Below are 60948 nucleotides of genomic sequence, written 5' to 3'. Positions count from 1 at the left end.
TTAACTCTTCAATCCTTAAAATAACTCCAGAGTTAAAGACAGGCTGTTTATTAACTGCGTGTGAAAATAACTACAGAGGAGGTAAATTAACTACAGAGGAGGTAAATTGACTACAGAAGAGGTAACTTAAGGACTGAAGAGATAAAATAACTCTCTCACTGTGTGGAGGTAAGTTATCTCTTGCCTTATTATCTCCAGCATGATCTTAGTGAATTGAGGCCTTTGTCTCTAATAGGAAAAAATATTAACGTTTCCTCCCTTAATAATTCTAAACCTTCTGTACGGAATCCAAACAAAAGAGACAGTTTTGGTTGGATTTACTTTAATAAGAAAGATAAATGCCTTAGGAAGAAGAAGCTTTTGACAAACATAATTGGAAATGACTGAATGTTCCACACTTCTTTGCCGTAATTCAAGCTTTGTAAGGTGTCCTGATGTCTTTAGTAAAGAAGGTTTTCCCCGGAGAGATTTTTCAGGAGTTTGTATTCTCTTACTTCATTCGATTCTGATCCATATTCCTTGGAAGAGTTGGGTTCTTCTCCTGAAAAGACACCATTTCCTGAGCCATTATCCTCTTCAGAGAAGGAGGAATGTTCTACAAAGGTTGGGGTTTTCTTCACTCTAAATATAGAAAAAAAAAAGAATGTTAAAGAATAGCCAGAGTTTGGGTAAATCAATGTATTTATTAAGTTATCGCTGCCATGGTTCATTGCTGGGTCCTCTGACACTTCTGTGTGGAGGTTTGTGATTGATTTGATGAATGGTGATGGAATCTGATCTCTAGAACAATGTATGCAGTTGGATATTTCCAAAGAAGACCACAATGGACGTAAATGGAACTGGTCAATATAAACTAACCCATTACAGCCCTCAATCTATCTGTTTTGAGCCTGGTTCATCAAAAGTGGGCATAGTGTGAACTGAGCCTAAAACATATTTTGACTATGTTAAAGGGAGCTTATCAAATAGCTGCTGCACGCACAGTCTTTTTAGCTGCTGGACAACTGAACAGTATATTCCTTGAACACTATACCTGCTTAAAGTGGACCTGAACTCAGAACTTCCTCTCTATTCTAAAAGATACGCAACAGCATAAGACGCACAGACCCCAGAAAGACCAGCAAAAAACGGGGTCCCTCCCTTTGAGCTAGTTTATAGCTATATGGGGCATCGCTATGGAGGCATATAGCGGCAAGCCAGAGGAACCGGCTAGGTAGGGGTGAAAAATAACGAAAAAATACCATGCTCTCTTCAGATCCCAGGGTGAAGTGGTCGAGGACAAAAAAAAGACTGGAGAGGTGGGGCAGAATCCGACATTTATAACATCAGGGTCCTATAGGGTAGAAGGGGCGGGGCATCTACCCATGTGTGACGACATTAAGCATAGGGAAAATAACATTTCCTTGTTACAGCTAATACAAATCCTACAATAAATCTGCAGTATTTCTACTTCCTGCTTTCATGGCAGCAGACATATTGTTAACATCCTGTGCTTTCCAATAAGCTTTTCTTCTGTTAAATCTTACCAGCTGCAGAGCATGTTTCTGCTAAATTCAGTACCTAACCATCTCTGCGTAACCCCAGAAGGTTTTTAGGCTTAGGGTTTTTACCAAAAGCAAATACAACATTGAATTCAATTATGTACTGTTTCCATGCAATGACTTCTCCCAGCAATGTTGTTCTATGAGCTTGGGGGCTTGCTTTTGTCCAAAACTAATGTCATTTGTGTAAAAATCACAACAGTATGAGCAGCAAAGACTAAAAATAACTTTTTATTGTGTGTTATGCTAGACTGTGATATTTATGCTTTTCACTGTTAAGTCTCTCCGAGAAAAGCAAGAAAGAGTCCACAACACAGACTCATGCTTGACCTTGAAATGATTCTCTAGGAAAAACACACTTGCCTCATAGTGTTGTAATAGAAAACAATCTGTTTAGTTTAGAGATAATGAGCTGTTTGAGGGTCCCAGCCACATGGCTAATTAATATTCACTGCACTCGGTGACGTGCAGTGTTTACTTCCTGGTGCGGCTGCTCTGTGCGGCGATTGGCCGGCGGGACCACGTGATGCGGATCACGGGGTCTCCGCATCCCATAGCATATAAAAGGTGCACCAAGAGCTGCATAACGTGGCTCTTGGTAGCGTCCTCCTACAACACCACCAGGCGTTGCGTTAGGGGCACATTATGCAACCTATAACGTCCCCTAAAACGCAACGTTCTGGTGGGAAAGAGGCCTTATTCTCCTGCTGATCTTGTGTCTCTAATACTTTCAGCCACAGCCCCTCAACAAACATGCAGATCAGATGCTCTGACTGAAGTCAGACTGGATTAGCTGCATGCTTGTTTCAGGTGTGTGATTCAGCCACTACTGCAGCCACAGAGATCAGCAGGATAGTCAGGCAACCGGTACTGATTAAAAGGAAACATCCATATCCCTCTCAGTTTAGGTTTCCTCTAAAGGTAAAAAAAATCTGAGAAAAAAACAAAACAAAACATTTGTTTCAAGGCAGGGTTAATGACAGAGACAACCCTCTAGTGCTTTGAGCAGGTGTCAGATATAGCGGAAATCCATGCAGGTAAGCTAATTTAAAGAATTTGCAAAAAGCAAGAGGGCAGATGTCACAAAACAGAGACCATGCTTTCTGCAGGGCTGGCCAGTTGGGTCAGGGTGACACTGTGCCTAGTAAAATAACGTTAATCTGTCCACAAAACCTGTCCAACCTACATTTCCGATCTTACTCAGAGGTACACACCTAGCCGCTCACTCCGCTCTTCCAATGAACTTCGCCTAACCACCCCCCGCATCACCCAGTCCCATGCACGCCTCCAGGACTTCTCAAGAGCTGCTCCAACACTATGGAACTCCCTACCTCCACCCATTAGGGCAGCCCCCTCCTTCAACATCTTCAAGAAAGCCCTCAAAACTCACCTTTTCACTCTGGCCTACTACCCCTCACAAGTGCTCTAAACCTACAGCTGAACTCTGGTCCCCTACCATTCGTGTCCTTACCTCTCCCTCTAGATTGTAAGCCTTTTGGCAGGGTCCTCCTCCTTTTGTGTCCTACCTGATCTGGCACCTCCATTACTGTGAACCCATGCCATGCATTTGAGTGAACCTAACTTGCCTAATCTCCATGCTTCATCCAGTGACTAAGCATTACCTTGTACTAATACTGTGCTGTGTGATCTGGTTTTCTTGTATTCCTGTATTGTCATATTGCTGTATGTCACCCCTAAATATTGTCTGTAACCTAAATTAATGTTCAGCGCTGCGTAATATGTTGGCGCTTTATAAATACAATAAATAATAATAATAATAATAGAAATAATAGCATGGATGCGATCAGGTGGTGGTAAGGTTTGTTCAGGTTTACTTTAAGGCTATTTTCACAGTGGGACGTTAAAGTCCCACGTTCCAGCAGCCTGTAACGCAGCCCAACTCACAGTAATGATAAATCATTGTGCTGTTCACAGTGCCACATTGCGTTACATTGTAACGCTACACGTTGAATGAAAGTGCAGCATGCTGTGTGTTATACTGGGCTTTAGCTGCGTTAGACTGCTTGCACATGCTCAGTGACTAGCCACATGGCTAATTAATATTCACCGCACTATAGTGACGTAACCTGGACTCATAGTGTTGTCCGGATCATGAATGAATCGTTCATTTGATCTGGATCTTTTTTGTGAGTCAAATCATCCGGATCATCACAATGAATGATTCGGTTCACTGTGGATGTCTGTCTGGAAGAAACAAGAACATACAGAATGTACAGTGAAGGGAAAGTAGTGTCCTGCTAGTCATTTCACCCCCCAGTCTGCTTCCCTAGTAAAATGAGTCAAATGATTCGGTTCAAAGATCCGGATCTTTTCAATGATCTGATTCGAATCATCCTAATCCTTGAAAAGATCCGGACTTCCCATCACTATCCTGGAGTGGCTGTTCTATCAGTATAGATAGAAGGAAAACAGCGCACCAAGAGACGCATAACGCGGCTCAATCTGATGTCCAACTTCAACACTACCATGCGTTGCGTTAGGGGCACGTTATGCGACCTTAACGTCCCCTAAAACGCAACGTCTTGGTGTGAAAGAGGCCTTAAAGAGAACCTGTACTGAGTAAAATTATTTAAAATAAACACATGTTGTATCTGCAAATTAATACTACATACTTACCTCGCTGTCAGTTCTTCTTAGAAGCTCACCATTTTCTTCCAGCAATGATTTCTTCCAGTTCTGACAAGATTTTGTTGTCAGTTATAACTGAAAGGACAACTAATGTGCAAGGAAATCTCCATGTTTCCCTATGGCTCAAGTGGGCAATATTACAGTTTAAGGCTGGTTTCACAGTGGGACGTTACAGGCGCACGTTAGAGCAGCCTGTAACGCAGCCCACCGCACAGTAATGAAAAATGAATGGGGCTGTTCACAGTGCCCACGTTGCGTTACATTGTAACGCTGCGTCACAAGGCAACGTACTGCATGCAGTACTTTAGACGCGGCTGAGCCGCGTTAGACTGCTTGCACATGCTCAGTAACGTTGGGGAGGAGCGGAGAGCGGCCAGGCACATGGCTAATTAATATGCACTGCACGTTGTGACGTGCAGTGTTTACTTCCTGGAGCGGCCGCTCTGTGTGGCGATTGGCCGGCGGGACCACGTGATGCCGCATGCGCACAAGAGTACGCATCACGGCATCACTGACGCCAGAGTGAGCTGCACAACGCGGCTCACTCTGACGTCCAGATCCAGCACCACCAGGCGTTGAGTTAAGGGGACGTTATGCGACCTTAACGCCCCCTCTAACGCAACGTCCTGGTGTGAAATTAGCCTAACAGTGTGCTGACCAAGCTGTTACAGGGGCATCAACATTTTTAAAATGGAGGACAGAGAATTCCGTTGATCGCAGTGGACAAACGGGACATACAGTAGGAGAGTAGAAAGAAATTGATGAGTAGACTATGCGGGAGGTAAGAATGACCTGTGTATGTTAATGTTAACTTTGAATTTCACAGTTCAGGTTTGCTTTAAGACTCATGGCGTGTTTTTTTATACAACCAGGGAAGTGGCTAAAAATACGCGTAAACAGACATTCACATTGCACCTCTACTGCTGAAGTTGCAGATCTGCCTGACATCGTTAAATAAATAGCAATCAGCTAACCCACAATACCGCTGTACCTGCTGCTTTCTTCCTGCCACTACAACGCTGTACAAGATGCTTTTCCTGTTTGGTGATAAACTTATAAACATAAATAACAGAACCATGGTGTACTATCATAAAAAAAGAAAAAAAAATGTGACAAACATAATCTGGGCAATTAGTGAGTTTCTAACTGAAGTATATATTTAACAAACACCTTTAATTCTCTTACAATTAATTAATCTTTCTGGGATCGAAGATCTCTGCAGATGGTAACTGCAGCCATGAGATTAAGAGATGCTTGTTGACTTGATTGATTGAATCAGATCATTATTAAAATATTTAGGCTGCTTTCACAGTGCGACGTTAAAGTCGCAAGTTAGAAATTGTTTCCACACAGACTAACGCACAGCAATAGTAAGTCTGTGCGACATTCACAGTGCACACGTTGCCTTAGTGTGTAACGTGTAGTGTTATTAGAGAGTGCTGCATACTGTGCGTTATACACGTTATTAGCTGCGTTGGACTGTTTGCACATGTTCAGTAATGACTTGGAAGCATACTTTTCATTGCCTGTATGCCTACTGTATGCCACCCCATGCCCAGCCACATCACCCAACAGCATCATCCTGTCACTCCAATACATTTAGTTGGAGTCAATATGATTTCAGTTCTTAAAGTGATCCTTAAGTCAGAAAAAAAATGACTTTTACTCACCTGGGGCTTCCAATAGCCCCCTGCAGCTGTCCGGTGCCCTCGCCGTGTCCCTCCGATCCTCGTGTCCCTGCCGGCAGCCACTTCCGGTTTCGCCGTCAGGAGCCGACAGGCTGGGAACGCGAGTGATTCTTCGCGTTCCCAGTCACAATTGCGCCCTCTATGCTGTTATAGCATATAGCATGAAGCATATAGCAGCATAGAGGGCGCAATTGTGGCTGGGAACGCGAAAAATCACTCGCGTTCCCAGCCCGTCGGCTCCTGACGGCGAAACCGGAAGTGGCTGCCGGCGGAGACACGAGGATCGGAGGGACACGGCGAGGGCACCGGACAGCTGCAGGGGGCTATTGGAAGCCTCAGGTGAGTAAAAGTCATTTTTTTCTGGCTTAAAGAGACTCCGTAACAAAAATTGCATCCTGTTTTTTATCATCCTACAAGTTCAAAAAGCTATTCTAATGTGTTCTGGCTTACTGCAGCACTTTATACTATCACTGTCTCTGTAATAAATCAATGTATCTTTCCCCTGTCAGACTTGTCGGCCTGTGTCTGGAAGGCTGCCAAGTTCTTCAGTGTTGTGGTTCTGCTATGAACTCCCCCTTCCAGGCCCATCTATGCACACTGCCTGTGTGTTATTTAGGATTAGAGCAGCTTCTCTCGTCTCTCTTATCTTTTACAAGCTGGATAAATCGTCCTCTGAGCTGGCTGGGCTTTCACATACTGAAGAATTACAGACAAGGGCAAAGCTGTCTGCAGGAAGAAACAAGCAGCCTGAAACTTCAGTGCATGAGAACAGGGGGAAAGAAACACACAAATGATCTCTTGAGATTCAAAAGGAAGGCTGTATACAGCCTGCTTGTGTATGGATGTATTTTCTATGTGTGGACATACTGTACATCAACCTACTTCCTGTTTTGGTGGCCATTTTGTTTGTTTATAAACAAACTTTTTAAAACTGTTTTTAAACCACTTTTAATGCGGCGCGGAGCGGCGAAATTGTGTCAGAGGGTAATAGGAGATGTCCCCTAACGCACTAGTATGTTTACTTTTGTGCGATTTTACAGATACATACAGATTCTCTTTAAGGATCACTTTAAGCACCAGAGCATGTTGGCTACAAAATCATAAAAAAAACAAAACAAAAAAAAAAAAACCATAGATAAAACAGATGTTAATGTCTCTAAAGAAGTTAAGTGCATCAGGTATATTATTATCAGTTAGGAAAGTCAACGAGATTATACAAATTTTAATTTTTTTATGCTAATTTTATGCACATTCATGCAACTTGGAAATGGAATGTTGCTGCGTTTCATTGGTCTGTTATGAAACGGCATACATTTGCATAAAATTAGCATAAAATAAACATCAGCTCAGAATTATTAACCTGGCCATGGCTAATTATCGGCTTGGGGAACACTGTAGTAATCAGAGATAGTCAGTGAAACGCAAATACTTCTGGCTCGCATGAAAATTTAATGCAGTGTATGCAGCTTGAAACAGGGCCAATCAAAATAGGCAGAAAGTGCATTAGCTTGGCTCAATTCCAAGTTGAATAACATTTTCATGCAAGACAAAACTATTAACTAATGGAGCAGAGTGGTCTGTACATGCTGATAGGTACCAAGAATAACAAGTTACATCTCTTTACTGAAGAAAACCATGCAGAACATAGAACATACACAACCATCAGAAAAAGCAGCTTACTTAGAACAGAAAGGAACAGAGTGAATACAGGAAATCACAATACCACAGAGATCATTGCATCATTTTACAGACAGTGACATCTTGTGGTTGCTTTACTATACTGTTGTTTAGTAAGGGAGGGGAACACCGAGAGCCCAATATGGTGCAGTATGTTTTGTAAAAATGAATATGTGGTAGTATAACAAAATTTATACTCACAAACACAGGTTGCCTACTAGGCAACCACTGTATCAGCAGGTGAGGAGATTAGACCTGTCCCCACTCAGGATTAGGAAGTCGCTCTCTGTAGTAAGGAAAAAAGGGGGGCCAAACCCCTCCACCAAGGGTGGACAAATTTTGTGTAACAGGAACAGAGGCGCCAAAAGAGTAAAATAAGATAAAAAGTTTAAAAATCGGGGGGTGATGGGTGGATCCACCTCTCCCGCAACTTGTGACTTGTGACACTTGTGTGCAGGGTCTGTCATAGAGGCGCTAAGCTGACAGACCCTGCACACAAGTGTCATACTCCGTTCACATAGCCTGATGAAGTGGGTTGAACCCGCGAAACGCGTTGCAATATTGTTTGGAGTGTATGAATAAAAACTATATGTGTTGAAAAATCAACATCTTCACTTGTTTGCTTGCGGGAGAGGTGGATCCACCCATCACCCCCCGATTTTTAAACTTTTTATCTTATTTTACTCTTTTGGCGCCTCTGTTCCTGTTACACATACTGTTGTTTAGGTAATAATGTTGTTAAACCTCTAACATTAACATCTCATTGTCCATCTCTAGTGGCCATGCATGACATAAGCCTGTTCCTTACATAGACTAGATTATGTATAGACTATACAGTAGGTGCCGAATAAAACACAAGTGACAGGCGTATACTTACACTGGGTTACTATCGATTTTATTACTGATTTGTCCTTGTTCAAAAAGGGACTGCTCTTGAAAACAAGCAATTGAATTGTCACCTGGCCTGCATCTGATCCTCTGGTATCTTTCTCTCGTCACAGGGAAACCTACAGATGTTTAACAAACAGATACAGAATTAGGGTTCTGATAATACGGTATTCTATGCCTTCTGCTATAAAGCAATATCACAGACAGTAATTAGAAGTACATTAGAGGTGGATGAGAATTCAAATGGATAAGCCAAAGTACAGGATAGATGTCTTGCAAAAGAAAGAATTTATACAACTCTGTACACAGGACCGGGCCAAGGCAGAGGCGAGAGAGGCTCCACCCTCAAGGCGCAGTGTAGGAGGGGGTGCAGAGCTGAGGCAGAGGCGAGAGAGGCTCCACCCTCATGGCGCAGTGTAGGAGGGGGTGCAGGGCTGAGGCAGAGGCGAGAGAGGCTCCACCCTCAAGGCGCAGTGTAGGAGGGGGTGCAGGGCTGAGGCAGAGGCGAGCGAGGCTTCACCCTCAAGGCGCAGTGTAGGAGGGGGTGCAGGGCTGAGGCAGAAGCGAGAGAGGCTCCACCCTCATGGCGCAGTGTAGGAGGGGGTGCAGAGCTGAGGCAGAGGCGAGAGAGGCTCCACCCTCATGGCGCAGTGTAGGAGGGGGCACACAACTTGCTCAGCTATCATTCCCCTATTGCAGTGTTTCTCAAACCTGTCCTCCTGACTCCCCAACGATGCATGTTTTGCAGGCAACCTCACCTATGCACAGGTGGGGTAATTAGTGTCTCAGCTACATGGAATCCACCCAGTGGCGTAGCCTAGGAGCTATGGGCCCCGATGCAAGTTTTACAATAGGGCCCCCAAGCACTCTATACGTAACAATTGATATGGCGCACCAAAACCTGCCAATGGCAACTACAGTGTCAGAGGTGCCAGAGGGGGATGGGGAGCAGTTTGTTATTGATTACTGCTATTTAAAGCATCTATAGAAGTGATTATTACCAGCACAGGACCAATAGAGAGCTAATAATGATGTTCAGGGAGGGGCCTATGGAGCCCCTCTGGCCCAAGGGCCCCGATGCGGTCGCAACCTCTGCACCCCCTATTGCTACGCCCCTGGATATCTGTTTGATCCAGTGTTGTAGCTAAAAAGAGCTCTGGGCCCCAGTGAAAGTTTAACAAGGGAGCCCAAGCATTCTATACATATTTATTGCCCCCCCCCCCCCCAAGCATTCTATACATGTTACGGCCAGACAAAACTAGAAGTGGCCTTCACACTGTGGCCAGTACCAGCAATGAAATGATTACTGGCGGCTAAGTACCCTGTTACGACTCTGGCTCCTCCCCATGCCCGTCTCCTATTGACAGCCTATTGATAGCTGAGGACACATGCAATGCACACAGTGCGCGGCCTGTGATTGGTTCCTCGGTACTATGCTATACGCCCCGGGGCAGCTACTGTAGCTGTCAATAGGAGACGGGCAAGGGGGAGAGCAAAGCTGTAACAGAGTACTGAGCCACCAGGAATCAGTTCATTTCAGGTACTGGCCGCAGTGTAAAGGCCACTTCTAGTTGTGACTGGCCGAACCCGAAGTGGCCAGACTTCCGGTTCTGGCCGTAACATTCTTAACTATTGGCCCCCTAAGAATTCTATACATAACAAAACCAGCCGAGGACATCCAGAGTATGAGAGGTGTAAGCAGAGGGGAACCGTTTGTTATTGGTTACCACTATTCAAAGCATATATAGAAGCTCGGTATAGCACCATTGAATAGCTAATACTGCAGTTGAGGAAGGACCCCTCTAGTCTAAGGGCCCTAGTGCAGTCGCAACTTCTGCATCTCCTGTAGTGGCTGGATAGTGTACTGGTTAAAGGCTCTGCCTCTGACACAGGAGACCAGGGTTTGAATCTTGGCTCTTCCTGTTCAGTAAGCCAGCATCTCATCAGTAAGGAGACCTTGGGCAAGACTCCCTAACACAGCTCCTACCTATAGAGTGCACCCTGGTGGCTGCTGCTTTGGCGCTTTGAGTTCGCAAGGAGAAAAGCACAATATAAATGATATTTGTCTTGTCTTGCTATGCCACTGGTTTGATCTAGTTAGAGCTTCATTACAACAAAACTGATTCTTTGGCTTTGTTTACACTGGGGCGTTGCAGTGCATTGTGTCAGACAGTATAATCAATGCAATTATATTGTAACTACTAAAAAGGCCAGCCCGTTAAACGGGTGCTAGGCCATGGCCCCCTCTATGGGCCCGTTTCCATTACACGCGGTGCGATGAGGTTACATAGATGCATCGCACCGTGGCTGTACTGTAACCGCACGGCCGCACCTTGCCGCATAGTATTGACACCTTATGTGCTTCCTGTTGCCAGTCAGCTGGCTGTCAGATGGCGTGGAAAAACACGCATTGATCATCTGCAGAAAACCGCAGGTGTTTTTTCTGCGAAGTAAGTGTGAACCCTCCCCTAGTCCAAAACTGCATCTCACTCTTCATAAAGCTGTTCATAAACAAACACTGAAAAGCATTCTTTGTGAGTAGTGGGTCGTTTTGAACAAGAGGTTCTTATGAAAAACATGACCTTGGCTTGAGTATACACGGCTCACGGTTTCTGTCGCGGCGTCCCGCGACACCAGGTACCCGGTCTATGTGTATTGTGCAGGAGCATCCCGTCAGCCATTAGCAGCTAGCCACGCCCACATACGCCGTACCTGGTGTCGCGGGACGCCGCGACAGAAGCCGTGAGCATATATATCCTTAAAGAAAGGTAAAAGCCTTGTTACCATGCGATGGCTATAAGAAGAGGAACCCTTGCCGGCGTGACCGGGTTGTTGCATTGTGGCTTGAATAGCTTATGTTGCTGAACCTGTAGCCGCCGGCTTATCAATAAGGTGAAGTTTGCCATTGAAGCATTGGAAATATTAGACTTTGGTCTGTTAACGAAGCAGTATATAGTGCTCTATTGTGATCTTATCAAGATTGAGGTATCAAACGAAGAGTTACTCAGCCCAGCCGAGGCGGACATTTAATGCAGCCCCATAGATTCCATATGACATTATAACTTAGAAGATCGGCCGATCAAGATTGTATGCATGTGGTGTAATTGTCGATGGGGGTGTGTGTTCAGGAGCGCTCCTGTTGTTGTAGTCCATGCAGCTTTTTAATGGGGGGGAGGCACTAGGTTTGGGGAATCAGCTGGTGTTCAGAATTGATATTGAGATTAAAGTTTTGTATTTTTATAGTTCTTTGAGTGGCGGTCACTTTGTTTTGTGCTAGTAGATATGGGGCCCTGTTGTGGTCTTTTTGGTAAACTGAAGTGGAGGGAGGTCAGAGCAGGTGGCTGGTGGGCCCCTTGACACCCGCTAGGCCCCAAGCAGCTGTCTAGGTCGCTCTGCTCCTCACAAACATCAACAAACGAACAAGGTTACTCTAGAAACATTTTATATGCAAGGGACGTAATCAAAATGATTCATTTCCTGAAGAGTGAAGCCACAAGTTTCCAGATGCACAAGGTAAAGCCGAGATACGTAGTCTGTGGTCTGGCAGAATGTACTCAGGGCCGGTGCTGTCTGTAAATGTACTCCCAATGCACAGCAGCCGCTCATCAGTGGTGTTCTGGAAATCAATCCCGAACCTGGGGATTTACGATCGAGCTTACATGAAGCCAGGGGATACACATAATGGCCCTTATTCAAATCACTTTTTCTCCTGCGTTGTCTCCTAGGTGATATTTTCACACCTCATCAATAAAATGCCTTGTAAGCCACCAGCAAGCAAGAAAATACAATCATTTTGACAGGACTTTTTCAGCTACTTTTTGGTAATTTTTATATTGTAGAGTGCTGAAAGGTTACTTTAAAGGGACTCTGTATAAAAAAAAAAAAAGGGCCTACTTACCTCGAGATGGGGAAGCCTCTGGATCTGATTGAGGCTTCCCCCATCCTCCTCCGTCCCACGTTGGTGTCGCTAGGCCCCTCCGAAGCCACAGCCGAAAATTTCTCAGGCTGTGGAGCAGCGCCTGCAATATTTACCTTACCTAACTCCAAGGGCCCATACCTCCCAAAAAAACAAACAAACACAAAACAAAAATGGAAAATGTTAGTTCCCTGTATTCACAAACATGTTAGCAAGCCCCTGAACCAGTATCCAGGCCAGTCTCATATCCTACACATACGGTACAATAAGCATATCCACAATGGGACGAATACGTCATTGAGTAAAAGGGGACAATTGGATATGTATCCGACCACAAATAGGCTCATTGTATGAGTAGGGTTTGTCAAGGCCGGATTTATAATTTGTCTGCCCCTAGGCCAGCTTTCTTGTACAGCCCCCACTTCTATGTGTTGCTTCTATATGCAGCCTCTTCTTCCATATGCAGCAATCCCTCTTCCATGCCCAGCCCAATCTCTCTTCCATGCCCTTGGCCTGCTGCTGCCCAAAGCCCAGGCTTTGGTGGCCTTCCCAGAAGTCCAGACCTGGGTTTCGTCTGCATCCACTGTTAGCATAGAGCCCTCCAAATGAGATTGGCCTGAATGCAGTCTCAGAAGCTCACCCACATATCAGTGGATATGTAGAACCAATAATCCACGTTTTTTTAGGTGTTCTGTGTATCCGCTGGCTTCATATGAGCTTGAGCTGAGATCCCTTAAAATGTTTCTATGTATGCATCTGCCAAGTTTCTTGAGCAACTCTTAGGTTACTAACTTAGGCCTCTTTCCCATGAGCAGGTGAGCAGGTGAGGGCGTGAATTCAACGCCTGTCAGCTGCTTCTGTTCACTGCTAGTAGTCGGCACAAGTGGTGGAAAAGCAGCTCCCCCATGAAGTTGCATCTGAGCACGGTGGTTGCCGTCCTCAGATGTGACGTGAGTCGGCTTTTGGCCACTGGATAACGCCGCCGCGTGTCAATCATGACATGCACGGTATTGCCTAACGCTGCCATTCATGCAGCCGAATGGCACTTGTGGCCGGAAGCCAGGAAGCTGAACTGCCTGACAAGCGCACAGTTAAATCTCTTGTTGAAAAGAGGGCTCATCAGCTTAATTGATGGTATTAACATTTCTCTTCCATGTGTTCTGGATATCCACGCATTACCAGAGGCATATCTACAGGGGTGCGGGTATGGCATGTGCCATGGGCGCCTCTTAATTGGGGCGCTCCTCTATAGCTTCCTTGGTGTTCTCCATACAGATACAGTTTTCCCTAGATATGCCATTGTGGACCACGTAATGAATACTACTAGTGACACTACCAATACTATGGTAGACTGTGTACTCAAGCCAAGGTCATGTTTTTCATAAGAACCTCTTGTTCAAAACGACCCACTACTCACAAAGAATGCTTTTCAGTGTTTGTTTATGAACAGCTTTATGAAGAGTGAGATGCAGTTTTGGACTAGGGGAGGGTTCACACTTACTTCGCAGAAAAAACACCTGCGGTTTTCTGCAGATGATCAATGCGTGTTTTTCCACGCCATCTGACAGCCAGCTGACTGGCAACAGGAAGCACATAAGGTGTCAATACTATGCGGCAAGGTGCGGCCGTGCGGTTACAGTACAGCCACGGTGCGATGCATCTATGTAGCCACATCAAACTGCGTGTAATGGAAACGGGCCCATAGAGGGGGCCATGGCCTAGCACCCGTTTAACGGGCTGGCCTTTTTAGTAGTTACAATGATTATACTGTCTGACACTATGCACTGCAACGCCCCAGTGTAAACAAAGCCAAAGAATCAGTTTTGTTGTAATGAAGCTCTAACTAGATCAAACCAGTGGCATAGCAAGACAAGACAAATATCATTTATATTGCGCTTTTCTCCTGGCGAACTCAAAGCGCCAGAGCAGCAGCCACCAGGGTGCACTCTATAGGTAGGAGCTGTGTTAGGGAGTCTTGCCCAAGGTCTCCTTACTGATTAGATGCTGGCTTACTGAACAGAGCCAAGATTCAAACCCAGGTCTCCTGTGTCAGAGGCAGAGCCTTTAACCAGTACACTATCCAGCCACTATAGGAGATGCAGAGGTTGCGACTGCACTAGGGCCCTTAGACTAGAGGGGTCTTTCCTCAACTGCAGTATTAGCTATTCAACGGTGCTATAGCGAGCTTCTATATATGCTTTGAATAGTGGTAACCAATAACAAACAGTTTCCCTCTGCTTACACCTCTCATACTCTGGATGTCCTCGACTGGTTTTGTTATGTATAGAATTCTTAGGGGGCCAATAGTTAAGAATGTTACGGCCAGAACCGGAAGTCTGGCCACTTCGGGTTCGGCCAGTCACAACTAGAAGTGGCCTTTACACTGCGGCCAGTACCTGAAATGAACTGATTCCTGGTGGCTCAGTACTCTGTTAAGACTTTGCTTCCTCCCCTTGCCCATCTCCTATTGACAGCTACAGTAGCTGCCCCGGGGCGTATAGCATAGTACCGAGGAACCAATCACAGGCCACGCACTGTGTGCATTGCATGTGTCCCCAGCTATCAATAGGCTGTCAATAGGAAATGGGCAAGGGGAGGAGCCAGAGTCGTAACAGAGTACTGAGCCGCCAGGAATCATTTCTTTGCTGGTACTGGCTGCAGTGTGAAGGCCTCTTCTAGTTTTGTCTGGCCGTAACATGTATAGAATGCTTGGGGGGGCAATAAATATGTATAGAATGCTTGGGCTCCATTGTAAAACTTTCACTGGGGCCCAAAGCTCTTTTTTAGCACCAACACTGGATCAAACACATAACTAATTACATCATTCCTACATACTATATTAGGTAACCACAAACCTGAAAAGATGCAATCTGCCATATATTATTTTGAAATCATTTTACAATGAATCTTTTGTGGTGTACTTTAATATGTGCTAGATATTTATCTGTTAGAGATGTAAAAATGAACACACTGTACCACTTGCACCACGCTGATGTCTAAGAATATCATTTAAGAGTTTCACAAGAAATTGGTCACAGCCACACATGTTCTCTGAACTGCGTCATCAAATGCACAATCTTTCCATGTAAAATCTCACAATAGTCTATTTTGCAATAATAACCGGAAATCCCTAAACTGTGCAATAGTGAGGTTGGTATCAGAAAGTTGCTTAATTGCCTGCGGTTTCATCATATCATCATTACCATAATATTATCATCAGGGCATCTTTGAAATGAACACAACACTTGTTTCACCCAAAGAAGAATAAGAATGTATAACAAAATACTGTATATACTTACAAGTAGACCTTGTGTATAAGTCGGCTCCAATATTCAACTCTCTTTAGCTGGAATTTTTTATTGACTCAAGTATACGTCTACCCAGCAAGGTTAATGGCTGCACCTGGGGCTCAGGAGGAGTTACTGACTACACTGCATATAGTATTGCAGCCATTAACTCCTCCTGTCCCTTAAGTGCAGCTAATACCTCCTCCAGGCCCCCAAGTGCTGCAATTATTCACTCCCTTTTATGCAGCCCAGTATTTCCCCCCTGCCCCTTGTTGTGGCGGGGACTTTCAGACCTGTGTTTTCTTGGCATTTCCCTACCTCAAAGTATCACTTACCACTGGGTAAATTGCTGCAAATGGGAATGTCACTAATAGTACACACATTGCTCAGTGTGCTCAGTGTTGCCCATGACTCATGTATAAGTCGACCCCCTATACTTTTACGAAGTGAATCAGACCTACATTTCTAGACTTATACTCGAGTATATACAGTATATATTGGTGTTGATGCTTCCTAGAAAATGTTATGTTAAAGTAAACCTGAAGTGAAAATAAACATGATATTATGAATTGCATGTGTAGAACAGCTAAGAAATAGAACATTAGTAGCAAAAGCATCTCATATTGTTTTCCAGTACAGGAAGAGTTAAAAATAACTTCAGTTATCTATGCAAAAGAGCTTCTCTAGTGGGTCGAATACATTCCTGTTTTCTGAAGCACTTAAACAGCAAAGAAACAGCGAGAGACAGCTTGAGATAAGGTTTTACTGAAGGAAAGTTCAAAGGGTCATTATTTCTGCTTTGTTTTATAGTTTAAAAGACAGTGTGTGCTTTTAATACTGCAAATATGACAGAATAATGTAAGGTTATGCTTACACGGGAGGGGGAAGCCTCTGGACCCTTACAAGGCTGGTCCCACCAAACCGTTCACAAGAAGGGACTCCCAAAGCATGGCTGCCCTGTGCCTGCACATTAGCACAGACCTGCTCAGGCTCCAGCAGAAAAACCTGAGCCTGATCGGGTCCATGCTACTGCGTAGGCAGTTTTGCGCTTGCGCAGTATCACCTACTCAATTGGGCTCGCCTTTTTCCGCCAAAGCCTGAGTGGGTCCATGGTAGTGTGCATGTGTTCGGGCCGGTTCTAGACTTTTTGCCTCCCGAGGCAAACTTGTCAAAATGCCAAGCCCCCCGACCCCCCCATAGGTAGTATAATTGCCCCAGTATAGGTAGCCTGGAGGGGGTGGCAGGCAGGAAGGGGGGTAGCGAGCACAGCGGTGGAGAGGGGGGTCAGACCCCCCCCTTTACCTGGGTCCCCTGTCTTGCGCTCCAGCTATTAGCACAGTGTACAATCAGGCAGTGGGCAGGGAAGTGATGACTCACCTCCTTGACGTTCCAGCGCTGCGTTCCACCGCTTGGGGAAGTGATGACTCACCTCCTTGACATTCCAGCGCTGTGTTCCACCACTCGGGGAAGCGATGACTCACCTCCTTGACGTTCCAGCGCTGCGTTCCACCGCTTGGGGAAGTGATGACTCACCTCCTTGACGTTCCAGCGCTGTGTTCCAGCACTCGGGGAAGCGATGACTCACCTCCTTGATGTTCCAGCGCTGCGCTCCACCACTCGGGGAAGCGATGACTCACCTCCTTGATGTTCCAGCGATGCGCTCCACCGTTCGGGGAAGCGATGACTCTCCTCCTTGACGTTTCAGCGCTGCGCTCCACCGCTCAGGGAAGCGATGACTCACCTCCTTGATGTTCCAGCGCTGCGTTCCACCGCTCAGGGAAGCGATGACTCACCTCCTTAACGTTCCAGCGCTGTGTTCCAGCACTCGGGGAAGCGATGGCTCACCTCCTTGATGTTCCAGCGCTGCGCTCCACCGCTCGGGGAAGCGATGACTCTCCTCCTTGACGTTCCAGCGCTGCGTTCCACCACTCGGGGAAGCGATGACTCTCCTCCTTGACGTTCCAGCGCTGCATTCCACCACTTGGGGAAGTGATGAGTCACCTCCTTGACGTTCCAGCGCTGCGTTCCCACCACTCTGGGAAGCGATGACTCACCTCCTTGACGTTCCAGCGCTGCGTTCCACCACTTGGGGAAGTGATGACTCACCTCCTTGACGTTCCAGCGCTGTGTTCCAGCACTCAGGGAAGCGATGACTCACCTCCTTGATGTTCCAGCGCTGCGTTCCACCACTCGGGGAAGCGATGACTCACCTCCTTGATGTTCCAGCGCTGTGTTCCAGGACTCGGGGAAGTGATGACTCACCTCCTTGACGTTCCAGCGCTGTGTTCCAGCACTCAGGGAAGCGATGACTCACCTCCTTGATGTTCCAGCGCTGCGTTCCACCACTCGGGGAAGCGATGACTCACCTCCTTGATGTTCCAGCACTGCGTTTCACTGCACGTCACTTCCTGGAATGCATTCCACTGTACAGTACAGGGGGTGGCATTGTAGGAAGTGATGAGCAGTGGAATGCACGATGGAACTCAAAAGGAGGTGAGCCATCGATTCCCCGCCCGCTGCCTTATTGTACACTGCGCTAATAGCTGGAGGGGGATCGCAGACCGGGGGACCCAGGTGAGGGGGGGTACCAGCGCAGTAGTAGGGTAGAAGGACGGGGTAAGGATCCACCTCCCGAGGTGTGTACTCCATAGAGGCCCTTTTTTTCCTTACAGCTACACTTTAAAGGGAAGAGTTGAGAGGGATATGGAGGCGGACATATGTATTTACTTTTAGGCCAGTTTTACACCTGAAGGAAGCGTTTCTGTGGGATCATTTGCCCCATCACACCGCCAAAACTAGATCCATATGACTTTGCGGCAGAGTGCGCCGACAGGGTCATATGCATAGCAAACATAGGATTCTCGCTTCACTGTCGTATTTGCATTGTTCTACGCCACCACCGCCAATAAATTAAAAATTTCTGCATGCTCATTGACTTCCATGCATTCCACTGCATCGCTGCGGAAGTCGCACAGTAATGCACTGTTGACTTTGCTGTGGGTCGGGAACTTCCAGCGCAACACGAATCGACGAGGTAAGTGTACTAGGGCCATAGACTTTCTTTGTAGTTACGTTACCCTGTGTGCAGAAAGGGTAACCCAACATAAAAAAGTAGCCTAGTGTAAAAGAGACCTAAAGGTAGCCATACACTGGTCGATTTGCCATTAGATTGACCAACAGATAGATCCCTCTCTGATCGAATCAGAGAGGGATCGTATGGCTGCCTTTACTGCACACAGATTGTGAATCGATTTTAGCATGAAACCGATCACAATCTGTGAAGCTGCCGCTGAAGCCGCCCCCCCCCCCCCCCCCCCGCATACATTACCTGCTCCGGCCGGCGCGTGTCCCCTGGTCTCCACTGTCTTCTTCTCCGTGCTCTACTGTTTAAACTTCCTGCCGGGACAGGAAGTTCAGTGAAGCTGGAGGAGCCGAGCATGGAGTAGGGACAGCGGAGACCGGGGGACACGCGCCGGCGGAGCAGGTAATGTATTGCAGCTAGCGTCGGTCGTCGGGCAATCGAACGCCGCTATCGACGCACTCCCAACCCGCCGGCGATTGAGCGAAATCTTCCACACGGACAGATCGATGGGAACTATTGATTTCGGACGGAAATCGATCGTTCTATCAGTGTTTGCGCAACGATTTCACAGCAGATTCGATCACAGTGATCGAATCTGCTGTATATCGGCGGGAAAATCGTTAGGTGTATGGGCCCCTTAAAACAATGCAGGCTGCCTGATGTACATTTAGCCATAGACTCCGAACATGCAGATCAGATGTCTTTATAGTCTAATGGATTATCCACATGCTTGTTTCAGGTGTGTGATTCAGACACTACTGATGCCAGAAAGATTAGCATGACAGCCTGGCAACTGGTATTGTTTGAAATAAACATGGCAACCTCCATATCACTTTCACTTCAGGTTCTATTTGCAATTCCAAGGAAATAAGTAGTGATGCAGCATAGAATGTACTGGCTGGGAGGTCTACAATACCACCCAGCCAGCAAAACACTGGGATGTGTGTATGGGCAGTGTGTCAGAAGGATGCCAGTTTATTGTTTTTCTGAAATAGTAGCATTATCCACATCACCCCATTTATAAAACTGGTAATCTGCTGAAAAGATTCCTTAATGTCACTGTTTATTTACAGGCATTTTTGCGCCATTCAGCAGCACCCCCATGGAGAATTGGAGATTGCCACTTTGATAGTGGTTAATCCCACAGGAAGTAGAGGATAAGATTGCTGGTAGCTTCATACATCCTGTTTGCCACTTTTGTCATCTTCTTTATTGATTCAGCTGTTCACACTTTTATAATTAGGCCCTATAGTTAAATTCATTTTTCTAGACTATGGTAGGGAATCTAAACTAGGACTATGGTAATAATAATTATAATTCCTATATTTGTATAGCGCTTTTCTCCTGTTGAACTAAAAGCGATTACGAGGCAGCCACTAGAGAGCACTCGGTAGGCAGGAGCAGTGTTAGGGAGTCTTGCCCAAGAACTCCTTACTGAATAGGTGCTGGCTTACTGAATAGGAAGAGCCGAAATTTGAACCCTGATCTATGTCAGAGGCAAAGCCCTTAACCATTACACTAAATCGTGAGACAATCACAATGATGATGATAATAACTTTGAGAAGAAAAAAAGAGGAACAAGAGAGTTGCCATTTCCTGTGTCACGTTTGCAGTGAGCTAAAATTCACAAATTTGGTGATATCTAGCTCAACTCTACTGATTTTGAAAGCAGGTGATGACAGGGGTAACATAAACATCAGTGTCAGTCAGCAAGTCAGCAGCTATTATTTTGAAACATTGTAGCAGCGGTTTTTTCACTGAAATGTCATTGAAGAGGCGATTCTTGTTAGTAGAAAATTAGAATGGGTTTTGAAGTCAATAATTCAAAGCATATTCCCTTGCCAAGCTTATTATAGCACCAGCTTAGCACTGTGTACTCGCTTGCAACGCTCTGATTTGCATTTAGCTGCTGACCAGAAGCTCCGTTCTGAGCTGTGTGGATGTGATGGGTACTTGTGGCTGAGAGACTCTATAAATAAGTAATATGCTCTTTCTCTTTGTAATGGATGTGGCACAAGACATGAGGGGAGGTTTCCTTATCCTGCTTTAAAGAACACCAACATATGATGCACTGTTCTAATCTGTAAGTAACAATCCAATTCCTGCAAATTTTGATTGGTCCAATTGGTCCAAGCTGCCCCCCCCCCCCAACTCACCTTCTTTCAGGAAGCCTCCACCCCCTTTGTCTTGGGACCTCCCCTATGTTCAGATGGTATCTTTGCGCATGCTATGCTATGAGGCTGCCAGACTGTGGGCACTTCCACTCTGAGCACCAATAACAAGAATGGGAGAAGTCTCCTGTGGGGGTGGACTAGGCTGTGGTCATGTGGAGAAGGGAGGTTGGTGGGGAAGGTACTCAATCTCATTACTTCAGTGACACTGATACTCCTGGGGGAGGAGTCATAAAAATCTACTTTCACTAGATCATTTTTCTTCTAGGGTTAATGTTTACTGCCTATAAACATCCTGCTTACTTGCCAACAAAGGCAAGGAGGTAGGATGATTATATGTGCACAAACTTTTTTTATGTTACAAAAAGCAATGTACCTTTCCCACTGACCACCCTCAGCCATCTGATTGGACAATAAAAGAGCAAAACACAAAATATGGAGGACTTTCAGGTTTCCAGAAAAAGATTAGGGTCGTAGCAATAGGGGTTGCAGAGGTAGCCACTGCATCGCCAGAGGGACCCCGAAGAGCCCTCCCTCAACTACAGTATTAGCTCTCTATTAGTCCTGTGTTCATAATAATCACTTCTATAGATACGTTGAATAGTGGTGATCATAAACAAACTGTTCCCCATCCCCTACTTGCACCTCTGACACTGTAGTTGCCATTGGCAGATTTTGGTGCGCCATATCAATTGCTATGTATAGATGCTTGGGGGGGCCCCATTGTAAAACTTGCATCGGGGCCCACAACTCCTTAGTTTCGCCACTGAAAAAGATCAATCGCATAGTTAAATAGTTGGGTTGAGAAAATACATATGACCATCGAGTTCAACCAGATAAAGATGTACTGTACAACACTAGCTTGCACCCTAACACATCTCAGTTGATCAAGAGCAGGGGTCTCAAACTCGCGGCCCACGGGCCATTTGCGGCCCTCGGTACAATATTTTGTGGCCCTCGCCGACAAAAGCTTCCTTATAGTTCGCTTCAGTGCTCCCAAGTAATCCGCCGCATCCCCGTTGCTAAACGAGGGCTGCAGAGCCCCCAAATCGCCCGGGGGCAATCCGCCAGCATTTCCTGGAAGGGGCAGAGCTTTCAGCTTCAGCTCTGCCCCTCCTGACTTCAATCGCCGCATGGATCGCTGCCTCTCCCCGCCCCTCTCTGTGAAGGAAGAGTGAGAGGGGCGGGAAGAGGCAGCGATGAGCCGCGATTGTGAAATTCCTTATGCGGCCCAGCCTCATCCTGTCTCTGCCTCCTGCGGCCCCCCAGGTAAATTGAGTTTAAGACCCCTGATCAAGAGGAAGGCAAAACCCTTACATGGCTTGGGCTAATTAATCCTAAAAGAGAAGAAAAATTCCTTCTGGACTCCAGATGGCAACCAGATAATATTCCCTGGATCATTGCCGGCGGGAATTACATACTAATTATGGCCGTGGGTGTCCTTCAATGCAAGGGAAGCACCCAACCCCCCTTTTAAATGCAGACATGGAATTTGCCATAACTATTTCCTGTGGTAATACATTCTACATGTCATCCACTTGTACTGCAAAGAACTTGTTTCCAAATAGATGACAGGTACTTACGAAATTCTGTGATTTTATTAAACAAAAGACTATATTGTGCAGTGTTTTCATCATGTTTACTATACAATTGTATTGTACTTTCATTGTTCCCTTTTGGGAACATTTACCTCACTTTCTACAGTGGTAGGAAGTGGGTAGATCTTTTAGCCACTATAAGAAATAAAAAGCCACTATAACTATTATAAGAAATAAAATTTTTTCAATAAGGAGGAGTAAGAACCTCCATCCCAATTGCTATTGCTGTCCTTCATTTCCTATCACATTTAAGTTACATGTTAAAGGATATCCGAAGTGACATGTGACATGATGAGATAGGCGTGGGTATGTACAGTGCCTAGCACACAAATAACTAGGCTGTGTTCCTTTTTTTCTTTCTCTGCCTGAAAGAGTTAAACATCAGGTATGTAAGTGGCAGTTCCTGTCTGAGTCAGGACTGGGCCAGACTACAGTGTGACCCTCATTGATAAGAAATTACAATAACACTTTCCTAGCAGAAAATGGTTTCTGAGAGCAGGAAAGAGATAAAAAGGGTCAACAGTTCATAGATTTTAGCTCTAGCATACTTCAAAGAATGTGTCATTGAGCAAAAACAATAAAACAATAAAAACTTAAAACGTAGATTCAAATATAAAATAAAACTGTGGAATATCTTAAAAAGTCATACAATTGTTTATTTCATTATTTTATTTTCACCTCGGGTGTCCTTTAAAGCCATGGGGGTCACAGGATGGCAAAGCAGCTGGTTTCGGTGCTTGCTGTGTAGAACCTGACTTGGGCACTGCTTTAGCACTAGAGCTATAGTGACACCCAGCGCACAGGTATTCGGAGTTCCGTTCATCAACGGACCCAGAATTTATTCTACAACCAAGTAGGGGGAATAGTACTTTATGCCTGCTGGGAACTTGAGTGGTACAGGGTGAGCCAATATTCAGCTCACCCTGCGCCCAACTCACCAGCAATGTACCTAAATTGATGCACAGGATGGGGATATGGGGACATAAACATCAGTAAAAGTTAAGGTTTTAACTCATTTCCAAACTACGGAGATCTAAACTATCTTTCCTGGAAGAGGACTTTAAATAAACCACATGACTTAAAAAACTTGTCAAAACATTGCAGTCACCATTTTTGGTGGGCCACAGGGGCGGACATACGGCCGTGCAGGCCGTGCCGCCGCACGAGGGCCCCTGAAGTTCCGTTTTCTTCAGGGGCCCATGGCATTAAGTATTTTTTTTTTTTTTTAATATTTTTTTTTTTTTAATTATTTTATTCCCGGGGGCCCCCCGACTCCTATCCTCCCTCCCTCCCTCACCTCGGGGGGCCCCCTCCCGATATGCGCGGCGGGAGAGCGAGCGAGCGGCAAATGCAGGAAGGGCTCTCCAGGCATCCGCTAGAGGCCCAGCCGCTTGGTCTCCAATATGTCTCCAGTTGGAGACATATTGGAGACTCAGCGGCTGGGCCTCTAGCGGATGCCTGGAGAGCCCTGAAGACTTCCTGCATTTGCCGCTCGCTCTCCCGCCGCGCATATCGGGAGGGGGCCCCCCGAGGTGAGGAAGGGAGGGAGGGAGGGAGGATAGGAGTCGGGCCCCCCACCCGGATAGCTACCCACCCGGCTACCTAACCACCTACCCACCCGGCTACCTACCTACCCACCCACCAGGCTTCCTACCTACCCACCCACCAGGCTTCCTACCTACCCACCCGACTACCTAACCACCCACCAGGCTTCCTACCTACCTACCCACCCGGCTACCTACCCACCCACCAGGCTTCCTACCTAACCACCCACCCAACTACCTAACCACCCACCCGGCTACCTACCCACCCGGCTACCTACCCACCCACCAGGCTTCCTACCTAACCACCCACCCAACTACCTAACCACCCACCCGGCTACCTACCCACCCGGCTACCTACCCACCCGGCTACCTACCTACCTACCCGGCTACCTACCTAACCACCCACCCGGCTACCTACCTAACCACCCACCCGGCTACCTACCGGGCTAGTTACCAACCACCCACCAGGCTACCTACCCACCCACCCGGCTACCCGGCTACCTACCTAACCACCCACCCGGCTACCTACCTAACCACCCACCTGGCTACCTACCTAACCACCCACCCGGCTACCTACCGGGCTAGTTACCAACCCACCCACCAGGTTACCTACCCACCCACCAGGCTACCTACCTACCCACCCACCAGGCTACCTACCCACCCACCAGGCTTCCTACCTACCCACCCGGCTACCTACCTACCCACCAGGCTACCTACCCACCCACCAGGCTACCTACCTACCCACCCACCAGGCTACCTACCCACCCGGCTTCCTACCTACCCACCCGGCTACCTACCTACCCACCCGGCTACCTACCCACCCACCAGGCTTCCTACCTACCCACCCGGCTACCTACCTAACCACCCACCCGGCTACCTACCTACCCACCCACCCGGCTACCCACCCACCAGGCTTCCTACCTAACCACCCACCCGGCTACCTACCTAACCACCCACCCGGCTACCTACCGGGCTAGTTACCAACCCACCCACCAGGCTACCTACCCACCCACCCGGCTACCCACGCACCCACCAGGCTACCTACCTACCCACCCACCGGGCTACCTACCTACCTACCGGGCTAGTTACCCACCCACCCACCAGGCTACCTACCCACCCGGCTACCTACCCACCCACCCACCAGGCTACCTACCCACCCACCCACCAGGCTACCAACCCACCCACTCACCCACCCACCCACCAGGCTACCAACCCACCCACCCACTCACCCACCCACTAGGCTACCTATCCACCCAACCACCCATGGGAGCTGCGCGCCGGATGGAGGCTGGGACAGGAGGTCTGCTGCTGCAGGTGAGTAAATGTTTTTGTTTTATTTATATTAGCAGGTGTATGTTCTGGGCAGGTCTGCCACATGATTGCATGTATTTTCTTCGCAAATCTGCCGACATGATTGCATGTATTTTCTGGGCATATCTGCCGACATGATTGCACGTATTTTCTGGGCATATCTGCCGACTTGTTTGCACGTATTTTCTGGGCATATCTGCCGACTTGATTGCATGTATTTTCTGGGCATATCTGCCGACTTGTTTGCACGTATTTTCTGGGCATATCTGCCGACTTGATTGCACGTATTTTCTGGGCATATCTGCCGACTTGATTGCACGTATTTTCTGGGCATATCTGCCGACTTGATTGCACGTATTTTCTGGGCATATCTGCCGACATGATTGCACGTATTTTCTGGGCATATCTGCCGACATGATTGCACGTATTTTCTGGGCATATATGTGTATTTTCTTGAGAAAACCTGCACAATTATGTGAATTTTCTGGGGAAAGGGTCACCAAAACTTGGGCCCACTGTCTTTGCGTTGCACTTTTCAAGGGAACCTGAGGTGAGAATAATATTGAGGCTGCCATATTTCTCTCCTTTTAAGCAATACCAGTTGCCTGGCTGCCGTGCTGGTCCTCTGCCTCTTATTCTTTCAACCATAGACCCTGAACAAGCATGCAGCAGGTCAGGGGTTTCTGACAATATTGTCAGAACTGAGAAGATTAGCTGCATGCTTGTTGCTGGTGTAATTCAGTTTATTACTGCAGCCAAATAGATCAGCAGGGCCGCCAGGCAACTAGTATTGTTTAAAAGGAAATAAACCCTCACCCCGGGTTCGCTTTAAGTTACAGTTAGCTCCGCCCTCATCCGGTCATTGCCACGCCCATTTTTTTGCCGCGGTTCTATCCACTAATTTTTGCCGCGGCAGGCTTCGCGCGCCGCAGGTTGTAGCCACGCCCACGCTACGCGCGCCGCAGGTCAAAGGGGGCCCACAGTTACAATTTTGCACAGGGGCCCACTGCTGGCTGTGTCCGCCACTGGTGGGCCAGCAAATTAAAAAACAAAAATCTAAATGATTGCAGTGTAATTCCTGTTTTGCTTTTCATTTCTTCCAAAACAGACCATTTAAATGGTTCACAAGGGAACTGGACATTGCTTGAAGAACGTGCAAATCCACAGAAAAATCTCACGACAAAAGAATATCAACTATAATTAACGCAAATTGTATCTTGTCCTCTGAACATTGTTACCCTATGCACTTGCCTAGTTTGCCTACTCATTCAACATAGACCTCCTTACAGATTAACTGACGGCTTGTTGTTATTCAGTTGCTAATCAATTGTGTTCAACTTTCAGTGCCCCCATGGACCACAGTACGCCAGGCCTTTCTATCCTCTACTGCCTCACTCTCTAGTCTCTACAATTCCTCTCTCTAGTCTCTACAATTCCTCCTTATTTTGCCCTTGATCTTTCCTAGCATCAGTGTATTCTCCAATACTGCAATGAGTATTTCAGCTTCAGCATTATTTGATGTTAAGTAAATCTAAGTAATTTGTAGCTGCTGATCCCAGCATCACCCTCATCTATAAAAATATTCAAATATACCCCCCCCCCCTCTCCAATACAAGGGTCCACCCCACAGATCAGGCCACATGTGTTATGAGCAGGACGATCATGATAACCACACTTTTTCTACGACTTATTAGCAGATAGGCCTTCAGGCTGAGGCAGTCATCAAGGGGTGAGCGAGAAATGGGTGTAAACGGTCGGGGGGACACATCAAAGATTTGTTGGGGGGCCCCATGATTTCCAAATACACTACTTTTTTGCATTGAACCCCAGTGTAACAAAACTGTCAGCCAAAACAAACAAACTATAAGGACCTGTATACAATGCAAAGAGGAATGTGCTCACACTGACCCACCAGAATATGTCTCTCAAAGTCCACCCTCAATAAACTGATACCTGATTGGTACTGATCCACTGATGCCTAAAAATAGGGTCAATCTCCATTCCGATACGCTGCTGTAAAGTAGTTGGTTTATCGTTCATACAGTGACGATACGAGAGCAGGAAAATTACCTTCTGTAAGGGATCCAGCAAGGAGGAACACACAAAATAAGAGGAACATGGCTTTTCTGGGTAGAGAGATAAGTTCCTGAGTCTGTCTCATTCGCAGCTTCAAAAAAGTGAAGTGTTTAATATGAGCAATGAGCTTCTATAACAGCAAAGATTTCCGACTCAGACCACAATGACCAGCCCACCAGTTTGTCAGAACTTCCTGAACATGTGTGGATACACAACCCTGTGCTATTAGACAAAGTGACTGCAGAAACTGCCTCTCAGAGGCGATTATAAAACATACTAACACAAAGAATTTAGAAAACATGTTTTTTTTTTTCGTGGTTGCAAATCATGTGGCTTTAGTTGTAGCACGAAATCTTATTAAAAAGTTTAGGTTTAGTGAAATCTAGGGAAGCGTCTATACTACTCATTCAGATGTGAGTTTGTATTTCCTGTTGAAAGGCGTATTCTAAACTTACCGCTGATAATTTTTCCATCAGCATCTTGAACATTGAAAGAAAGGAAAAAAATTGTACTCTTTGAAGTGTAATACTTTTTATGCTATCACTGACTGTAAAGCTAAGTACACACTTGCAATAATTGTCCCCCATTGGGAATCGGGTAGTGGTGATTGAAATCCGATAAGTACGAGTACGCAAAATTTCGCATACATTTTTGCAATTACAGATATATTTGATTATAATTTGGACATTCAATTGAAAAATTCAAAATTATGTGAAATTGTGAAATTACAGTTCCAGATAACAAATGATATTAATTACAATTTTTTTCCGAAATTTTGCGTTACGATTTACCCCAATGTTTCTGTACAGTATCGGCCCCCCATTTATCACCTGAGGGTGGTGATGAGCACAAATTTTGCATAATCATAATTTTGCATCACAATTACAATGCAAAATTATGATTATGCTAAATTGGTGCTCATCACCACCCTTGGGCGATAAATCGGGGGCCCATGCTGTACAGACACATTGCACTTTCCAATTGCACCACAGGAAGTCGTTATGGCAAACTCTATACCTGCATTTAAAGGGGGCTTAGATGCTTTCCTTGCGTTTAAAGACATCCATGGCTACAATTACTAGGTAATGCCTAATGATGTTGATCCAGGGATTTTATCTGATTGCCATCTGGAGTCGGGAAGGGATTTTTTCCCTTTTGGGGCTAATTGGACCATGCCTTGTAAGGGTTTTTTCGCCTTCCTCTGGATCAACAGGGATATGTGGGGGAGCAGGCTGGTGTTGTACTTTGTTCTCTGGTTGAACTTGATGGACGTATGTCTTTTTTCAACCCAAATAACTATGTAACTATGTAACTAGGTGGCAAGAGCAGGATCACTAGTGCACAATCCTTACCCTCCTCTGCCAGTAACAAAACCTGCTCCACCACCACCCTCCATCTACATCTCCGTATATAAGCCGAAGGGGTAACTCTTCAGCACACTTTTTAGCTTATACGCGAGTATATAAGGTGTATGAATATAATTACAGTCTTGGAGGGACCTGTATTATTTAAACTTTAGACTTTGATTTTGATTTCCTTCTTGATGTTGCCATCACCATGCCTAACTTGCAGAAGCTCTTTGAGGCCTTCAGTAAAGAAGGCTACAGTTGTCCAAATTCCAGGAGGCCATTAAAGAGACACTGAAGCGGAAAAAAAATGATATAATGAATTGGCTGTGTACTATGAATAATTACTAGAAGATTAGCAGCAAAGAAAATATTCTCATATTTTTATTTTCAGGTATATGGTGTTTTTTCTAACATTGCATCATTCTATAATATGTGCAGATTACACAACACTCAGCATTCAAAATGATTCTTTCAGAGCAGTCCGTGAACTAATGACCTCTCCTCTGGCAGAGAAAAAGTAAACAGTTGACATAATAAAAGTCAGAAGACAGCCCTCTCCACGACTTTTGAAAGTCGTAGAAATGAATGGCTTTTTTGCATAGAGATAACAACTGGAGTTTCTTAACTCTTCCTGTACTGGAAACAATTAGACTGATGTATCTGATCTTAATGTTTTATTTCTTAGCTGTACTACACATACATATCATAATATCATAATTTTTTTTTCGCTTCAGTGTCTCTTTAAAATAGTAAAAAAAATAAGTGAACATCAATCATTCAAAACTGAAAGGTCACCTACAAGTAGAGAAGATTATAAACTATCAATTTACTTAGGCCGTCCTAGTTAGATCAGGCTGAAAGCAGTATGTAAGGAGCGGAAATAAATCTCTAAGAATTCTCAGAATTTCCTCTCATGACCTACATGAAGCTCTCACCACGGCTGAGGTCAATGTGAACAAGTCTATCATTAGAAGAAAGCTGCACGAATTAGCTAGATCTGCATGCGAGACATAAGAGAAAACCTTAGAGTGAAACTGAGATGGGGATTAAAAGAAAAATATACATACCTTGGGGCTTCCTCCAGCCCTCTTCAGGCCGATCGCTCCCTTGATGTCCTCCTCCACCTCCTTGCTCTTCTGCAATTAGCTCCGAAAACTCCTCCGGTCTGCAGCCAACTGTGCATGCGTGGCCCGACAATAGAAGTGCAATGACTGACCATGACTAGAGGATTTTCCAGGGCCAGTTGCGGACGAACGAGGAGGCAGAGGAGGACAGCCTGGGAGCAAAAAGCCAAGAGGGGGCTGGAGGAAGCCCCAGGTATGTATATAATTTTTTTTTATCCCATCACAGGTACGCTTTAACTTCAATGGCATAGCAACAGGGAGTGCAGAGGTTAGAACCATAACAAACACAGAACATTTATATTGCGCTTTTCTCCTGGCGGACTCAAAGCGCTTTTCTCCTGGCGGACTCAAAGCGCCAGAGCTGCAGCCACTAGGACGCGCTCTATAGGCAGTAGCAGTGTTAGGGAGACTTGCCTAAGGTCTCCTGCTGAATAGGTGCTGGTTTACTGAACAGGCAGAGCCGAGGTTCGAACCCTGGTCTCCTGTGTCAGAGGCAGAGCCCTTAACCATTACACTATCCAGCCACCGCCAGGCCGAGGGACACTGGTAATCTCCACCGCCAGAGCCACAACAGAAATCCTTGGTTCTGAGGCACCCACACCAGACCCTCTGCCAGTCTATTCATTAGGTGTTTTTTTTTGTTGCTGTAGTAGTAATGATCACTTGTATATGTGTTTTGAATAGTGGTAATAATTAACAAACCACTCCTTTTCCCCTGCTTGCACCTCTCTCACAGAATGGCTGTCCTTGGAAGGCCGGTCTTGCTCGTCTGCATCATGTGATAAATACACATACAGCCAGGGGCGTAGCTGCCACTGGCCAGACTCCACTGAAAAACCTTAAGAACCCCTCCCACAAGATTGCAGTTTCTCCTTCCCAAAGCACTAGCAGAGTGAGGCAACAGAGGGCAGTACTTCCAGTCGGGGGACATGTTCTTCCTCCTCTCTGCATTGCAGTCACGTGCTGTAGAGTCTATCGCCTTGCATCACCTCATGCATTTCATGCAGAGAAGGGAACCACAGGGAGATAGAATGCATGGCATGCTACAAGCTCACTGCAATTCAACTTGTATTGAGAAAGGTTACACTACATGTTATGGACTGTTTGGCCTTCTTCAGGTGTACACCTGAGAAAGGACAAACAATCCGTAACATGTAGTGTAACCTGTCTTTATACCTGAGGAAGGAGGAACAGTCCGGATTGTAACATGCAGTGTAACCTGTCTCAGTACAAGTTGAATGAGCCAATGGTGTGTCGTTTCTTTATTTATTGTTTGCTAAACAGTAGGTCTAGAGTTGGCATTGGCAGCACCCCCCACGATACATACGGTACATTAAGTAAGGACGTAAAGAAAATAGGCCGCGGGGTGATGCTGAAATTTCAAAATATTGCTGATAACAATTCTTTTTTTATTGCTTTTTTATCTTCATTAGAATAATAAATATGTTAAAATTGCGGTATTAAGGACAAGGGGTGAAACCGAAATTGCACAATATCATATATAACAATGTTTTATTTAGCTTTTTTCATTAATATCTCAGTTAGGCCCCATTCACACTAGAGCGTTTTGCCGCGATTTTGTCAAAACGCTCAAACGCTAGCGCTTTTTAAAAGCGCCAGCGTAATGAAACCCTATGGGCCCGTTCTTACTTGGGCAATTTGCGCTAATCGACACAAATCACCCAAAAACGGGCAAAAACGCGAAACGTATCGCCACCAACATTTTCAGGCGATTTCCAAGCGATCACGTTTCAGTGCTATAGAAGCTCTAAACGCGATTGCGCCAAAATCACCGCAGTGTTCAGTGATTTTTCTGTGTGAAATCGTGGAAAAATCACTCCTGCAAAACGCTGGCAAAATTCGCCGGCGTTTTACATTTTGTAAGTGTGAATGGGGCCTTAGACTATTAAATATGGTAAAAATAGTATTAGCTGAAATCAGTGTAAGTGATAAATACTGTTGGGAATTGGGTGCCAAGTTAACATGAAAATGTTATACTATAAATTACAAAATGATAATTCTCAAAACGGATCTCAAAATGATAATTTACAAACCAATAATTCTCAAAATGAAAAAAATTCGGTTGAATGGGCCTGGCATGGCGCCTGCTATTTATCGGGCACCCAAACTTCTGCTTTTGGCGCCCAATAGATGATGTTTTGCATTAGCATCTATGGGTGCCCAAATAGTCCATTTGCTGCAGGCGCCCAAATTTCCTGCTTCCTACCAGCATAGTTATTCCGGTGTGTCTGCAGCACATAACTATATCTGTTACTATACATTGGCAATGTATAGAGCCTCTGCTACTGCGCTTAACCCCTGAGCCTTCCCTGGGGGCTATTGTTATATCCCTGCATACAGTGCTGGGGAAAGGTGGTCTCATTGTAAAGTTTGCATCGGGTTCAATGGCTCTGTAGCCATGCCACGTCTTAGTTTTCTCTTTTGCAGAGAGTTGTGGAGAGTTACAAGTAATGACTACTTGAGATTGTTTGTTTTATATGGGATGATACTGGTGTAACAGCCAAGCTAAAGGTGGCCACACACCATACAATTCTTTCAATATCTGTTCAATTCAAGAATAGCAATCAATTTTTCATACTGATTGTAACAAGTCAAAAATCTGACCAATGTACCACACACCTATGTTCACTTTTTCTTTCCCAATCATGAATAGAATAATGGAAAGCTCAGAAAAAAATTGATTAGAACTGTACACCAAGTAATTGACGATCCATCACACACCATACAATTCTTGATAAAGTTGGTCTGAAATTTCCAACATGTCTAATCTGCAAAAATTCGAAGAAAAAAAAGGGAAATTCAATCGGATTTATTGATTGAAAACAAAGAAAAATTGGATCTTTTAATTGTATGGTGTGTGGCAGTCTTTAGGCTTAGTTCAATCAACTTCTCAGTTCAATCAACTTCTCCTCATAAAGAAATGGCACACATGCGCCCTAGCTTCGTCCCGCTTGGCTTTCTTCAGAGATAGCTGGACCGGGTTGACTCCACACTATGCCCACCTGAGCCAAGCGGGGCGGAGCTAGTGCGCATGTGCAGGGAGGCCACTTTTTTGGGGGTTCCAGCGCTGAAACAAGACTGCAGAGGAGGTCGGCGAAGCCTTTTTAGGATTAAGAGGCTTCCCTCTCCTGAGGTGAGTACCCCATAGGGGCACTTTCAAATCTTACAGGTTTACGTTAATTGTACAAACTTACCACTTCCATGGTATGCGAAGGATTACCTAAAGTATCTGTTCAAAAAATATTCACTCTATTTGTCCTCCTGCTACATAGATTTGGTATGATTGTACCATCAACATTGTAGCAATAATGAGCATCTTTAGTCTTTCGACAAGCTGTGATCAGGACATGTGGCTTTCGGACAAAGCCTACCAACAGACCAAGGATGGACAGGCGGCAGACGAGGCAAAGACACTAAACAGACAAGGGTTGGAATTGGTGACAAACAAGGGTTGGAATAGGCGGCAGACAAGATGAAGTTAAATGGAGGCCGAGGTCAAGAATGGTATCAGGAGAGCAGATGTAGTCAGAACCAGTCAGGTCATAACAGGTCATCAGAAAAGCTAGTAACAAAGCTTTGCATACTACCAGAGCTGATCAGAAATACTACAGGATGAGGCAGACCTAAGCCTCGTACACACGTCATAAGCATGTTACCAGGGCAACAGTGCACGGCTGAGGCTGTATAGACACGGTCTGCTGCTATGCGGGAGGGAGGAGTGAGGCTGTATAGACACGGTCTGCTGCTATGCGGGAGGGAGGAGTGAGGCTGTATAGACACGGTCTGCTGCTATGCGGGAGGGAGGAGTGAGGCTGTATAGACACGGTCTGCTGCTATGCGGGAGGGAGGAGTGCTGACGAAGCGGCACATGAAGCGAATCACAGAGCGGGTGGGTTGGGTGGGGAGAACAATGCACCAAGGGGGATCAAGAGCCGGAGAACACACGCTATATTATCGACAGAGGCGGTTGTCATTGGCCACCTTGAGCGAGTTTAATCTAACATGTTTATATAGCTTGTTTTATAGCATCACGCATGTTTTTTTGTGGCTACGCTTGTTATGGGTGTGACGATTATGATGGCCACACTTGTTTAATGACCCTTGGAAGACGGGCTGTGATGGCCAAAGGTGTTAGGCAAGGGAAGGGTGTGAACATTGGGGGGGGGGGGCATCAAAGTCTTGCTGGGGCCCCATGATTTGTAGTTAGGCCCCTGCATGTTTACAAGTCTTTAAATAAGGATCCTAAACAAAATGGACATCCACTGGTGATTTGGCACCAACTATCACACACGTGTAGTTGGTTACTCATAGGAGCATCACAGGAAATTCATGGGTGAGGAGTCCTACCTCTGGCATAAGATTGCAGCCAGAAATGAACATGTATTGCACCAAATGCATATCAACAAGACACAGGTAATATAACAACCTCCATGTTACAAGGCTGGTCTAGAAGCAGGCTCTGTTGACCCAGCTACAGCTGGTAGGCGTTTAAACGGCCTTGGGTCTTCACCAGAGCACCCCGCAAGGGATGATGGGCCACTACTCCTAGCGAGCAATGGACTTCTTGGCTGCCTGGTGACCACATGTCACGACCCCTGGGATTGCCCCACCGGTAACCGAGGAGAACAGGAGACGCTGCTGAGTGGAGTAGTCCAGTACTTGTGGAGAATAGCAGAAGCCGTAATCGAGTAGACAAGCCTAGAGTCAGGGCAGGCGGCAGACAGCGGAGGTCAAGGTCACAAGCCAGAGTTCGGGGCAGGCAGAGATCAACAGAGTTCGGGAATCACAAGCCAAAGGTCAAGGCAGGTCGGAGATCAATGGAGCTCGAGATCACAGGCCGCGGTCACAACAGGAATCAATCAGGAGAATTACTAGGGTTCACCAACAACGGTTAGCCAAGCTGTCAGAATGAGCAGCACCGCAGTTGAGGGCAGTGCTGCTTATGTACTGGCTCTAATCAAGATTGGCGCAAAACTTAACGAATTACGCATGCGCACTGGGAAGCGTAAGTTTTTATGCATGCACACACATAAGGATTTACACGCGCTAGTCTTTGCGCAAGCGCACTTAATACTTAGTGTGCTGCGCATATGGCACAGCGCCGTATGGCGTAGCCAATGGGAAACGGCAATAAAACCCGGCGTGTTCCCGCGCATGTGTAAGGACACACGCACGGAAATGCTGAAGAACGCCAGGACGGTGAGGGTGACACCCCATGTTCTTTAGTGCTTTATTGTCTGTCACGCCTAAGTTCATTCCAGCGTTCCAGCGTGTGTACGTAGCTTTAGATGCTTCCTGGCACATACTGCACATGGCCATGATGGACAGATAAATCAAGATTGATGGCCTACAGCCCTTAATCTGTTGTTTCAGCTTCACAAGTAAAGCCTCAGTAACAGAAATGAAACCGTCAAACACAAATGATCTGGTAGTCCTATCTAGTTAGTTGTAACAATCAGTCTGATAATGCTCAAATCTAATTTTTTCTTATCGTTTTCCTCTTTCTGTTGAAACTTGTTCCCTTCTACAAATGTTTCCTGTGGGGCCTGTTAATACGAATGGTGATCTGCCGGTTGCCAGAAAAAGAATCATTATTTATGCAAAAATAACAGCTCTTTTCAGATCACCATATTGATAAAAGCGGGAATCAGGTTGACCCATTGCCACTGACTGCCATAAGATATCACTAATTTCCAGAGATCACTGAACTTCCATGAACACCACTTTTGCTATTAATTATTTCCAATAAACAATGATATTTGTAAGGTGGCGATTAGCCTGATTACGACTTAATAGCTCGCCTAATAGTGTTCCCCACTTCCATTCTGGAGAACACCACGGGCTTCAGCAGAGCGGGTAACTAATTCAATACTTCTGCCGTAGATCTCCAATTTAAGAAGTAGCGGTACATTGGATTTAATGCAAGTCAATGGGCTTTGTACAGTTACCGCCATCAAAAAGTACAAGTTGCGGCTGGTGTTCCATTTCTTTATTCAAGAGAATGAACCTGCAGATAAGTGGATTATGGCAGTAACCAAATTATAACAGCACCTAAAGTAATACTAAAGCGACCTGAAAAAAAAGTTAGATGCCTATGGAAAGGGAATACTCTGGATTCCATAGAGCTTTCCAGTTTCTCTCTCTCTCTACATGCCCTTGGTCCGCCGCTATCCCCCTATTGAAGTTATTCGACCAAATGGTCAACTACAGCTTCGGGAGTCTTTGGAAGGCATCAAACGCTTGAATTCCTGATTGCTTTGGAAGACAGGCGGCTCTGTATCGCACACACGGGAGTGTGTGCTCGCACATGTGCAGTACGCAGCCGCCCATCTTCTGAAGCACTCGGGGACACAAGTGCTTTCTAAACCTTCTGAGGACTCCCGAAGGCATGGAATTTCAATGAGGTACAGCGGTGGACTAAGAGCAGAGAGTAAGGATGGAGAAGGGTCTAAGGGATCCAGTGCTTTTCCTCATCTATAGGCGAATATCTAACCTCTAATACTTTTAGCCATAGACCCTGAACAAGCATGCAGATCAGGTGCTCTGACCCAAATCTGTCCTGATTAGTTGCATGCATGTTACAGGTGTGTGATTCAGACACTACTGCAGTCAAAGAGATCAGCAGGGCAGCAGGATATCCGGTATTGCTTAAAAGGAAATAAATATGGCAGCCTCCATATACCTCTTAGTTCAGGTTCCCTTCAAGGCGCACGTACAATTACTGTTGCCCTGAAGGATCGGGACTCGGTCCCTTGAGCAAAGTTCAGGGCTGATTGCTGCACAGACATGCCAAGACTGAGACTCGCAACATGTCTGTTGCTATGGCTACCGAGTGGGGAGAAAGGATGAGCTCAGGAGTGAGTGGGAGGGGAAAGAAGAACAACAATGCGCTCAGTTAAAGAGACACTGAAGCGAAAAAAAATATATGATATAGTGAATTTGTTGTGTAATATGAATAATTACTAGAAGATTAGCAGCAAAGAAAATATTCTCATTTTTATTTTCAGGTATATAGTGTTTTTTCTAACATTGCATTATTCTATAATATGTGCAGATTACACAATACTCAGCATTCAAAATGATTCTTTCAGAGCAGTCTGTGAAGTAATGACCTCTCCTCTGGCAGAGAAAAAGTAAATAGTTCAGGAACAGTTGAGATAATAAAAGTCAGAAAACAGCCCTCTCCACGACTTTGAAAGTCGTAGAGCTGAATGGCTTTTTTGCATAGAGATAACAACTGGAGTTTCTTAACTCTTCCTGTACTGGAAACAATTACACTGATGTATCTGATCTTAATGTTTTATTTCTTAGCTGTACTACACATACAAATCATAATATCATAATTTTTTTTCTGCTTTAGTGTCTCTTTAAGGCAATCTCTCAGACACACCGGGGCCAAGGGACACATGCTAGATTCTCAGCATAGACAGATTCATCCAAGAGACATGTAGCATGTGAACAAGACTTTGCCATAGTTACCCAGCTGTAGGTGAACTATTGTCTAATCAGCAGTTGTGAACTGGTCAGAATTGGTTGTTGTTGATTTTTATGACTACTAAAATACATTCAAAAGCTTCAAGGGAAAAAAAGATTACACAGAGAGCAAACTGAGTCATACAGGAAGGGCAGACCTCCCCAGCCAGTCAAGTGAAACATACTTCTGTTCTGTTTACCTCTTTGATACTGATGAAGTCTCCAGATATTAAGGTGTCAATAGGTCATTAGGCTTTATTAGAAAATAATGCATGTTTTGAAAACTGAGTAACTTCCCTGTGCACTGTACTAATGGACAGCTGACCTGAAAGGTTTATGGAAGCTGCCATATTTTTTTACTTTCAAATAATGCAAATGGCCTGGCTGTCAAATACTTTTAGCCATAGACCCTGCACAAGCATGCAGACAGGGGCGCCTCTAGCCATTTTGTCACTCCATGCGAGAAAACCCGTGGCGGTGGATTTGCTGCATACTTGTTTCATAGACCCCGAACAAGCATGCAGATCAGGTGCTCTGACCCAAATCTGTCCTGATTAGTTGCATGCATGTTACAGGTGTGTGATTCAGACACTACTGATGCACGAAAGATCAGCAGGATGCCAGGCAACTGGTGTGGTTAAAAAGGAAATAAATATGTCAGCCTCCAAATCCCTCTCAGGTCAGTTGTCCTCCCCCAGCACTGTATTTACACAAATATAAACAAATACAAACACTTGGTCAGCTATTGACGAAATGCATTGGGCGGAGCTTCAGCACACGTGACCAGCAGGCAAGATACACGGAAGCGCGCGGAGATACGAGCGGAGGAGTGTGGATCTGAGACAGCGTGGATCGGGACAGCCGCCCGGAGACTGTGTCTGTATCCTATATGCGCTTGATACCTCTAACACTTGTGAGTGCATTACTTTTTAAGCTATTAAACTCGTTTGGTTTTACACTATTGGAGTATTCTTTCAGTTATAGTGCTGCTATTGGAACCCTAGTGGATACAGTCGAACTGTGGATGATTCCTACCCCCAAAAGCTTTCATTCCTACCTCCGGATATTTTGGAGGTTATTTGGCATATAACGTGAATCTTGGCTGATACCAGGGCCGGCCCGCTCATGAGGCGGGGTGAAACTTTTGCCTCAGGCGGCAAATTTCTAGGGGCGGCATCCGCCCATTGGTGGGTGCGGGGAGTCGGCCGCCCAGCTGGAGGGGTAGCGGGCAGGACGGGGGTATTGGGCCTAGCGGCGGGGAGGGGGGTCGGACCCCCGCCCCCTCCCTCGCCTGGGTCCCCTGTCCTCCGCTCCCCTCCAGCCTTAAATAGATAAGAAGCGCAACTCGTAAGAGGCAGTGGGCGGGGAGGACTCACCTCTTCCTCGCTCGATCCAGCGTGCGCTCCACTGACGTCACTTCCTGCAACGCCGCCCACTGTATTGGAAGTAGACGGCGCTGCAGGAAGGGACGTCAGTAGAGCGCACGCTGGATCGAGCGAGGAAGAGGTGAGTCCTCCCCGCCCACTGCCTCTTACGAGTTGCACTTCTTATCTATTTAAGGCTGGAGGGGAGCGGAGGACAGGGGACTCAGGCGAGGGAGGGGGGGTCCGACCCCCCTCCCCGCCGCTAGGCCCAATACCCCCATCCTGCCCGATACCCCTCCAGCTCGGCGGCGGTGGTCCCCCCCAGGGGGGGGGGAATGGGGCGGCGGCATCTTTTCCCCAGGCGGCAGAAAGTCTAGGGCCGGCCCTGGCTGATACACTTTGGAGTACTAAAGGCATACGCAGTGTGAACTTTGATCGGGACGGTCTGTGGACAACCTGAATAAGGACAGTGAGACCCCTTGTGTATTCGGCCTTTGATTATGAGCGCGGACTTTTGCTTTATTAAACACTTGGTTCTGTTTCTATTTTTAGAACACATTAGCTAACACAGCTAAACACATTTTTTTCCAGTAGAAAAATACATATATTAATACAGATCTATAAATCAGTCCTGAAAGAGGGACAAATGAGGCTAAGTGCACACATAGCAGAAACGCTAGCGTCATGGGCCGCAGGGAAAAAAAACGTATATGTGTTTTAAATGCGTTTTCAAACCTGTTTTTAACCATTTTACCCCCACGCGTACGGATTTCTCCGCCCCTTTTTTCCCTCCTAAAAAACCAGGGACGGAGAAATCCGTACCTTCCGCGCTACCGCCGCTGTCCGCGCTCCCGCCGCTCGTGCGCGCGCACCCGCCGCTCGTGCACGCCGCCGCCCGCTCGCCCGGAGATCAATGAACGGGAAAATCCATTCCCGTTCGTTGATCTAAGCCCCCGCAATGATCTGCTGCTTCTTTCAGAAACAGCGAGATCATTGTGATTTGGCCAGCCTCCTACTGCTTCCTGTAAGCGTCCTTCCGGACGCTTACAGGTCGCATGTAAACAAACACTCTGTGGCCATCTTGTGGCCAAATAGTAAACTACACCCTAAAAGCATTTTACATATACAAACATTACATTTACACAATGAATTAACTCATTACCTCCCACACTCCCCAATTTTTTATTTTTTTTTGTAATTAAAAAAAAAAAATACAATAAAAAAAAAAAACATAAATAGTTACCTTAGGGACTGAACTTTTTAAATATTTATGTCAAGAGGGTATAACACTGTTACTTTATAAACTGCGGGCTTGTAATTAGGGATGGATGCAAAACTGAAAAAAATGCACCTTTATTTCCAAATAAAATATTGTCGCCAAACATTGTGATAGGGACATAATTTAAATGGTTTTATAACTGGGACAAATGGGTTAATACATTTCATGGGTTTTAATTACAGTAGCATGCTTTATTTAAAAACTATAATGGCCGAAAACTGAAAAATAATATTTTTTTCCCACATTTTTTCCTATTTCCCCATTAAAACACATTTAGAATAAAATAATTCTTGGCATAATGTCCCACCTAAAGAAAGCCTAATTGGTGGCGAAAAAAACAAGATATAGTTCATTTCATTGGGATAAGTAATAATAAAGTTATAGACGAATGAATGGAAGGCGCGCTGAAAGGTGAAAATTGCTCTGGTGGTCAGGGGGTAAAACCCCTCAGTGGTGAAGTGGTTAAAACCACTGGCTTTGTTGCATAATATTGCATCAAACACGCACATAATGAAAGTCAATGGAAATGCAATGGTATGCTTTTTTCAACGCTTTTTTGATGTATTTCTGCCTCCTGTTGTCTTCCTAATGCTTTGCATAAAACACAAAAGAAAAAAAAAGACATGAAAAACTGTTTGTATATTACATTACATAAAAAATATTTGCTTAAAAAACGCATTTGCGGTAAAAAAAATAAAATAAACGATAACGCAAAAGCACCAAAAACGCATCAAAAATGCGCACAGCATTAACATATAACATGACATGAAACATAGCCTTTCACGTTATGTTATGTGTGCACCCAGCCTGCGGAAAAAAGGAGGGACAGAGGGATTGGGTTACCACAGAGGGACTGTCCCTCTGAAAGCGGGACAGTTGGGAGCTATGTATCTGTGTGCTCACTCCAGCCAACCCATTGCCCTCCATAGGACTACTTTGCAGCCACAGACGTCCTGACGGCTGCTATACTACTGATCTGTAGACAGAATAGACAGAATAGACCTTACACCAGTGTTGCCAACTCATCCCTTTAATTACTGACACATATGAATTATACAGGTTTTGTGGCTAGGTAGATGCAGTTAAGGCACTGATTATGTGCAAATAGCCCCAGAACCTGTATAACTTAGATGTGTCAGTAATTAAAGGGATGAGTTGGCAACACTGCCTTACACTCCAACAATGACTACCCCAGTGACTGTTGTGATGCACAAATTGCCTCATGAGTTCCCTCTCTGGTGCTGCCTGATCCACATACCTTCTTCATTTGCCTCTTTGTGAAGCAGGTCACAGGAATTGTCCTGTAGCTTTATCTCATCATTTTCTCATTCAAACAATTCTATTTGTTCCTCATTGACTGTAGGTAAAAAATCCTCAGTGAATGTTCATGAATAATTCAGCTGTGAATAGGGATTGTAAACACACCAATGTTGTGAGGGAATGGTGAAAGTTTAAGAAACACCTGAAATAAACTGGACTGAGTTTTGGTGAAATTATAATATCACAAACTTGAGTGTCAGGAAACTGTATTTAGAACTGTGTTTCCATCTCTGATATTATCTATACTCACTATACAGGGTTGAGGAGGTCACTGTTCCTGTACTTCCTGGGGAGGAAACCAATGTCTATATCTGCCCTTTACAGCTTATTGAATCGTCGCTGCACTTTATAAGCATCCACTTAAAGTGATCTGAAACTCTGCATTTCTTCTTTAATCTAAAAAGATCCCTTACAGCTTTAAACCTACAATCACACAAAAAATTGGAGCAGAACAGCATTCAAACAGTTAAACATGCCACTTTGATCTGCACTGGAAAGCTCTTTCAGCTTATGATCCGCATCCACAGAGGAGATAACATTATCTTTTGTTTACATTCCTCTGTTGTTACATTGTGTGTAACAACTGAAAACGAGCTCTCTCTGATTCAAGCATGCACACAGTTCAGAAAAGCTCACTAGAAGATTTTAATATATAATAAAAAGCAGCACTCTACAACTTTATGGGAAATTGGGTTTGATGGTTCTAAGGCCAGGCACAACACAGACCCTGCGACCAGGTTGTTCCTTAGATATATTCAGCTGGATGGTTACAGTTCTAGGGAGCTTTGTGATGCCCTCTGGGTATTGGTCCCATCATCGTAATGCTCTCTTGGATGTTATAACCATTCATCTATTTCCATAGTGTTTAAGGTAATATTATATTACAATGACCTGTATCTCCGGTGTTGCTGCTGGAACCTTATTATCGCTGTATTTTTGTGTGGATTATATTAGTTTCCTGTATGTTGTAGTACCTTTTCTATACAATTAATAAAAATGTATTGAACTCGAAAAAGCAGCTTGAATAAAATGCAATGGCAGCATTCAGAGCAGATAAACTGTACTTTGGGAACTTGTTATTTGTTAATGGACAATAATACTGGTGCACAAAAGCAAATATGGTAATTTTATGGGTAATAAAAAGTAGAAAAAACACATTTTTATTGATTAAGATGTCAGAGTTTCAGACCACTTTAAAGAGAATCTGAAGCAAGAATAAATCTTGCTGATTCTCTTATATATAGCAGGGGCATGTTTGCCCCTGCTAAAACGCCGCTATACCGCCGCTAAACGAGGGTCCCTTACCCCCCAAATCCCTCCTGCAAAATCCACGTCAAACTTGGTCGTAGATTTTGCTGCTGCTGGAGGAGGGGCTAATGGCCGCAGCCCTGCCTCTCAGCGTGTCTATCAGCGGCAGATCTCCGCCTCTCCTACGCCCCTCTCAGTGAAGGCTGACTGAGAGGGGCGGGGAGAGGCGGCGATCAGCGCTGACAGACGCGCTGAGAGGCAGGGCTATAGCCGTTAGCCCTGCCTCACCAGGAAGTGCTCCCCGCGCTGCACGGAGTGGATTTGGGGGGTAAGGGACCCCCGTTCAGCGGCGGTATAGCGGCGTTTTAGCAGGGGCAAATATGCCCCTGCTATATATAAGAGAATCAGCAAGATTTATTCTCGCTTCAGATTCTCTTTAAGTTGTGAATTCTTCTAGTTAGGTATCTTACACAGCAGGGATAAGAATTGAAAGTCAATGCTATTCCATCTATTCATGAATCAGACAACAATGACTGCACACAGATAGGAGTGAGTTCTCAGGAACGATTGGGCCTTGCTAGCCATCGCCCATGCACAGCACTTCCTCAGAAAGTTGTGAACTTCAGAGCCTTCTGAGGAAATGTTCTGCATGTAAAATGGCCATGAAAGCCAACTCTTGATCACACATACAACACATTTGTGGGTGTGTATCATGGCTCGAACAAAGGAGGTGTCTGAGTACCCCAGAGAATAAATTGTTGAGGTCCATATAGCTGGAAAATGTTAAAAGACCATCTCTAAAGAGCTTTAATTCCACCAATCAACAGACAGACTGTGCGCAAATGGAGCAAACTGCAAAGCATGTAATAGTCTAATGATACATACACACATACAATTTTGATTTGCCAATCACTGACCAATTTTATCACCTCCACAAAGTATGTGGGCTAACAGATTTTAAATACTATGAACAGATTGTGTAGGTAAGCGCTCATATAACATGACATTTGTAAAATTGGCCAATCATTGGCCAATGAAAATTGGATGTGTGTACAAAGCTTTAGTGAATTCAAGTGAACAAGGTAACTTCTAAGCAACTGAAGGCCTGTCTCATATTGGCGAATGTTGATGTTCATGAGTCCACAATCAGGAGAACGATGATGTATATAGCAGGGTAATAAGGAGAAAGCCACTGCCCCCTAAAATATTTCTGACCATCTTCGGCCTGCTAAAGATCACGTGGACAAACCAGAAGTGTACTGAAATTATGTTTTGTGGAGGGATAACGCCACAATTGGAGAAAGAAAAAACAATGCAATTCACTTAATACAGCAATGTCCCTAGTATCGGGAACCGATGGGAATCACCTGATGTAATGTGCTTGGCGGATGCTTGAACAACTGGCCCAAAAAGTTCAAACCTCCCCCACCCCCATGCAGGATAAAATACTCACTGAGCCTACAGGCAGTGACATCCTGTAGCGCCTAGCAGGCTCCTGGCGGCTTTCTGGCGTCCTCCGTATACGGCTGCCAGTGTGTCACCTGAACTATGTCGGGTCACGTGACACGCTGAGAGCTTTGCATGGATGCAGGAAAGCCACTAGGAGCTACAGGACGGCTCTGGAGGCTCAGTGAGTATTTTATGGTCGCCCCCCGACCCCCCCCCCCCCCCAAAAAAAAAAAAAACAGTTCCCGTTATCCCCTTAAGCATGCCTGTTAGTTGAGACACCCGGTTGCCTGAGTTCCGGATATCCATGACTTTGTTGTACCATCTGTGAAACATGGTGGGACACCTGTCAGATATTAAAATTTCAAGACACAGTGGGTCATGCAGCAAGACAACAATGCTAAATGCTTAAGTTGTTCTACCAAAGAGGGCTAAAAAAAATATTACGCAGCAGGGACAAGAACAAATGTTCTGCAATAACCACGTCGAAGTCCTGACCTTCATCCAATTGAAATCTTGTAGAAATACCTAAAATGAGTAGCTCCTGTGATGACCCCTGCCCCAACCCCCCCCCCCCCCCCCCCCGTGTGTGCATGTATGCGTGTGTTGGATGTTAACTCACCCTTAACTCCTCTGTGCGTTAACTCCTCTGTGCGTTACCCTCAAGGTGCTTACAAGCTCTCAATACTTCCTCCATCACGCTAGAAGCGGGCAGAGCACGGAGGTGGAATATATCAACGGTGAGTTCGCAACCTCCTTAAAGAGACACTGAAGCGGAAAAAAAAATATGATATAATGAATTAGTTGTGTACTATGAATAATTACTAGATTAGCAGCAAAGAAAATATTCTCATACTTTTATTTTCAGGTATATAGTGTTTTTTCTAACATTGCATTATTCTATAATATGTGCAGATTACACAACACTCAGCATTCAAAATGATTCTTTCAGAGCAGTCTGTGAAGTAATGACCTCTCCTCTAGCAGAGAAAAAGTAAACTGTTCACTTACAGTTGAGATAATAAAAGTCAGATAACAGCCCTCTCCACGACTAACTTAGTCGGAGAGCTTAATGGCTTGTTTGCATAGAGATAACAACTGGAGTTTCTCAACTCTTCCTGTACTGGAAACAATTAGACTGATGTATCTGATCTTAATGTTTTATTTCTTAGCTGTACTACACATACAAATCATAATATCATAATTTTTTTTTCGCTTCAGTGTCTCTTTAAAGTGGTCTAAAAATCGACTCAGCAGCTCTGAAAAGGCTTGGTGTTTCTTTAACAGTTTCACAGCATCAGAACTTTGTTTCTCTTATACAAGCCTCATTTTTAGCTGCACAGAAGAAAACTGCCCGGGCTTTTTTCCCCTGATGCTGTGCAAAGCATGATGGGATTTCTGATTTTGTTGTTCTCGTTCTGCTGTTTTGGTGCAATTTTTTTTTTTTTTTTTTACATTTTGAATTTGACATTTGAAGCCTAGCGTGTGCAGCTGGGAGGGGTAATCAGGACACAGGACAGTTGGAACTGTGTCTCCTGCTCCTTGTCACCTCCTTTCAACCAAAAAGATGGCTGCCCCCATGACAAAGATGGCAGCCCCCATGAATCACAAACATTTGCCTGTTCTTTTAAAACAGGGTGGGTAAGAGATTATGGGCTTGATTCACAAAGCAGTGCTAACTGTTAGCACGCCTGTGAAAACCCCTTTAGCACGTCTAAACAAGCTTTTCGCGCATAAAACTTTATGCGCATAAAACTTTATGCGCGTAAAACTTTACGCGCGCACTGCACAGAGCGCAGGGCGCTCCGCGCGAAGAGCCCATTAAAGCCTATGGGACTTAGCGCGCATAGAACTTTACGCGCGCAAAGTTAGCGCGCGATCTGATTGAGAAATCCGGTGCTAACCTACTTAGCACCCTGGTTAGCACGTCTAAAGACTTTAGACGTGCTAAGTAGGTTAGCACCACTTTGTGAATCAAGCCCTATATTACCTATCTATTCTTATTAAAGGACTTACGAGCCCAAAAAGCTAAAAAAAGATAAGTACCTTATTCAGTTTTAAATGCACAGAGGACGCCGTCCGCGCCCTCCGTGCAGTTCCGCCGGGTCCCCGCAGTCTGATCGCCCCCCGTGCCGCTCCCGACCCCACGGACGGGGTCGGGCTCCCCTTCCTCTCCTAAGATGTCCGCCGGAGCCGGCCGCGGCTGCGCAGTCCGCATACGCGTTAGTGCGGCTGCGCAGCTCTAGGGCCCTCCCCCCCGATCCACGCACAGTAGCGTGGATCGAGGGGGGAGGCCCTAGAGCTGCGCAGCCGCACTAACGCGTATGCGGACTGCGCAGCCGCGGCCGGCTCCGGCGGACATCTTAGGAGAGGAAGGGGAGCCCGACCCCGTCCGTGGGGTCGGGAGCGGCACGGGGGGCGATCAGACTGCGGGGACCCGGCGGAACTGCACGGAGGGCGCGGACGGCGTCCTCCGTGCATTTAAAACTGAATAAGGTACTTATCTTTTTTTAGCTTTTTGGGCTCGTAAGTCCTTTAAGCATAACTAATGTAACTTGATGACAGTATGTTTGTTTAGGCTGCAGTTCCCCTTTAAACCCCCCCCCCTCCAAATTATTCAGAACGAAACCGGATGCGGAGCAGACCAAATACAATCTTTTTTTTGTTTAATTTGTTCACCTTGGCTTTCTTCATCTTCTTTTAAGACTTATTTGAAAATCATATGATGTTTTAACTCCCATTCATTAAAACATTTTAAAGGTTTGAAAAAACTTTCAAGCACTACTGATACATAGTTCATAGCAATCAGTCATTTATCTGGTTTCATTTGTAAATCAGCACTGTAAAATAACAACTTAAAGAGAACCCAAGGCGGATTTGCTAAATCTTGATAGGACACAGAGGCATGTTCTCTGCACAATGACATGTCTCCGTGTCGTTCTTGTGCCGCTGACAGTCCCCTCTGGGCTCTGCTGTCGTGCCCCCCCCCCCTCCCCCAGAAACCCAGAAGTACTTCCTGGGTCGCGACTTAGCTTCCTATTGGAGGAAGCTTACATAGACGGGAGCCATGCAATGGAGGACGTGGGGGTTGCGCAGGGTGATTAACACATGCCAGGTAAACAGCAGGCTAGCGACAAGCAGATTGTCGCTAGCCTGGCGCTATTTTTCAGGGGGGACAGCAGAGCCCAGTGGGGACTGGCGGCGGCACCAGAAGGACACAGAGGCATGTCATTGTGCAGAGAACAGGCCTCTGTGTCCTATTAAGTTTTAGCAAATCCGCCTTGGGTTCACTTTAAATGCCTCACAAAAATTGCAGGGGAACCAAAACAAACTTACATTGAGAAAGGCAAATGCAAGGAGCCACACCCTTCCTTTTCTCCCATGAGAGTCTGAAAAACAGGAATTAGAAAACAGACTACAAATACAAAAACAGACAACTAACAGGTTCGAACAGTTAATCTCAGTTTTGACACAGGTTAGGGTTGGGGTAAGGCAACAGGAAGAGTCTCACAGTTGGCAAGTGTATTTTAAAGGACACCTGAAGCAACAGGGATATGGAGGCTGCCATATTTATTTCCTTTTTATACCAGTTGCCTGGCTATCCTGCTAATCTTTCATGTGTCAGCAGTGTCTGGATCACATGCCTGAAACAAGCATGTGGCCAATCCAGTCAGACTTTAGTCAAACACCTGACCTTCATGCTTGTTCAGGGTCTGTGGCTAAAAGTACTAGAGGCAGAGGATCAGCAGGACAGCCAGGCAATTGGCATTGTTTAAAAGGAAATAAATATGACAGCCCCCATATCCTGATCACTTTTGGTGTCCTTTAATGATTCTCTGTGGTCTCTGACAAAGTTGACCCCTTATTATTATTACTATGTATTTTTAGAGCGCCTACATTTTCCGCAGTGCTGTACAGAGTATTTGGTCTTGTCACTTACACATTGTCCTCATGGCAGCAATATTGATCAGTACAGAACCTGTTGTGACATTGCTGCTCACACATACCCCATAGCTCCCAACATTTTGAGATAATAAAGAGGGACACTTAGGCCACACCCCTAGTCACCCCCCCCCGACACACCCCCGACACACCCCTAGTCACGCATACCATAAAGATTTCATAGGAAAAATATGTTATTTTATAATTCAAACCACACTGGTCCTTTCTATCCTGATTCATTATCCTTCATATTAACATTTGAAAATAAGAAATATATCAATTTAAATGATATAAATAACATTTAGAATATATTAAAGACAGTTTTTCACACAAAAAAATATTTCTGTACACGAGTCCTGAAAGAGGGACAAATGAGGAAGAAAGAGGGACAGAGGGACATGGTTCCCAAAGAGGGACTGTCCCTCCAAAAGAGGGACAGTTGGGAGCTATGCATACCCATATTAGCTTTCTGGTCACGCTCAGTTTTATTAGAATAACTGTTCAGCTGACGATGATCAGCTGTTAGAGGAAGTGGAATAACTGAGGAACAGCCACGCAAGTACTGAGATAAATGTGTGAACTGACCACTTCCCCCTTGTCCACCATACTATCTTAGACGTATTACAGACAGTGATGCATGTTCTGCTACTCTTGTATCTTCTAAGTAGATGCTCACACTGAGATATCCGAGATGCACGTTTATTTCAGACGTAGGCAACAGAGATCACACTCTTAAGTAGCACAATCACGTTAGTTTCCATGAAAGAAGTTACATTTGAGATATTGTGCAACCGATCTGCCATGATAACATGCCTGAAAACAGACTGACGAGATAAACAACTGCATTTATAGTCTTACTACTAAACAAGTCTTTCCTGGAATCTCATGGTGTTTAGTACATTAACGCTGGGTACACACGGTACAATTTTCCATCAGATCGAACAGGTAATTTCCAACTGGTCTGATCGGATGCTGATCGATTTTGGGTAGTAAGAGATCAGCAGGATGCCAGGCAACTGGTATTATTCAAAAGGAAGTAAATATTGCAACCTTCATTTAACTCTTAGTTCAGGTTTCCTTTTATTATTATTTATTGGATTTATATGGGGCCAACATATTACGCAGCGCTGTACAATGCATAGGAGTATAGACAATGATAACATGGGTGACCGACAGCACAATACAGGTAATAGGCAATAGATACAACAATACAGGTAATCAAGCTATATAATAGTCTGCCTACGTCCCTGCGTCCTCCTGTGTCCGTGCGTTTCGGCGAGCGCGTATGCGCAGCGCGTGGGCGGACTTTAGACAGCACAGGAGGACAGGTGCAGGGGGCGGTCATGTGCACACGTGTTGCCGAATGTGTGAGCATCACGGCCGTTGTGTTGTGTGGGTGTGTAGGTGTAGCGTGCGTGTAGCGGCCAAGCGGGAGACGTTGCGGTGGCGTTGGCGGAGAGACGTAGCGGCCAAGGCCTAGCGTCCGTTATTGTAATGGGCCTAAGGTCTAGTAAGCAATAAGATACACAACACAATACAGGTAGCATTGTACCTTTGAATACTTAGTACTTAGCCATAATGGTCAGGTGTCTGTGACTGTTCCAACAAAAAGACAATTTAAGAGGCTTGGAACACTCATAAGAAAACACTTCTATTGTATTGCTAGGAATAATGCCAGGTACACACGATGCAATTTTCTGACAGATTTACTGTCAGATCGATTGTTTCCAACATGTGTGATCTGATGTCTGTTCAATTTTTGAAACGATTTTTCATAGAAGCTAAGGGAAAATCGATTGAAAAATCGATCAGAAATAAGATCAAACATGTTGGAAATAATCAATCTGACAGTAAATCTGTAAAAAAAAAAATTGCATCATGTGTACCTAGCACTAGAGTATGTAGTGAGCTGTGGGTGTGAGAACACCCTCTAAGAAAAGGCACAGGAGACAAAAAAGGGAGCCCGATTGTGCAGTATGTGGTGGTGGATCAATAAGAACCAATGCATGAAATTGATAACAACATCTATAATGGATTTGTAATAATCCGCTCAGCTGGCCGCACAGGCAGACAGCTGTTTGACCATTCCTTATGTCTGAGAGATGCAGGTCTCTGGAAAAGAGACCTGGCTTCATCTTGCAGCTTTCAGAGTTGCTTTGCTGAGAGATTTGCATACATGCAAATTGCCCAGCTGTCTCGTTTGAGGGCTGGCAGTATAAAAGCCTTCTGCTGACCAGAAGGCTTTGTTGGTCATAACGGTTTGTTAAATACACTCCTGGAGTGTCAGCCTTCCCTGTTGGATTGTTATAGTTATCTTAGAGTAATTCTGGGGACTGCACTAGGCAGCTCCTCTAGTGCAGTTAGCCTGCTTATCTGTTTTGTCTATGTTGCCTCTCTGCTGTGATTGTCCTGTCGCCAACGGTGGTCGATAGGAAATCGTCCTGTCTGTGGGTGCTAACCAGTGCAGCGGTTGCTACTGGTAGCCCCTTCTGTTTCATCTGTCTTACTTGGATCGCACCAGCCTATAGCGGTAGCGGCTGTGGATCCTTCTGATCTGCTTTCTTGGAGTATAGCTGGAGCAGCGGTTGCCACCGGGTATCTCATCTGCCTGTCTTGCTTGGATCGCACTAGCCCCTAGCGGTAGCGGCTGTGGATCCTTCTGATCTGTGATCCTGTCCCTGAACCCGGATCGCACTCGCTCTGGCGGTAAGAGCAGTGGATCTTTCCTATCCTGTCCCTGAACTTGGATCACACTCGCTCTGGCGGAAAGAGCAGTGGATCTTTCCTATCCTGGTTCCCATTTGTCTGTCTGTCTTGTTTGATACGAACGCTTGCTGTAGGGTCGGTGAGGTAACCGTTAAGCAAGCACTCGCGTTCTCTGGTTCGTGTTTGGGTGGCGGGGGTTAGTTAGGCGTGCTTGTCTCTGTTGCGCTTAACGTGAGGAGATCGCGCTGTAAACGCGTTCGCTGTTGCGAATGAGTGTGGTGTTCGCATTTAGTTAGTGTTTGTTATTTTCCTTATCTTTTCATTGTATGATTTGCTGTGCCTTTGCTACTCTCGTGCCCTGTCTTGCTTTAGCCTTGTGTCTCCTCTGGCAATCGCCTCTCTCGCGATTGCGTTCCTACTTCGTATCTGCTGTTGTGTGTGCACCGTCGCGGGTTGGCGACTAGATTGGTGCACACACATACATTCTGTCCCTGTGCTCATTCTCATTCGCAATCGCTTCTCTTGCGATTGCGTTCTCACTTGTTTTCCTCTGTTGTGTGTCCACCGTCGCAGGTTGGCGACTGGATTGGTGCACACACATACATTCCTCATCTGTGCTTATTCTGTCTTGTGTCGCTGTTAGCAATCGCCATCTCTTGCGATTGCCTTCTCACCTGATCTTCATGGTTGTGTGTTCATCGTCGCTGGGTGGCGACTAGATTGGTGGACACACATACACCCTGTCGCTATACTCTCTCTCTTTAAGGGCTATCTTGCTCTGCGTTAGTCCCTTCGTACAATTCCTAACTGGCGTCTGTGGCAGGGCAGAGGATCTGTTCCTCTGCACTCCACAGCTCCATCTGCCGACAGGAATTTCCCTCTACAGGTGCGTTGCACCTTTTGCTGGGTTTTCTCAAATTATACGCTTGTGGAGGATTTCCGCAGTGTCAGCGCGCGTCCTGTGCGCTGACCACGGAGAGAATTCCACAATCGTTACAGGATTTAGCTATTCTATAATAATGGTTATATAGTTCTGTTATATTTGTATGTATATGACACGAAAATATCAGCGTTTTGAGGCGTTTACCCCCTTTTTTTCTGTAAATGTAGGCATTGTTATTGGCCTGAGGAAGCGGGCTCAGACCAGCGAAACACATTGCCTGTGCTATCTCTAATAAAAATCTTTTGCACTATAAAGATTTTTCGTCATTGAGGTAAGCTACCTCATTTTCTTTATCGATTTTAAACTGTTTTTAAATGCTTTTACTACACACCAGGGCGCCTCTTTAAACCATTTTGTGCTAGCACTAGAGTACGCGAGGGTTTGCACTTGTCTGTGTGGAAAACAGAAATGTTTTTGCGCACACAAATTTCCTGACACTATGCACAGTTGCCTGTATTCAAATGCGCATGTTTTTTCCACAGTCGCTAATGATTGTCAATGAGAAAACACGCACAATGTGCAGAATAACGCTGCACTACTGTGAGGATTTGTTTGCATGCAAAATTCACATACAAGTGTGACCGATCCCCATTGGATTTAAGTTCAAAACCTGACTTATGAACAATATGAACAACCCAAAAATTTGATTGTGTGAGAACAAGTTAAAAGCATGTTTTTTTCCAAAAAGACCTAGATGTTTTTGAGAAAATCGATTTTAAAAGTCCCCCCCCCCCCCTCCAATTTTTTTTTAAACTGGTAAAATTGCTGTGGTACACTAAGGGCACAAGGGGACAGCGAAAACACAGCATGGGGACAGGGAGACAGAGGTAACACAGGGTGTCAGAGGTGGCACAGAGGAGGACACTGACGGCTCTGGAAAACAGAGGTGACACTGGAGCACAGCGGGGCATAGAGGAGGGTGCAGGGGACGGAGATGGTGACTTATCTCTGCCAGTCACATTCACACTCCTCCCTGCATCCTCCCTCACAGCAGTCTCAGTAGATCAGATCAGTACTGATATCTGTTCACAGCATTTATTTTTAACAGTAACGGAATTTCCCTTTAACTGTCCCTTACAGGACCACTATCGCGAAAATCGTAAAATATAACATGCATGTAAACACTTACAAATAAGAAGTACATTTCTTCCAGAGTAAAATGAGCCATAAATTACTTTACGCCTATGTTGCTGTCACTTACAGTAAGTAGCAGAAATCTGACAGAACCGACAGGTTTTGGGCTAGTCCATCTCTCTATGGGGGATTCTCATGGTTTTGTTTATTTTCAAATGCACTTAGCGAATGGCTGTTGCTCCATCCAACTGTCAAAAAAGTGTGCAGTGAGTAGGGAGGCTGGCCAGCATCATTGTATAAGTCCTTTTCAGGGAATGGCTTTATAAAGAATAAAACCCTTGCTGAGAAGTAATTTTTTTGCTCATTTTACTCTGGAAGAAACATACTTCTAATTTTTATATGTTTATACGTATTTTAAATTTTACAATTACAGCAGTCATAGGAAAGGTTTGCAGAATTATGGACCAGTAGAGAAAGCAGGCCAGCACAGACAGAGCAACATCATCAAAGTAGTGAAATTTTTTATAGACGTACATTGTCTTTATATGGATCTTGTGCTCTAAACCCACAGCTGAACTCTGGTCCCCTACCTTTCGTGTCCCTACCTCTCCCTCTAGATTGTAAGCCTTTGGGCAGGGTCCTCCTCCTTTTGTGTCCTACCTGATCTGGCACCTCCATTACTGTACACCCATGCTATGCATCTGAGTGAACCTAACTTGCCTAATCTCCAGGCTCCCCTCCAGTGACTAAGCATTACCTGGTACTCATACTGTGCTGCATGATCTGATCTTTCTTGTATTCCTGTATTGTCATATTGCTGTATGTCACCCCTAAATATTGTCTGTAACCTAAACTAATGTCCAGCGCTGTGTAATATGTTGGCGCTTTATAAATACAATAAATACATACCGGTAAATATTATGTATAGGAGATTATTATTATTTCAACTTTTGTTTTGTAGTGGGATGGAAGGAAGGATACAATTATTATTTAGTATTTATATAGTGCTGACATCTTCCGCGGAGGGGCTTACAATCTAATCGCTACCAAAGTCCTATGTCTGGGCTGGTGCACGCCGAGCGGCTTTTTCAGCGTTTCTGCAGCCGCTTGCGGCTGCGGATCCGCTTGGTCAATGTATCTCAATGGGGTGGTGCACACCAGAGCGGCAGGCGTTTTGCAGAAACGAAAAATGCCGGGGTGAGGCATTTTTTGGATTGCGGGTGCGTTTCTGCCTCAATGTTAAGTATAGGAAAAACGCAAACCGCTCTGAAAAACGCCTGTTCAGAGCGGTTTTGCCGGCGTTTTTGTTACAGAAGCTGTTCAGTAACAGCTTTACTGTAACAATATATGAAATGTACTATACTGAAATCCGCTGCGGCAATCCGCAAAACGCTAGCAAAACGCCATAGAAAAATAAGAAAAAGCGTTTCAAAATCTGCTAGCATTTTGCGGATCTGCTAGCGGTTTTTGGTGTGCACTAGGCCTCTGTGTGTATCGTAGTCTAGGGATAATTTAGGGGAAGCCAATTAACTTATCTGTATGTTTTTGGGCTGTGAGAGGAAACCAGAGTGCCTGCAGGAAACCCACACAGACACGGGGAGAACATACAAACTCCGTGCAGATAGTGCCCTGGCTGGAATTCAAACCGGGGATCCGTTTTGTCTGTGCTTCCCATGTGAATATTAGACAACAGGGTAAGAAGTAATAACTAGGACAATAAAAGTAGTGACATTTCTTGGCACAGGCTATCCAGGCAAATGCCTGGACATCCTCTAGGATACAGGGTGTAATACTGAACCCTCTTTATTAATGAAATTGTGTTCAAGACAACCAGCAGCACAGTATATTTTAGTGTCCCTCATAGTGCAATCCTCAGCCGATCCTATTTAGTGCATGCAGCAGGGTGCATCCTGCTTGCTCTTTCTCCTTCTCCCTCTTCACAAAGCGTGTGTGTGTGACAGCTTGCCGTGTCTGGGGTCAGGGGCAGATTTCTGGAAACGCCACAAAGGCCCAGGCCTTGGGTGCATGCTGTCCAAAGGGGCAGTTGGCCATTGAAGAGGGGTTGCTGCATATGGGGGCCGCACATGGAAGAGGGGAGAAGCTATACATGGAAGAAAGAGGCTGTTATTCGTTATGGATGTAATGCATGGAAGAGGGGGGCTGCACATGGAATTGGAGGGCAGCTGCTGCACTTGGAAGAGGAACCACAAGAATGTTGGCCTGGGGTCCGAAAACGTATACATCTGGCCTTGCCTGCCTGGGGCACCAAATTAGTAAAAAATTGACCCTGTAATTAAGCATATCACATATTATAGTTAGTTCCGCAATAGCATGTTTCAGAATAAATTCATGGACAATATCCACAGAAGCATGCTATTTTAAGAAAGTAATACAGTTAATATATTCAGTGTATATGAGTCCTTGTCATATCTCAGGAATTGTATAAAAGATCATATATATATATATATATATATATATATATATATATATGTTTTATTTATCCTGCTGACAGATACTATCTTGTTGTATATCACAAAGGTGGACATTTTATTCATTAGCTATTAACATTTTAATTAGATTAGTGCACCTTTCTGAAAGATATTTTTCTGATTGCCTTTATCACGATTCTTACGGTCAATTCTTCTTCTGTTGTAAAAGTACATATTTGAATCTGACTTCTTGTTATGCAAGAATTATGTTAATTGAGTTTTGAGTGTATCAATAAAAATTGTTTTTGAAAAAAAAAGAAAGTAATACAGTAGTTTAGACATGGCGCAGAGATGGATTAAGATGTAACGGGGCCCTCGGCCAAGGTAGTAGATTTGGGGAACCCTTGGGGTCCTTTTGGTAAGCTGAAGCAGAGAGTGGTCAAGGAAGGTGGCAGTTGGGCCCATTGACACCCACTAGGCCCCAAGCACCTGTCTAGGTTGCCTGGTGGATGATCCTGCTCTGCATAGGGGTGTATGCACTAAACTGAGCAGAATAACCTTCGTAAAGTTTCTCGCACGTTGAGTAAGTTGTAATGCATTGCATACAGTGGGTTGCAAAAGTATTCGGCCTTCTTGAAGTTTTCCTCATTTTGTCACATTACTGCCACAAACATGCATCAATTTTATTTGAATTCCACATGGAAGACCAATACAAAGTGGTGTACATGTGAGAAGTGGATCGAATATCATACATCATTCCAAACATTTTTTACAAATAAATAACTGCAAAGTGGGGTGTGCGCAATTATTCGGCCCCCTAAGTCAATACTTTGTAGAACCACCTTTTGCTGCAATTACAGCTGCCAGTCTTTTAGGGTATGCCTATACCAGCTTTGCACATCTAGAGACTGAAATCCTTGCCCATTCATCTTTGCAAAACGGCTTCAGCTCAGTCATATTAGATGGACAGCGTTTGTGAACAGCAGTTTTCAGAACTTACCACAGATTCTCGATTGGATTTAGATCTGGACTTTGACTGGGCCATTCTAAAACATAGATATGTTTTGTTTTAAACCATTCCATTGTTGCCCTGGCTTTATGTTTAAGGTCATTGTCCTGCTGGAAGGTGAACCTCCGCCCCAGTCTCAAGTCTTTTGCAGTCTCCAAGAGGTTTTCTTCCAAGTTTGCCCTGTATTTGGCTCCATCCATCTTCCCATCAACTCTGACCAGCTTCCCTGTCCCTGCTGAAGAGATGCACCCCCCGAGCATGATGCTGCCACCACCATATTTGACAGTGGGGATGGTGTGTTCAGAGTGATGTGCAGTGTTAGTTTTTCGCCACACATAGCATTTTGGCCACTTTGTGTTGGTCTTTCATGTGGAATTCCAATAAAATTGATTCATGTATCATAGAGCCTTTTTTGCATCATTTACTAAAAAAGCCAGGGGAGTTGCCATTGTATTTCACAATTCAGTTTCATTCACCCTTATTGATTCTTACGTGGACCCGGAGGGAAGGATCCTAGTGCTCAAGGGCACCCTGGAAGGTAAATCTGTTACCCTAATTAATTGTTATGCTCCTAATGCCTCCAAAACAGCCTTTGTTCAATTGTTGTCCTCTCAATTAGCTAGATTGTCATCTGCGCATCTTATTATTGCTGGAGACCTCAATGCTGTTGCCAATCCACAATTAGATAGATCGGTTCAATCACCATTTGCCCAAACGTTCCCGAGGAGATTTGCTAGACTTCTCTCGAACTCCAGCCTTGTCGATATATGGAGAGCCCATAACATTGGTTGTAAACAGTATACTGTCTTTTCACATCCCCGACAGTCGTATGCCCGGCTCGATTATTTATATCTATCTCCAATACTTGCTTCCAACTCCACCACTTCAGACATCGTTATTTGCAGTTGGTCTGACCATCATATGGTGCAGGCTACACTGGTTGGCTTTGGCCTCCCTTTCAACCCCAGTAATTGGAGACTTAATGATTCCTTGCTGTCGGAAGAATCGGATAGATTGTCTGTGTTGGGCGAGCTGGAGGAGTATTTTCTCTTTAACAATGATGAAAACACCTCTCCTATTCTTAGGTGGGCAGCTCATAAACCTGTTATAAGAGGCGTTTTTATAGCCAAAGCAGCCCGTGCAAAACATCTCAGATCACAAAAGATTCTAGCACTATCATCAGAGCTGGAGTTGCTCTATAAAAGGCATTTTGGATCCATAACAAGTGAGGTTTTACATGAAATAAATTTAAAACGTACCGAACTCAATTCCCTATTAGACAATTCTCACACTAAAGCATTGAAATGCTCTAAAGCTAAATTTTTATTGAGAGGCAACAATCCCTCTACCCAATTTGCCCGTAAGCTTAATCAATATTACAAACCCCCTCATGTTTATAAATTAAACTCTAGGGGCACTGAGGAAACCCTTCCTTCAAAGGTTTTAAAAATGTTTGAAGAATATTATCGAAACCTTCTGGGTACTGAAACTACAACCAATATCACTGATCTTAAGTCCTGGTTAAACACTCTTCACTTACCTCAACTGACTCCTGAGCAATTAAATTCCCTCAACGCCCCGATTACATATACGGAGGTTTTTGATGCAATAAAGTCCCTTAGATCTTCTACTGCCCCTGGTCCAGATGGATTCTCCCCCACTTACTATAAAAAATTTGCTGAGGTTTTGTCACTTCCCCTGACTTCATTGTTTAATACTGTACTCAAGGGCGAGAAACTCCTTCCCAAATTATTTCTGGCCAACATGACCCTGATTTCTAAGCCAGATGCGGATCACTCCTCCCCTGCAGGTTATCGCCCAATTTCTATTCTTAATAACGATATTAAATTGTTTGCTAAAATCCTGGCTCTTAGACTAGGATCTATGGTAGGCGACCTTGTGGATCCCACTCAAACGGGCTTCATTCCTGGCAGACAAGGCTCTGATAATGTTAGATTGGCAGTTAATGTTCTTCAGGATGCTGAACTTAAAAAGTCAAGATTTTTGATGTTAGGTCTAGATATCAGTAAGGCTTTCGATTCGGTGGGCTGGAAATATCTAACTACTGCTTTGGAAGGCTTTGGCCTGACTGGCCCTATAATCACCGCAGTTTTGGCTTTGTATGACTCCCCATCCACAGTTATACGCATCCCTGGAGCCTCTTCTGCTCCTGTCCATTTACGGCGGGGCACCCGACAGGGATGCCCTCTCTCTCCATTGCTATTTGCTCTAGCCCTTGAGCCACTGGCGGTGGCGATTAGACAACATCCTGATATACACGGGTATGGCACCGACAACTTTAAACTAACCCTTTATGCTGATGATGCACTTCTGTTCTTGACCAGACTTTTAACTTCTTTGCCCAGTTTGTTTCAGCTGTTAGACCTATTTGCTAACTTTTCGGGTTTAAAGGTTAATCCTGCTAAGTCCTCAGCCCTTTCTGTCAACTTGTATCCTCAAACGATCAAGTGATTGAACTCTGAGTATGGTTTTAAATGGAACAATTCCAAATTTAAATACTTGGGAATTTTTCTCACACCTTCCTATGGGGATCTGTTTGGAGTTAATTTTGCTTACGTAGTTAATAATATCACTCAACTGTTAAAGACCTGGTCTACATATAAGGTCTCATGGCTCGGAAGATCCGTAGCATGCAAAATGATTATCCTTCCTAAATTATTATACTTGTTCCGCATGCTCCCAATAACCATATTAAAAAAATCTCTATCTGGTGTGCAATCACAAATCAATAAATTTGTTTGGGATGGCAAACCAGCTAGAATGCGAGCACAAATCCTCTACAGATCCCCTTTACGTGGCGGCATTGGGTTGCCAAGTTTGTGGCACTACTACCTAGCGTCCAAGCTTAGTCAAATCTTAGATTGGGGAATCAATTCCAGCCTTCCTGCTTGGTATCGGCTTGAATCGGCTTCAATTTTTCCTTATCATTTATCTTCGTTGGTCACAGCTGTAACTAAAAGGGATATCGTAAATCTAGCTGGCAAGAACAGAATAGTATCATCGCTGGTTAAGCTTTGGACTTCCATAGCCACTTCGTATAATCTCATGACCTTTCCCTCCTCCAGGATTTCCATCTTTGGTAATCCTCGTTTTACTCCGGCCTTTAGAAGTCCGCAGATTTTTTCCTGGTGGAGAGATAAGGGCTTCTTTACAGCTAATAAATTTTGGATTAGTGACGTTCCAGTCACATTTACTATGCTCCGATTTGCTCACGATGCCCCCCTGGAAGAGGCGTTCAGATTTTGCCAAATCAAACATTATTTCTCATCTATTTTTCCTTCACCCCCAGTGTACGACCCCACTACATTTGAATCCTTATATTTCAATTTTTCCCGTTGCAAGGGCCTAATATCTCTACTGTATGCCGTACTGCTTGGAAAGGATAATGATAACAAACTACCATACATGAGGGCCTGGGAACAAGATTTGGGAATCCAGTTAGATAGTGCTGATTGGTCTCTCATTTGGACCGCTGTTTCCGGGATAGTCAAATCAAATATGGTGAAAGATACTGCAATTAAGCTTATGTGTCGGTGGTATTTTACCCCATCTAAAATTCATAAAATCGACCCCTCAGCTTCCTCGTTATGTTTTCGAGGATGCAATTTAGACGGAACTCTAATGCATGTTTTTTGGGATTGCCCTATTGCACAGCGGTTTTGGAACACATGGAGAGTACTAATCCGGGAAGTGTTTGGCTTTCCGATCTCCTTGACTGCCCCACAGGCTCTCTTGTATGCCCCTAATGATAATGTCCCAGGCAGATTTCGAAGATTATACAGGTATATGTTACTGGCCGCTCAGTGGTCAATAGCCATTAAATGGAAGTCCACTGACCTACAGTTAGCCTTGGTCACCCAACGTCTAGACCTAATGATGTTAATGGATCGTGTATATTACTATAGCATTGAAAATGTTACTAGGTTTGATCTTATTTGGGAAGCCTGGAAAGAATATAGGCGGTTTTAGTTTCCTCTGGACATTTGTTGTAGGAATCGTACTTAACCTCGATTATTTTTATGATACGCAGTACTCTTGTTTGTATATCCATATTATGACAGTATAGGCTGATTCTCCTCTTTTAGAGGTTCCCCCCCCCCCCTTTTTTTTTTTTTTAATTCTTATTACCAATTTATTCTCTGTTTCAGTGAGAGCATTTATAGGCTATAATGAAGATTTAAGAGACGGGCTGACACCTGGGATCTCAGCTGGAGGTATCTTTGCCCCATTTCCCGGGTTGAACGGCCTGGCGGACTAGATTTTACTCCCTGGAGGTTTTTTTATTTACTCTTGTGATAGGTGTTTTTTTTTTTTTTGCTTTTCTTTTTTCTTCCTTTTTATGTTCCTATGTGTGTTAGGAGTAAGTTGTAGCTGTTATTTAAGATGACATCTGCCTCCTAAATTGTCTTTTCTAGCTGTCTAGCTACTTAAGCATTCTGTATTAGTTGCTCATTTCAATAAAGCTTTTAATACAATAACATTGATTCATGTTTGTGGCAGTAATATGACAAAATGTGGAAAACTTCAAGGGGGTCGAATACTTTTGCAACCCACTGTATAATGTGTAGCATTCTGCTCTACTCATCATGCTAAAAGACTTTACGCATGTTATTTTGCTTCACGCACTTTAGTGCATACCCTCCATTGTTTCTGTAGTGTTTCTGACATATGCTATGTAGCCTGCTGTATTTACTTCAGTTGTGATCTAAATCATATTGTAAAATAGTACAGTAAAATTGAATTTTCAGAAGCCAACATTACAATGAAAGTAC

At 44.9% G+C, this 60948-nt stretch overlaps 1 protein-coding gene across 1 annotated transcript; it reads right to left on the bottom strand.

Moving 5' to 3' along the window:
- Positions 1-305: 305 nt before the first annotated feature.
- SRGN (serglycin) lies at positions 306-27540 on the bottom strand. Its single transcript, XM_068258358.1, has 3 exons — positions 27423-27540; positions 8433-8562; positions 306-621 (listed from the first exon to the last, which is right to left on the bottom strand). Exons 1-3 carry the CDS (start codon positions 27511-27513, stop codon positions 441-443), a joined length of 402 nt encoding a protein of 133 aa, XP_068114459.1. The 5' UTR covers positions 27514-27540; the 3' UTR covers positions 306-440.
- Positions 27541-60948: the final 33408 nt, after the last annotated feature.

The sequence above is a fragment of the Hyperolius riggenbachi genome, chromosome 10, assembly GCF_040937935.1.
Source record: "Hyperolius riggenbachi isolate aHypRig1 chromosome 10, aHypRig1.pri, whole genome shotgun sequence".
Taxonomy (NCBI): Eukaryota; Metazoa; Chordata; class Amphibia; order Anura; family Hyperoliidae; genus Hyperolius; species Hyperolius riggenbachi.
The sequence above is the reverse complement of the archived record's forward strand: the minus strand, read 5'-3'. Positions and strand labels throughout refer to the sequence as shown.

Coding starts and splice junctions, on each gene's coding strand:
- SRGN (XM_068258358.1), bottom strand. CDS start 27,513: ATGAGACAGACTCAGGAACTTATCTCTCTACCCAGAAAAGCCATGTTC. Junction 8,563..27,422: donor TGCTGGATCCCTTACAGAAG/GTAATTTTCCTG, acceptor AAACATCTGTAG/GTTTCCCTGTGACGAGAGAA. Junction 622..8,432: donor AAAATCGATAGTAACCCAGT/GTAAGTATACGC, acceptor TTCTATATTTAG/AGTGAAGAAAACCCCAACCT.